Genomic DNA, 59,155 nt, shown 5'->3' on the forward strand with positions numbered 1-59,155 from the left:
TTTCCGGGGTACATCAGCCCCTTGCTCCACTTCTTCCGTCAACGAAAACCGAGACCATAAATCCTCAATGTTAGACACAACGCCGAGGAAGTTTTCAATAAACCCTACGAGATAACAACACCCAAAGGAACAACCCAACACCGTCCTACCAGTCACTAGGGTTGAAGGGAAACCAACGACCTCCATGAAGAGAGGGACAAAATTCTACACACAACGCTAAGGGACTTAGCTAGCAAACCCTAGCAGAGAAACCCTTGGCGGCGTGAGAAAAATGTTATGTAATACACAACTTCTTTTTTGTTAGTTTAGCTAATCTATCATTCACAAACAATTACATTAATTTCAATACTTTGTTATTATTCTATTAAATATTATTTTATTTATCTAATTTTTTTTTTTCAACCTATCCTTCCCCAGTTTAACACTCTTCGGAATTACCACCACCAGAGATCAAAAACACCCAAACACAAACACATCAAACCAACCAAATCCAACACCAAACATCAAACCCAACCCAATTAACAAAAACCTAGATCTTGAGAAATTGGAGTAACAACAATGATCTTGAACGGTTGTTAAGAAACCAAAGGTCTTGTAACAGCGAGTCCTAAGGCAGTGGATACAATAGCTGACACTAAAAGCCTAAATGTTGTTGGTTTTGTCGGTGGCGGTCCATTGCTCATTTCAAAATACTTTTTCAAACAATTGAAAATGAATTTATTTGGGTGCGTTTGTATAGACCGTTGAAAAATTGTATTTTGAGTTTAAAATGCTCGTTTGTAAAAAATCTCTAAGGAGTTGTGTTTACAAAATAGATTTTTGGGTTTTAAAAAAGTTTTTTTAATTTTCCAAAACGATTAACCAAACGAACCCTTAGTTTTATTGATGAACAGTAACTCAATAGAGGTACTAAGTTATTGTTCATTTGTTTTTGTTTATGTTGATGAAGTTCATTTGTTAATTTTTGTAAGTAAGGTATTGAGGCTGATTTATGAGACTTTTTTTTTTTTTTTGGATGAAGTTCATTTCTTAATTTTTATAAGTAAGGTACCGAGGTTGATGCATGAGACTTTTTGTTGAAATGCTACTTTTAATCATAGTACTTTTGCTTTCAAAAAAATCATAGTACTTTTAAAGAGCTTGAAGAGAGTGCCTAGCTCATTGGCTAACAATTAAAATAAACTTTAATGTGTACATTTAATCATAGTACTAATATGTTTGAATGATTTAAATTTTCATATTTTTTTGAGAGAGTTTCAACCTATGGCGTTCGCTCCTGATAATAGCTCTTTATTATCAGACCAAGACACCAATCAGTTTTTGGTATATATACATATCTATAACATAGGTTTTATAAATGAAATATAATATAAATCGAACACTTACAATTCCAATTGAATATCTACTAGGTGGCCATACTTAGAAAACTTTCTGTTCAGATTAGATTTGAGATTATCACAATAATTTGTACTTTGCATAAAAGATAAAAATTTGCAATAAGCCAATATATAAGTTGTTTTATTTTTAATGAGAAATCAAAGCATATTTACTAAGAAAATTACTATAATTACAATAGATAACAATACTATAATTATCAACAACAATGAAAATTCATGACAATGGTGACCTTGTCCATTGTCACATGTATTATGTATATTAGTCCCTAGTTTCACTAAGAAATCACATACCTTAGCTTTTGTGTTATCAGATACATTTCGAAATACTAGGCAGTTGCTAGGCATAGACATGGTGCCTTGAGAACCGTGTCACTTCTTCTCTTCCACCAAAGGCATAATTGAAATAGCTTGCTTATCAAGTAGACAATTTGAGTAACCAATAACATGTTTCACAGATTCTATTTCTAATTCTAATTTCTTTCCCTATACTACTATTATATTTTTACATCATTTTCCTATACTATGACTATTAATGTTAAAATTTATATTTAAATACTAATTTAACTAAAATTTTATTTAAGTTTTGTTCTATTTTTATTTCTACTTCTTTTTCTTATACTATTATTATGTTTTTACATCCTTTTCCTATACTACTACTATTAATGTTAAATCTTATATTTAAATACTAATCTAACTAAAATTTAATTTAAATTTTGTTCTATTTCTATTTTTACCTCCTTTTCCTATACTACTATTATGTTTTTACATCATTTTCCTATACTACAACTATTAATGTTAAAACTTATATTTAAATACTATTCTAACTAAAATTTGATTTAAATTTTGTTCTATTTCTATTTCCTTTTCCTATACTACTATTATGTTTTTACATCTTTTTCCTATACTACTACTATTATTAGGACTAACACTAACACATTACAACAGTTCACTTTAAAATTAGTTGATAACTTATTAAAACAAAAAATGTAGTATTTAGATCACTTTCCTACCTCAAATTAAATAAAATGAAATACTATCATTCATAATTTCTTTAGATATTGCAGATTATTTGTAACATAAAATTTAATTCTGTTGAAAATGCTAAACTTTTGAAACCTTGAGATCAAAATGATCAATTAAATCCATATGCATAAAATTGCTGCAAAATGATTGCAATGGTCATCTAGCTGACCCTTTTGTCTTTAAATCTGCATGTAGATTAATTTTTTTTCAATTTAATTCACTATTGTATGTGCAAATTTCAGGCTTATGTAACCCAAGAGGATGTGTTGTTAGGAACTCTCACTGTGAGGGAAACCTTAACTTACTCAGCACATTTGAGGCTTCCAATTAAAATGACCATAGAAGAATTCAATGGCATTGTGGAGGGAACAATCATTGAAATGGGTCTCCAAGATTGTGCAGATAGATTGATTGGCAACTGGCACTTAAGAGGCTTAAGTGGTGGTGAGAAGAAAAGATTAAGTATTGCACTCGAAATCCTCACAAGACCTTGTTTATTGTGTCTTGATGAACCCACCGGTGGCCTTGATAGTGCCTCAGCTTTCTTTGTAGTTCAAACTCTTAGAAATATTGCTCGTGATGGACGGACCATTATCTCTTCAATTCATAAGCCAAGTAGTGAAGTCTTTGCACTCTTTGATGACCTTTTCTTACTGTCTAGTGGTGAAACTGTTTATTTTGGAGAAGCAAATATGGCAATCGAGGTATAATAGTTTACATATTCCTTTTTATCACAAGCATGGCTTTGCAAAATAAGTGTTTGATGCTGGCACAATAAATTTTTGTTGTTTTAAAAAATAAGAACATATCACTCTTAAAAGGTTTAATTTGATTTAAAATTCATAATGAGTATCTTCTTGGTAATCTAAGCTGTTTCATGATTCTTACAGTTCTTTGCTGAGGCAGGTTTTCCATGTCCAAGCAGAAGGAATCCTTCTGATCATTTCCTACTATTATTGTTCATACACGTGCACATCAAGAAGCCAAATAAGACAAAATGAGAGGATAAGTAATTTACCATGTACCAATCTGAAATCAACTTGTTATGGGGACCCTTACACTTATGCTTTTTACGGTAAACAAATACTGCTATTTCCACAGATGCAAACTGTAAATAGATTTCACCCTTGTTACTATAGGCCATATAAAGAAAGTTAGTAAAAAAAAGTTACAAACTGATGATGCCGGAAATATGCCCACCAGTGAGTCACACGTTCCTCGTACGATCGCGAATGGCACCTGCACAACGAAAAGGAATAACCTAGCGGGGAGTACCGGTGTGGTACCGGCCAAACACCCTCCGAAGGTCAAGTTAGAATTATGCTCACTGCTCTAGAGTGCTAGAGAGGGTAAATTATGCGTACCTTGGTTTGTGAGGGTGCTTGGGTTTTTATAGTAGAGAGGGCTGCCCCTCTTTTCCTTGGAGTAGAAGTCTTTTCCTTATAGGAGTCTTCTTGGGCATATTTTACGGGATTCTTTCCATATAGGAGTCCTTAGATTTCATGAGACGTGAGGAGCAAGTTATTTATTTGTACACGTAAACGTACAGGATAGACATTCCATAGACTGACGCCGTCAGTTTATGTTATCCCGTCAGTCTCCGCCTATCCCGTTAATTTCAGGATGTTCGGCCCTATGTGGAGTTCTTTTACTTTAGGTCACCGTCAGCCTTGAAGGAATGCTGACGGCAAAACCATCTCGTCACCCTTGTTTAGTCTGCATCGTCACCCTTGTCAGGTCTGCACCGTCACCCTTGTCAAGTCTTCACCGTCTCTCTTGTCAGCATAATTTTATCCTCATCATTTGCCCCCTACTCCATACCTCCGTCAGCTTCTGTACTGACGGGTTATGGAGTTCGTTTTCAAAAGAGGTAGAAACATCGTTTGCGTGGATCTGAGCATTTAATGCCTTGGACAGGTGGCTCGTTCCTATTGGCTTCACTTCTGACGAGACGTCGCTTCGTCTTCCGTGCCACTTTTTCCATATATAATCAGCGTTTTCCAGTCATTTGTCACTATTTCAACACTGCTGATCTTGCGGAGAGAAAGACCGTCGCCCACATTTCGTCAGCTTCACTTCCGTCGACTTATCTGTTGCTGTCTCTAGAGTCATTCAAAAGGCCTCCATACCGGTAAGTTTTCATCTTCTCTCCCTTTCCTTCTTTTTTTTTTTTTTTATTTTTTTTTTTTTTTGCCTCATTAGTGAGGCCGTCAGCCTAGGTACTTAGTTTGAACCCGTCACTTGTAGGTAGTCAGATGTCGAGTGACGCGTCTTGTGACGAGTCGTCAGTCCGCGAAGGAGCGGGCTACGACGAGACCTTTGGTTCTGGAAATGAGTCAGAGTTCTCCCTCCCGTCAGAGAGAGAGTCGTCAGCCCAATCTCCTGACGGTGATGAGAGTTTTGCTGAGGGAGATGGGGATGAGGGAAGAGGGGATGAAAATGACGGGGATGGAATGGATGTTGACGGGGATGGAATGGAAGTTGACGGAGATGGAATGGATGTTGACGGGGATGATAGTGACGGGGATGAGAGATCCAGTGAAGGAACCTCGGAGGGTTCCGGAGATAACCGTCCCTTCATTCTTCCTGATGATTGGGCCGTCAACAAATTTTCGCCTGGGATGAGTGGCAAGGTTTTTAGGGAGTTACGGGTTCGCTATCAAATCCCAAACCACATCCCCATCCGTCTCCCTAGAGAGGGTGAGAGGTGTTATTCCGGGCGGACAGCTGACGTCGGCATGTATGACGCCATGTTTGCTGCGGGCCTGAGGTTACCGTTGACGGCTCTGCACCATCAACTAGCTGACTTCCTTGGAATATCCGTCACCCAGATTGCCCCAAACGCCTGGAGGACCTTTATAGGAGCTGAAATCCTATGGGGCAGTCTTAGCGGAGGACACCGTCAGCTTACACTAGGAGAGTTCTTTTACTGTTATAGGCCTCACCACATTGCCTCGTCTAAGGGGACATATCACTTTAATGCCCGAGAGAAAGGGCTACGGTTAGTGTCAGATATGCCTGACTCAAATAGGAACTGGAAGAGTAGGTATTTTTTTGTTGAAGGGACGGACTGGGTATGCCGTCAAGAGGAGTGGGCGACGATGCCCAGTGGTTATTTTGACAACACCTGGGCCTTTGTCAAGGATTCAGGTTAATCCCGTCACCCATGAGGCTCGTGTGTTTTTTGAAGCGACGGTACTAACACTTATTTTTCTTTTTTCAGCTTATACCCGTCCGCATATAACTGACGAGCAGGAGGAGTTCATCCAACGGATTCTAGAAATCCCTTTGGAAGACCGTAAGTGCAGGGATTTGATCACCCTTGACACCCTCCATTTATACTGTGGGGGCCCAGATCCGTCAGCGGAAGCTCGTAGGTTGGAAGAGTTTGCGCGTCGACGTGAGTAGACTTATTTTCCCGTCAATTTAATTCTTTCCGTCGCTTTTCCTAATCAGTCTTTCTTTGTGTTGTAGAGATGGAATCCGCGAAGCAAAGGATACGGGCCGCCGCAGCCCGTCAGAAGGAAGAGAAGAAGGCCAAGGAAGCAGGGGGGGAAGCCTCGTCAACCCCCACGGCCGTCGCCAAAGTGGCGAAGAGGAAACCCGACGGGAGTGACGGCCGTCCATCAAAAAAACCTGCCGTCACTCCTGCAGACGAACCTTTGAAGGAAAAGTCCCCTCCGAAGTCTGGCCATGGCGCGGGAAAGGGGGGTGATGACTTCCATTGGTCCCGTCAATGAGGGTCCGTGCCGTCTCTTAACCCACAAGGAATACGCCGTCGGGGAGGTTGAATCTCTGATAAAACCGACGGACGTGGAGCCCTGTGACCAGGTGGGGACGGAGGATTTAGGGGCGTCGGCCCTCTTCGATCTCTCCAGGGTAGGTTTCTCACCTTTTTGGGCTAAGCATGCATTATCTTGTTGTGGTATACTTATTAACTGACGGATATGCTCTTTTAGGCCTTGGTTCGTGTGAAAGCCCTCCGTGACCGTTGTGTGGCGAAGGAGGGGGTCGTCAGTCGAGTTCGCAGCCACAACAAGAACCTGTTGAATCAGCAGGCTCAGTACAAGGAAGCCGTCCGTATCCTTAACCAGGAGCTGCAAGAGGTCAAGGATAAACTGACGGCGGCCAGTGGTGAGAACGTCAAGCTCCAAGGAGAGGTGACGGCTCTGGAGGAGAAGTTACAGACGGCGGGGGCTGACGCGATTAAAGACTTCAAAACGTCGCAGTCTTTTATCGACTCATGTGGCCAGTATTATGGCACTGGGTTCGATGATTGCCTTCGACAGGTCGCGTCTGCCTTCCCGGAGCTGGACTTGTCTGGGATTACAATGGATGATGGAGACGACGTCTCTCTTCAGCCTGAACCTACTCCGGAGCATGAATTCAGTGTAGTCCTGGTTCAGCCTGCTGCTAATCCTACAGCTTCTGATTCTCCGGCCGTTGTCGTGGATGTTGAAGACCATCATACTGACGGCAACCCTGCTGACGTTCCTGCTGCTTAATTATAGCTATGTACTAGACAGTTTGTTTTCTTTTTTCAAATTTTTGGAAAACAGTTGTAATCTTTAGATGGTTTTTTTTTTTTTTTTTTTTTTTTTTTTTTTTTGGAGAACAGTTGTAATCTTTAAACAGTTGTAGTTTTAAACAGTTGTAATGTTTAAGTGCCCTTGTTGTTTATGTACAGTTGCACAAGTATTTCATTTCCGTCTGCTTGGAATACGTCAGTTTTTTAAACTGTTGAAAACCCCGTCGGTTTACAGCTTTTGGTCGGTCACACCTTTCTTAAGGCCGTCAACCTCTTCTGACCGTTAGCTTTTTCTGACCGTCGGTTTGCAAGTGTTGTCTGACATATTTGTCAGTCTGTCAGTTTTGAGGATCTTGTCCCTATGATGGTTACTCCATCTTATGGGATCGTTAGCCCTTTAGCTTTTAGCCTTTTTGGGCCGTCAGCTTCTTGGCCTTGGCCTTGGGTGTCTTTTGACATCGTTTTAGCCCGTCAGTTTTTTTTTGGCGTTGATTTCTTTTGACATTTTTGTCGATCCGTCGGTTTTGAGGATCTTGTCCCTATGATGGTTACTCCATCTTATTGGACCGTCAGCCCTTTAGCTTCTAGCCTTTTTTGGCCGTCAGCTTTTAGGACCTTGTGTTGTGGACTTAGTCGTCCTAGAATATGAAATTAGTGAACCATAGAAAGAATAAATCCTCCAGCAATTTCTGAATAAACTCCTCTTATTGGCATACATTTAAATAAAGGTAATTAAAACCGAATCCTGCCCTTCGGGCTAAAAAGTATTTGTTGCAAGAAAAGAAAAAACTGAAGTAAATGATAAATCCGAGGAGTAAAACTAAAGTTTGTTGGAGTAACAAAAAATAGGTCGGTCTTCAGGCTGCCGCTCCTATTGGTAATACTTTCGTAGGTGTTCGGCGTTCCATGGGTGTGGTAGCTTCTGTCCTTCCAATGTCTCTAGGTGGTAAGTACCTTTTCTCTGCCACGATGTAACTCGGTAAGGTCCCTCCCAGTTGGGGCCGAGTTTCCCTTGAGTAGGGTCCCTAGCGGCACCCATGACCTTTCTAAGAACAAGGTCTCCAACTTGGAAGTCTCTATGTCGGACTCGAGAGTTGTAGTGTTTGGCCATGCGGTCCTGGTACCTGGCGAGCCTTTGTTCTGCTGCTGCTCTGATCTCGTCTACCAGGTCGAGCTGTAGTCGCATAGCCTCGTCGTTTTTGTTCTCATCATGGTTGTGCACCCTGTAGCTTGTGAGTCCAACTTCGGCTGGGATAACTGCTTCGCCACCGTACGTCAGTCGGAACGGTGTCTCTCCTGTGGGCGTCCTTGCCGTCGTCCTGTATGCCCATAGTATACTTGGCAATTCTTCGGGCCATATACCCTTTGCCCCCTCGAGCCGAGTCTTGATGATCTTGAGTAAGGATCGGTTCGTGACTTCGACCTGTCCGTTAGCTTGGGGGTGGGCGGGGGAGGAGTAGTGGTTTTTTATCCCCAACTGCGAGCAAAAATCCCGAAAGGGGTCGTTGTCGAATTGTCTCCCGTTGTCCGAGACAAAGACTCTAGGAATGCCAAACCTGCATATGATACATCTCCAGACAAAGTTCCGCACGTTCTTTTCTGTAATCGTTGCCAAAGCTTCAGCTTCCACCCACTTCGTGAAATAGTCGATACCTACTACCAGGAATTTCAGCTGTCGCACGGCTGTAGGGAATGGTCCCATAATATCTAATCCCCACTGTGCGAATGGCCATGGGGCTGTCATTGGGGTCAGCTCTTCGGTTGGTTGTCTAATAATATTGCTGAACCTTTGGCATTTGTCGCAGGCCCTGACATAGGCTTTGGCGTCCTTCTGCATGGTGAGCCAGTAATACCCTGCTCGTACAAGCTTGTGTACCAGCGATCTGGACCCTGAGTGGTTTCCGCAGATTCCTTCATGTACTTCTCTCATGACGTAGTCTGCCTCTTCCGTACCCAAGCATCTTAGATACGGTCGGGAGAAACCTCTCTTGTACAGGACGTCTTTTATCAGGACGAACCTCGCCGCCTGGACTTTAAGTTTCCTTGCGGCTTCCTTCTCGTCTGGTAAGACCCCGTTTTTTAAGTACGAAACCAACGGCGCTGCCCAGCCGCTGTCGGAGCATATTTCCTGCATGTTGCTGAGATCTATTAGCGGGGAAAGCTGTACAAAAGAGAGTACATTACCAGGGATGATCATTTTCTCAGCTGAAGCGGCCTTCGCGAGACGATCGGCTCTCTCGTTCTCTTCTCTGGGAATCTGGATGACTTTGGCTTCTAGGTCTCCCACCCTTGTCTTTACTTCGTCAAGGTACCTTTTCATCTTTTCGCCCTTGCAATCGTAGTCTCCGTTTATTTGGTTAGTGATGACCTGTGAATCGCAGTAGATGACTACCCTCGCGGCTCCTGTTGCTTTGACAAGGTCAAGCCCTGCTATCAGAGCCTCATACTCCGATTCATTGTTGGTGGCAGGGAAGTCGAGACGGACCATACATTCGATGGTGTCTCCTTCGGGCGATAGTAGCACGATGCCGGCCCCTGCGGCTTGCTTGTTGGACGATTCGTCCGTATATATGCTCCATTGAGGGGACTCTGCTGCCCCCTTGTCTTCCCCATGAGTGAACTCAGCTATGAAGTCGGCGACGATCTGTCCCTTGATGGCGGTTCGCGGGCGATACTGAATGTCAAATTCGCTCAGCTCTATGGCCCACAGCGCCAATCGTCCCGCGGCCTCAAGGCTGCTCATCGCCCATCGCAACGGCTTGTCAGTTAGGACGTTTACAGTATGAGCTTGGAAGTATGGTTTGAGCTTACGGGCTGCCGTAACTAATGCGAAGGCAAGTTTCTCCATGGGGGGGTATCTTTCTTCGGCACCGTGAAGCGCTCGGCTTGCGTAGTACAAGGGTTTTTGCACCTTCTCTTCTTCTCTGACCAGGGCCGCGCTAACGGCTGCGGGGGAGACAGCTAGATAGAGGAAAAGTTCTTCCCTTGGCTGTGACGGGCTTAGCAATGGCGGGGAGGAGAGGTAAGCCTTCAATCTTTCGAATGCTTGTTGACATTCGTCAGTCCACTCGAAGGATTTCTTCAATGTTCGGAAGAAGGGCAAGCACTTGTCCGTCGCCCTTGACACGAACCTATTCAGCGCCGCTATCTTTCCATTGAGGCTTTGCACCTCCTTCACATTTCTTGGTGGTGCCATATCCATAATGGCCCGGATCTTGTCCGGGTTTGCCTCGATTCCCCTTTGAGACACCATGAATCCCAAGAATTTTCCTGCCGTTACTCCAAAGGCACATTTCCCCGGATTGAGCTTCATGTTGTAGGAGCGAAGGGTGTCGAATGTTTCTTTAAGATCTCCTAGATGATCTTCCTCCCTTCGGCTTTTGACTAGCATGTCGTCTACGTAGACCTGGACATTCCTCCCAATCTGTTGCGCGAACATTTTGTTCATGAGCCTTTGGTACGTTGCGCCCGCGTTCTTCAGGCCGAAGGGCATGACCTTGTAGCAGAATAGGCCTTGGCTGGTCACGAAAGACGTTTTTTCCTGGTCGGCTTCGTGCATCCGGATTTGGTTGTATCCCGAGAATGCGTCCATGAAGCTCAGCAACTGGTGTCGGGCCGTAGAGTCTACTAGGACATCAACCCTGGGGAGGGGGTAGCTGTCCTTGGGGCAGGCCTTGTTAAGGTCGGTGAAGTCCACACACATCCGCCATTTCCCGCTCGCTTTCTTCACCATTACTACATTTGCCAACCAGTCGAGATAGTACACTTCCCTAATGAAGCTTGCTTCCCGTAGCTTTCTGACTTCCTCTACTATGGCTCGGTCTCGCTCGGGGGCAAACACCCTCTTCTTTTGTCTGACGGGTGAAAAGGCGGGCGACACATTCAACTTGCGCACCATGACTGAAGGATCTATTCCTGGCATATCTTCATGACCCCATGCGAATACGTGTCGATTGCGTCTAAGGAAGGTTATGAGCTCCTGACGGACGGTGGGGTTTGCGAGCGTTCCGATTTTGGTTGTTCAGCCAGAATCGGAACTGTCAAGGGGTATCTCTTCTAACTTCTCAACCGGCTCCGTTACCGTCCGGTGCTCTTCTATATTTAAAGCCTGAACCTGATCCTCCATTTCTATCATGGCTACGTAGCATTCGCGCGCGGCCATCTGACTCCCGCGCAGCTCCCCTACTCCGTAGTCAGTTGGGAATTTTATCATCAGGTGGTAGGTGGAGGTCACTGCCTTCCATGAGTTGAGTGTGGGTCGCCCGAGGATAGCGTTGTAGGTTGATGAGCAATCAACAACCAAGAATGTCACGTCCCTGGCTATCTGTTGGGGGTAATCATCCACAATTACGGGTAAGGTGACCGCGCCCAATGGGAATACTCGGCTCCCGCCGAAGCCAACAAGCGGGGCATTTGTTGGGATCAGTCGCCCCCTGTCGATCCTCATTTGCTGGAACACGGTGTAGTATAAGATATCTGCTGAACTGCCATTGTCGACCATCACCCGGTGCATATTGTAATCTCCTACACGTAAGCTGACGACGAGTGCGTCGTCATGTGGATGGTGAAGGCGTCGTGCGTCTTCTTTCGAGAATCCGATCACGGGACCTCCTCTTCGTGTTATCTTCGGCACGGCTCCCGTCAGTTGAACATTTTGTATCATCCGAAGATAGGTCTTGCGGGCCTTCTTGGATGACCCGGCGGCGGTCATCCCTCCTACGATCATCCTTATATCCCCAATTGGGGGCCTTGGTCGCTCATTATCCCGTCGGGGGTGTTGGTCTTGCGCGGGGGGATCCGCTCTTTCCTTGCTAACGAATCTCTGCAGCTTTCCTTGTCTGATAAGGGTTTCAATCTGCTGCTTGAGATCATAGCAGTCAGCTGTGTCGTGGCCGTGGTCGCGGTGGAATCGGCAGTACTTATCTCGGGAACGTTTGTTGGGGTCACTCTTCAGCTTTCCTGGGAATGTCAGCGATTCCTCGTCCTTGATCTGCATAAGGACTTGATCTATCGGGGCTGTTAGCGGAGTGAAGCTCGTGAACCTTCCCCCCAGGGGCTTAGGGCGTCTTTCGTCCCTTCGGTCCGCGGTTCTTGCCTTCTTTCGGCTTTGGTCCTGCCGATTGTCTTCCTGCCGTTCTCTTTTCCTAGGCCTCTCTTCCCTAGCTAACAGTGCATCTTCAGCGTTCATATACTTTGTGGCGCGATAAAGTACTTCTGACATGGTTTTTGGGTCGTTTTTGTATATGAAAAACAAAAACTTTCCCTTCTTCAAGCCATTTGTAAATGCTGCGACAAGTATCTTGTCGTCAGCTTTGTCGATCGAGAGTGCCTCTTTGTTGAAGCGGGAGATGTAGGCTCTTAGAGTTTCGTCTTCTCTCTGCTTCATACTCATCAAGCAAGCCGTAGACTTCTTGTACCGATGGCCTCCAATAAAGTGTGCGGTAAACTGAGCGCTGAGTTCTTTGAATGTGCTGATGGAGTTTGGTGCCAGTCGACTAAACCAAATTCTTGCTGCGCCCTTTAGCGTTGTAGGGAAGGCCCTACACATGATGGCGTCCGCTACTCCTTGAAGGTGCATTAGGGTTTTGAAGGTCTCCAGGTGGTCCAGTGGGTCCTTGACCCCGTCATAACTGTCTATCTGCGGCATGCGGAACTTACTTGGTAAGGGATAGGAATTGACGGCGGCGGTGAACGTCGAGTCCGTTCGGTTGACAAGGTCGTCAAGGTCGCTTGATACTCGCCCCTTGAGAGCATTCATCATAACCTCCATTTGTTCCTTCATGGCTTGCATCTCCGCGAGAACAAGTGGCGGAGTGGTTTCCGCGAGGGAGGGGATGCTCGTGTTCTGTCGTTCAGGTTTGCTCGGGGCGTTGCTGGCCTGGGATCCTTCCTGGTTTCTCCTGTCAGTGCTGGTTCCTTCTTGCTCTGCTCCTTGGTTGTTGGGAGCTGCATTCTTCTGTCTCAGTTGCTCTTCTAGGTCGTGGTTTTGTTTCGTGAGGCGCTCCACGGCGGCGGCGAGCGTCCTCACCTGTCTTTCAAGCGCAGTTGTAGGAGTTTCTTCTTCTTGAATGTCGTTGGTGGTCGCCATTGAGCAAGTGAGTACCATGTAACTCTTTTGCCTTGGAAGCGAGAACGTGTTAAAGCGATTCCCACAGACGGCGCCAACTGATGATGCCGGAAATATGCCCACCAGTGAGTCACACGTTCCTCGTACGATCGCGAATGGCACCTGCACAACGAAAAGGAATAACCTAGCGGGGAGTACCGGTGTGGTACCGGCCAAACACCCTCCGAAGGTCAAGTTAGAATTATGCTCACTGCTCTAGAGTGCTAGAGAGGGTAAATTATGCGTACCTTGATTTGTGAGGGCGCTTGGGTTTTTATAGTAGAGAGGACTGCCCCTCTTTTCCTTGGAGTAGAAGTCTTTTCCTTATAGGAGTCTTCTTGGGCGTATTTTACGGGATTCTTTCCATATAGGAGTCCTTAGGTTTCATGAGACGTGGGGAGCAAGTTATTTATTTGTACACGTAAACGTACAGGATAGACATTCCATAGACTGACGCCATCAGTTTATGTTATCCCGTCAGTCTCCGCCTATCCCGTTAACTTCAGGATGTTCGGCCCTATGTGGAGTTCTTTTACTTTAGGTCACCGTCAGCCTTGAAGGAATGCTGACGACAAAACCATCTCGTCACCCTTGTTTAGTCTGCATCGTCACCCTTGTCAGGTCTGCACCGTCACCCTTGTCAGGTCTTCACCGTCTCTCTTGTCAGCATAATTTTATCCTCATCACAAACCTTATTTCAAAATTTTAATTTTAAATATATTATACATATCTATATTCCTATAACATAGGTTGAATGAATGAAATTTAATATAAATCAAACACTTACTATTCCAATTGAATATCTATCCAGTGGCCATACTTAGAAAACTCCTTGTTCAAATGAGATTTGAGATTGTTACAATAATTTGTACTAATTTGCAATAAGCCAATATATAATGTGTTTTGTTTTTAATGAGAAATCAAAGCATATTTATTATGAAAATTATTGTAATTACAATAGATAACAATACTATAATCATCAGAAGCCAAAAAAAAAAAATCTTGAATATCTATCCAGTGGTCATACTTAGAAAACTCTTAACTCAAATGAGATTTGAGATTGTTACAATAATTTGTACTAATTTGCAATAAACCAATATATAATGTGTTTTGTTTTTAATGAGAAATCAAAGCATATTTATTATGAAAATTATTGTAATTACAATAGATAACAATACTATAATCATCAGAAGAAAAAAGAAATTCTTGACAATGGTGACTTTTTCCATTGTCACATGTATATCAGTCCCTAGTATCACAAAGAAATCATATACCTTAGCTTTTGTGCTATCAAATACATTTTTTAAGTACTAAGCAGTTGCTAAGGATAGACATGATACCTTGAGGACCACGTAGCTTCTTCTCTTCCACCAAAGGCGTAATTGAAATAGCTTGCTTATCAAGTAAACAATTTGAGTAAACAATAGCATGTTTCGTAGACTTTGCATCTTCAAGCTCAAAATACCTGAAAGCGTTACACTTTACTAATGTGAATAAAAAAAGCTTAGCAATTGAAACTTAAAATGACGAGAAAAAGACACCCAACTCCAAGAGACCATTTAGATTTACTGCTATTGTAGAACCAAACATTTCTCACCCTCACCTAAAAAAAAGGAAAATGTAAAGACCACAATAATTGCAAGGTTATACCAACTATACAAACTTAACACATAGAAACACGTATATCCACCCCAAATATATATTGTATAGAAAGAATAAAACCCCACCTATCGGAGGCCCTACGTTTACCTTTGCTGGTGAGAAGAAATCCTCAACTACATGCTTGTTTATATTGAGTTTACTCTGTCAACATCAAGATTATCACAAATTTTCCATTAAAAAATTAACATGTCTATGTATTTTAAAAATCTAATACTTGAATTGTATATTTTTTATGTTCTTAATAAGCTTGTCAAATTTTGTTCAAATCAAATATTATTTACTATTTGATCCATAAATATATAAGAAAAATAAATTTTTTTAAAGATAGATAGTGTATCAACTACCAAGAGATATTCTTCTAAAAAAAACTTTCAAGAGAGACCAAATTAGTAGCAGCTCAACTACAAGTAGTTTAGTTATAATGTAAATAGTTACTGGTTAGCATAATGTGATTCTTCACTGATTTTCTGTTACAAAACTGCATTTGGATAATTTGTTGCAATAACTTAAATTAAACAAATCATTGCAATAACTTGATACCAATTATTTTTTCAATATATTACAATGGAAATTTTAAAGTAATAGCTTATTGCAATGAATATATCATTACAATTACTAAATATTAATTATTGGGATAATTACAGTAAACCCACCTGAGGTAAGGCCCATTTGCGCTTTGCCTACCCGTGGTTTAAAACTTACCACTTTGCCCACCTGAACTTCAATCCGTTACCCATCCATTACCCACCTCACCCCCAGTTGTTAGAAAAACAAACATAACAAAAATAAAAAAGCTAGGGTTTTAATTGCTTAAGAACTTCTATAAGAACAAAGTACATGGGCTTTTTCAAGTTCTTGATGAGATTTGATTTCACAGCGACTTCCATTAAGCCTTGAAACCTTTGCGAAGACGAGAGCTCCTCGCTTTCTATTAGAATACTACTACTACTACGATCCGACGCCGTTTTCTTCAACTTTGAGATTTCAGCCTCCATTGCCTTCAACTTCTTCTCGCTTTCTTCTCTTTCGTATTCAATCTTCATCCTCAACTCCTCCAATTCCATTCTCAACTTTTGGTTCTCAATCTCCAACGCATCCACTTGCTTCGAAGCTCTATCAATCTTTGCGTTCTTGGATGAGATCTTGCTCTCCAGGACAGGAACAATAGCCACCGACTCTTTCAAAAGCTTGTTCCCTAAGAGTTCGGTTTTCAACAGCGACTATCGCTCGCACAGATCTTCGACGACACGAAGCAACTCGGTGACGTCGGGTGGGCGAGGTTGAACCTGAGCGGAGGAGCGTGGAAAGTACACGCCGAAGGAGCGTGAGAACACGGCTTTCGAAGGAGCTTTATTAGTCGGACTCGGATTCGGCGACGGCGATGGAGCCTTCGGTGGCGTTTCTCGTTTCGAACTCGCCGGAGACTTTTGTAGCCCTATTGCCATTCTCACCTTCCCAGCCACCATGGAAAGATCACGATTACACGAACCCTCTGTTTTTGTTTATCTCAGACAGACAGACAGATATAACCCTAAAAAGATTACAATATATTTCTTAGGTTTTAGGGGCTATGGTATACAGTGGGGAGAGAAGCCAAGATCAGAGTGGGATTTGTGTGCTATTCCTCCCCTTTGTTCTTATAGAAGTTCTTTAAGTAATCAAAACCCTAGCTTTTTTATTTTTGTTATGTTTGTTTTTTTCTAAAAATGTGTTTTTCTAACGGCTGGGGGTGAGGTGGGTAACGGATTGAAGTTCAGGTGGGCAAAGTGGTAAGTTTTAAACTACGGGTAGGCAAAGCGCAAACGGGCCTTACCTCAGGTGGGTTTACTATAATTATCCCTTAATTATTTTACAATCTATTGCAATTACAAACATGAAACAATTATCAATTACAACGAATATATCGTTGCAATAACTTAATTTGAATTATCTTTATCAATTATTTGCAATCTATTGCAATAAAATTTGTGCTACAAGATATTTGAAAGTAGTTTAATTATAACTTGCCGTTAAAGACCTTGAGCTTTTCTCCAATGGAAGATTGGTGACTATAATTTCCAATAATTCCTTCTATTCAGCTTCGGAAGCTATAGTTGATGAAGACATTGATGGCTTCAGATTGCAACCAGGTCAGTTTGCTAAAATCTTAGGTGGAAACTAGTTATTTTATTTATTTTTAACTAAAAAATGCTATGTCATTAAAAAAATGTCAAGTCATTGTTCCGTTAGTCACATAAGTAACACCGTTAACGGCAGTTAGTAAAAGGACTAATACAACTCATTTTTTAAACTTGAGGGACCAATTATGCTCAATTGAAACTTGAGAGACTAATTGTGCACATAGGGTAAACTTGAGGGACCAACATTGTAGTTTTGCTCTTTTTTTTTTCTTTTTTTTTTCTACTCCATTTTCCTATTCTACTACTATTATTATGAAAAAAGAGTTTTGTTCTATTTTTTTTAATTTCTTTTTCTATACTACTATTTTGTTTTTACAGCTTTTTCTTATATTACTACTATTATTGTTAAAACTTATATTTAAATAATAATCTAACTAAAATTTGATTAAATTTTTTTTCTATTTCTATTTCTAATACCATTTCCTATACTACTATTATGTTTTTACATCCTTCTCCGATACTACTACTATTATTGTTAAAAATTATTTAAATACTAATCTAACTAAAATTTGATTTAAAATTTGAAAAAAAAAAAAAGTTTTGTTCTATTTATGTTTCCTCTTCTCTTTCCTATACCACTACTATTATTTTTAACACTAAAAATATTAGTGATGTGGAAAATTGTGAGTCTCCAAAGTGACATGACAAAACAGAACATTTAATAAAATTGAGTTTTAATAAAATAAATATTTTTTCATTGATAATTAAATATATTGCTTGCTTGTTCAAGTAAAGGAATTGCATGCATACCAAAGATAGCAAGTAAAAAATCCATCTTGGTCTAAAAACTTGTAAAAGAAAAAAAAAAGGTTAAATGAGAAGACAAATCAAACAAAGAAGATCGAACCAATTGTGATTTGTGACAAAGAAACATTACCACAGTTTTTATTTTTATTTTTATTTTTTTTATGGATGAATAATTATATTTTATAAAGATGAAGAAACAAATAACTATCTCCCTATTCTTACATTTCAGTAGGTGCAATTGCGGACTCACATGTATGAGGCTTAACACTTGTGTGTTGGGGAGTGTAACGTAGTTTTAAAGATTGAGAAAAACATTTAGGGCGTGTCTGGATAACACTTATTTTGCTAAAAATTGAAAACTGCAAACACTATAGCAAAATAATTTTTAAATGTGTGAATAGTGCTGTGGGATCAATTTTTAATGAAAGTTTTGGTGAAAAAAGAGGTTTGTAGGTCATGTGAACAGTGCATGAGACCCACTGGAAAAGACAGAAACACACTTCTAAAAAAAAAAAAAAAAAAAAAAAACGCAGACACAGGACACAAAGAAACTCTATCCAAACGCTCATTTGTAATAAATTTCTCAACTTTTTAAAACTTTCTTGTAAACAAACACAACATCACCAAAATTAAATTTATAAATCTTTAAATACAAAAACCAGAAATTCAAATTTCATTTTCCTTTCTCTCCCTCTCACACTCTCTCAGATCAAACTCTCTCTAAGCTTAAACTCTTTTGACTCTCTCAATTCTTTTGGCTTTGATATGGGTTTGGAGAGAGATAGGCTGAGATCAATGAGAGTTGAGATCAATAAGGGGCTGAGATCTAAACCCATGGCCAAAAGCCAGCAGTGGTGGTCATGGGTTGTTTCTCTCTCTCTCTCTCTCTCTCTTGATAGTTTGATCAGTTGTGGTGGTGGTGCGTTTGATTGTTTGATCAGCAATGGTGATGATGGGTTGTCTCTCTCTCGCTCTTTCTTTTGATTGTTTGATTAGTTGTGGTGGTAGTGAGTTTGATTGTTTGATTGTTTGATCGATGGAGCTAGAGGTGACAAAATTGGACACGATCCACGAACCCAACACAACATGAAATTAACAGGATATGGGTTGAGGTTTAATGGGTTTGTGTCATATTTGGGTTAACACAATTGACCTGTTTAATAAACGAATCGGGTTAGTATTCAACCCATGAAACCTGATTGATCATTTGTGATATTGAGATATGCTTTAGTTTTGAATGATTATTTCTGATGCAGTTACTCGTTAGTTCTGGATTTTACATTAAAAATATTTATTTGTTTTTTTTTTTCATATTTTTTTTTTAATAAAATTTGATAAACAAGTCAACATGATTGACCCATATAGTCGGATATTCATGAGTTGACACCGCTCTAACCCGACACGCGAACATGAATTGCCACCCCTAGGTGGAGGTGGTTGGGTTTTTTTGGGGTTTTCGTGGGGTGGGTGGTCAACTGGGTTTGTTGTTGGTGTGGGTCACAATGGTTGGATGGGTTTTTTTTTTTTTTTTTTTTTTCTAATTTCATTTTTATGGATTGTTGTTCATCGTGTTGAGAGAGGAAAAAGTGATATTGAAAATCTAATAGATTTGTTTTTGTTGCTGGCCCTTCATTGTATTCATGTGCTGAGTTTGATTTTTTTTTTTTTTTTCTCGTATGTATAAAGTTTTCTTGATTCTGTGGGTTTTAGGTTTGCTAGAGAGAAATTTTGTGCTTTTTCTATGTTTAAGTGATTATATGGGTTTTAGATTTTCAAAGCCCAAATATTCAACGATGTTTTTTGAATTATGTGGGGTCAGTTTGAATGATTTTATGCATTTTCTAGGTTTGCAAGTATGAGTTTTCTAGGTCTGATGGTGTATGTTAGGTTCGAATTATGGGTTTGATTATTTGTGGTAATCAAGTAGTTGATTGTGTTAAAATTTTCTAAGGTTGATCATGAATGGTTGGGTATGTCTTGATTTGGTTGCTAAGAAAATGAAAGAATAGAAAGCTGGATATGTTCTTCCCTTGGGGAAGCATGAATGTTCTTTCAAAAAATATTAATGAAAAGCAAAAAAAAGAAAAGAAAAAAAGATTGAAGTTTTTATTTATTTATTTTTGTTTAAATTCTTTATAATTTATTTAGAAAATGCTGATGTGGAATTAAAAAAATGTCAAATAATTTTTTTTCATTATTTTATTAGCCACATTAGTATCTAACATGCTAACAATGCGCTTTGTCTGCAATGTAAACAATTCTCGTTAATGAGATAACGGTAGGGACTAAAATGGTAATGGTTTTCGATTTTCAAGAACTAAAATAAGTGTTCCAAAAAAAGTAGAGGCCAAAATAAGAAATGACACAAAATATATGGACCAAAAGTGTATTTTTGCCTTATTTATAACTTTTTTTTTTTTTTTTGAGAATGCCTTATTTATAACTTGAGGGACCAATTGTGCACATATGATAAAATTCAAAGACTAATAGAGTATGAAAATAATGTAGAGAGAGAAAGCCTTAGCGTGGCTTCATGGCCTTTCCGGTTTCTGTGACAAAATATATATTAGCTAGTGTAAAATCATAATAAAACCCTAGCACAAACAAGCCGTTTTTATTCCCAGCCAAAACCATGGACTTCAGTTTGCAAATAGTGAAGCAGGCCCTTCTCAATGAAGCCAAGCAGGGTTTTCACAAAAACTATGCATGCTCACCATTGTCAGTCGCTACCATGCTGAGTATGCTCACTGCGGGAACAGATGAGCATGGATTAAAGGACTTTCTTTCTTCTTTGGGTTGTAAAAGCACGGATGAACTCAATAGCAAGTCTTTAGAACTGATGAATGTTGCATCAAGTAAAGGCTCTTGGAAGCCTGGAGATCCTCTTCTCTCTGTCGCTAATGGTTGTTGGGTGGATCAAAGATATTCTTTGAAGCCTTTTTTCAAAGAAACTCTCCAAAGTATTTATAAAGTTGAATCCAAAGCCATGGATTTTGAAAATAAGGTAATCTACTCATGTCTTTCTGTGTCTTACGTATTTACTCTTTTTTTTCTTTTTCTTTTTAATGTGAAAACCCTAGCAAGATTTTTAGCGATTGAAATCTTGTAAAAAGAAATTTCGAACATGATGAATCTTGCCTTTGGTTAATTATGACTACGTTTTGATAATCTGTTTGCAACAAGATTTTTTTTTTTTTAAATAAAATAATAATAGCTTTTACAATTTAGAATATTAAATTGTCTCCTTGGCCAAGAAAAAAAATTAATATTTTCTTTTGAAGAGAAAATTTGTTATAATCATTGAACAATTTGTTACTGATTTTGACTAAGTTTAAAAAAGCTTATAGTTTCTATGTTTTCCAAACCAAATAGATGCAAGCTGGAGTCAAATGCCGATTCAAATTGAATCCAAAATCAAATGTTTAAATATTAAAATTAATTTTGTATTTGAAGATTATTATGAATATAAGATGAATGTATGGATTGAATGGTAAATAAAATTTGATTGGTATCATACATGATAAGAATATAGTAAATGTGTAATTCAATGAGATTCAAAAAATAATAATAATAATAATAATAATTGTATAACCTTTTTTTGATTAAGTAATTCGACTATTGCTGCTACTATTCCTCCTCTGCATGGTTACTTTGGCTGTAAAGTGCTGATGAACATAGATTGATTGTTAATCATTGATATAATTTTGTGAAGGGTGATGAAGTGGTGGATGAAGTAAACTCATGGGTTAAGAATGAAACCAAAGGGCTTATACAAGGGATCCTAGACAGTAGTGAAGATCTTGATATGCTCAAAGTTATCCTTGCAAATGCTCTTTACTTCAAAGGAACTTGGGATCCTATCTTTGAAGTCAGCAATACTTCTGATAAAAACTTTTATCTACTCAATGGAGAAGAAGTCAAAGCTCCCTTCATGTACCAGGGGTATGGATGGAAATTATATGGATCCTTTGAGGGTTTCAAGGTTCTCAGGTTGCCTTATCAAAATGAGCAAGATCAACGGCGATTCTCAATGTATATCTATCTCCCAGATGAGAGAGACGGGTTAAAGAATTTACTACAACAACTTAATACCAATCCTGATGAGTTCTTAAAGCATCAACTTATGTTAAAACCAACAACAGTGAGCTATTTTCGGATTCCAAAGTTCAAGTTTTCGTGTCGTTTCCAAGTTTCACAGGTTATGCAGGAATTGGGATTGAAAGAGCCTTCTATAATGCTTTGTTCTCCACACGGTCAAGAATTTCCTGCATCTGCATCTATTAATCATAAGGCAGTTATCGAGGTTAATGAAACAGGAACAGAAGCAGCTGCTGTTACTGAGTTAGATTGTGGTTGTTGTTTAGATGCTCCACCACCCGTACCATTTGTTGCTGATCATCCTTTCGTGTTCATGATCATGGAAGACAAGTCTAGGATACCCCTTTTTGTTGGAGCAGTGGTTAATCCTCTCTTGGGATAATTGATGTTTGGTTTTTGTTTTTCTCATTATAATTTTATGGTAAGGGGATGATAGTATTGTTTTATGTGTTGCCAATGATTTATGAATTTATTTCTTTATTCTCTCTAATGTTATCAAACAAACAGTATATGATTTCATTTAATAAATCTTTTCCAAATTGATCAGTTTGACATGTAAACTCAATGCTTTCTAATTTTAATTCACACAGCCATTGTCTTTTTGTCTAATTATATCATTTGGATTCTCTTGATTTACAGTAAAATTAAGATTTGTTTGTGAAGTACTACGAATGGCTATCAAATGGACAAAATTTATCTCCAAACTAAGTTTATAATAGGCTTTCAAGTAGTGGTCCAAGATTTTATTTATCAGGATTTGGTTTTGGCTAAATATGCACTAATGCACATTAGGTTGTTGAACACAACTGTCCACATACACACAATTTGCAATGAAATATTTGTGTATGATTGTATGTAACAATTTGTGGGAAATAAACATTGCTCTTTTTTTTTTCTTTTTCTTTTTTCCTTCTTTTTCTTCTGTGGCACCTATAGTCTTTATATCAATTAATTCACAAAAATTAGCAAGATAATTTGAACAAAGCTCACAAGCATGGTTTTCTGTTTATTTGATTCATCAACAAGTGATTTGTAAGATAAATTTGGAATTTTTTAAAGTACTAGTATAATATGAAACAGCCAATATTTAGTTGTCTTTTTCTTTTTCTTCTTTGTAACAAGTGAAATGAAAGGCTTTTTTGTTGTTGCTTTAAAAAGTAAAACGGAAGTCATTATATGTTAGCAGGATGTGCAATATTTATATAATCTTTTTTTTCCAGCAATATGGCACTACACTAGCTATATAGAGGAGCATTTAGTGAGTTAGTACAAATTTTTATATGAATTCATAAGAATGGGACCCCTGTGGATTGACCTTCTTATAAAAAGCCACATTTTACATGATTAAATGTCAGAAGTCGCTTGCAGCTAGCTAGCTAGATAGTCTTACACTTTACAGTATTATTGCTACTTAAAGTGTGTGTATATGTCATAGCTACTTAACCTTAATGATTTTTTATTATAGAAATATATGTTAAACAAGGTAATATCCTATCTTAATGATTAAGATTACATAATTATGGTACCCAAAAAAAAAACGTATGTACCATATAAGATTCTATTGCTTTTGCATTATACTCTTGAAAACTCAGCTTCTATGTAATGTGGTGGAACAATATGTTTCAATTGTATAGGTAGTTGGAGTAGATTTAATCCTTAGAGCATATGATAAGATTTTTTATTTTGAGGGACATCTACCTATAGATTTTGGAGTGTGTAGTTATCTATATCTATTCGTGTATGTAATAATTGGACCTGTTTTTTATTATAAAAATATATATTAAACAAAGTAGTATCCTATCTTAATGATTAAGATTACATAATTATGGTACCCAAAAAAAAAAAAGTATGTACCATATAAAATTCTATTGCTTTTGCATTATACTCCTGAAAACTCAGCTTCTATGTAATGTGGTGGAATATGTTTCAACTGCATAGGTATAGTTGGAGTAGCTTTAATCCTTTGAGCATATGATAAGATTTTTTATTTTGAGGGACAACTACCTATAGATTTTGGAGTGTGTAGTTATCTATATCTATTCGTGTATGTAATAATTGGACCTGTTTTCATTGAATTTTCTTGGTTCTTTGTCAGAGTATTCATTTAAACCTCTGCCCCCCAAGCTTAAGGCCTCTAACTAGGTCTGGTTGTGGTTTTGGTTTCCCATTCTTTGAAGAAGTGAAGCACAATCTGGTAGTACTATCATTTAAACGGCAGTATATCAGATATGTTTACCATAAACGGCGGAGATCTTGATGTCGTCTAACTAAGTCATCCATAAAAATCAATAGGAAATTCTGACCATAATCTATGCACATATCGGATTGGACGGTTCTTTTTTTTTTTTTTTTTTTAAATAATTACTATAATTATTATTATTTTTTGAGAAAATGGTAATACTTATTAGAACACACAAACACGAAAGTAGTATATAGAGTTTTTTAAACAGACTTATAATATATTACATAATCAGAGTACCACTACAAAATGGCCTAACCTTTATAGTAGTAGTCTGGAGTTACAAGGACTGAAACTCTATCACAAATAAGAGCAAATTTATAACTACGTAATCCTGAGCATGACATCAAACTATATCGAGAGAACTTAGAGTTTGGATTTTATTTAGGAAAATGGGCAAAAAAGTAAATAACAAAATTGCATAATATTTTTAAAAATATATATTAAATATAGGTGGGTTAGGTTGGATTAGGCGGATTTGTAAATGACTCGAACCCAACTCGACCCACTGTAAAAAAAAAAAAAAAAAAAAATCACAACCTAAACCCAACTCACTAACCTCTAAAAAACCGGCTCAACTGGGCGGATTGGGTTGGATTGGGGTAGTTTTTTGTTGGATTGGTAGATTAGCAGCATACTCCTAGATACCACATTCTTTCTCTCAACCATATACACACATTTTCCACACATATATGGCATGTGCCAGTTTACTAGTGCTCAATTACCAATGAGTCGTGGCATGTGCCATTTTACCAGCATTTACCATTGAAATGTGATACATATTATGTATGTACCGCCTAAGTACAAGAAATGAGAATAGAAATGGAAGAGAATGTTTTAGTTCTGGAAATAGATCATGTTTCATGTGTGTTTCTTGGCCGGAAAGTAAGAACTCATGAATTCTGTCACGTACTACTGTATAAATAGTATATACAAATACTACTTAGCTAGCTAGCTAGCTAACTACTCCTCACCGTATAACTACTAACAACTTCTTTAATGACTAAATACCCTACCATTCCTTGGTTGACATGACAAATTAGTATCACAATCGGAGTCACTATTGTGAAATGTTTCAAATTGAAACGAGTGGACCAAGGGTCTTAATTACTTGCACATATAAGTAGAGCTTTGGTTAATAGTTATAAGCAGCCATCAACTTTATCAAAAACCTAACCTAGCGCTATGTGAGACTGAAAGGGACACTGAAAATAGCGCTATGTGAGACTATATATATCCTAGTAGGCATATCCAGCTGCACACTTTTCATATGCACCACCACCCCGCATTAATTTCCTTTACTTGCCACCCATATGATCCTCATCTAAATTCTAACCCCCAACCATTAACTCTCACACATGCAGACACACACACTCTCTCTCTCTTCATAATTTTTGTATGCACATCCATTCAAGGCATCATTGATAGGTAGGTGTCTGGTGACTGTTGTTCTGTCACATAATGTAAATGGCCGTTGCACTCTTTTCCTTCTTATTATTATGTGTTTTGCTTGATCACCTACACATCTCAAAAACTTTTAGTTTAGGTGTGGTGGTAGATACATTATGGAGATTGAGGTAGCTAGTAGTTTTCATAGAGGTGGAGGTGGTGAAAGTAGTGGTGGTGGTGAGAAGGTGGTGTGGAATGGGGGAGCTGAGAGAGGGACCTATTTGGCGTGGGAAGATCTCACAGTTGTGCTTCCAAACTTTGGGAAAAATAAACCAACCAGGAGGTTGCTACATGGACTAACTGGGTATGCTGAGCCTGGTAGGATCATGGCTATAATGGGTCCTTCTGGGTCTGGGAAATCCACACTCCTTGATTCATTAGCAGGTTTGTTACTCTCTCTATCTCTATCTCTAGGTGTACTTTCCTCTCCATTTCCCTCTATTCTAAACATATCTTGAGAGACACAATACGATAATAATAATGTACAAAATTCTTATCTTTGTGCAATTTGAAAAAATATATTGGTAGATAGTCTTGAGTGGAAAATAGTTACTCAAGACTGTTTATCAATTACTTTTTTTAAATTGCACAAAGAGTAAGACTGTCTACCAATTACTTCTTTCAAATCGTACTTGGTATACAAAATGATTGGTATGTTTTTATTCCCACCTTCTGGGAAATAATCCGAATTTCCCTCACTTTTTGGGTGACAAGATAACAAAAATAATGTTACTTTCTAGGTTTCTTTCTTATTCATAAATAAAGTTGTGATTTAGTCTTTTTTTTTTTTTTTTTAATGGTTTGATTTACTTGATTGTGTTTATTCTATGATAATTCCAACTTTCTTTACTTTATGGGTTATTGGAATTCCTATTTACTAGATTTGATTTCCTTTATTGGGATAGCATGTCCCTACATCCAGAAAATCCCAACACTCCAATTAGTAGATTGTTGGAAAAACATTGATGAATCAAGAAGGTTTCCCAAGAGGGACTAGAGTTATCCCTTCAAGCTATGGGACAAACTTGATTTGGCACACGGGTCCAAATCATGGATAAGATCTGGAGTTGCTATAACATCACCACCGACATATATTAATGAGTCAATGTTCAAATGCTTCCTATTTTGATCCTTCAAATAAGGTTTTCTGGGCTAAAAATTCTTTTTCGACCGCTGTATTTGTTGAACTAATCAACCGTGGTGTACAATCATTTTCACATAAATTCACAATTTTTTATTCACTAAAAATTGCAGCACAAAAGTTGTGCCGCTATATTTCTTGCTACAATTTTTGCCACAAAGTAGGAATTAAGGCCTATCATAAGTGATATTCTATTAGCTCTTGAAACCAAAGAATGGTCAGCCCAATTGGTCCACAGATCAGCTAATTATGCAGCCTGCCTAACAATGTCTATTTTGAGGTCCCATCTCAACTTCAGCCATTTCCATTAATATCGAGTGGTCCTAAGTTCATAATTTTTTTATCACAACTTTACTATAACTTTATCATGGCAAACTATGAGTAACTGTTGTATGTTGATCACTTTTATATGGGTCCATAATTTTTTTATTCGCTGCGGACACTTTTTAGAGTTATGGTCCTAAGTGTTATTCCTGTTGTGCTTTGTTCTTCTTTCCTTGTCATTGGGCCTCCCAAAACAAAAGGCCCAAGTTCTTCACCCCTTGGACCACCATAATAATATCATAGTCATAGACTTAATTTGATATTGACAGCCGACAAGAAAAATTAATTCATTGCTGACTAATTGTGGCCCACAACAGGGGTTGTCCATCTCATATTATTTTTCTTTGTGTGATAATGTGGGGAAAGTGGAAAGAAATTAGAAAAAATAAAATAAAATAAATTTTCACCTTTTAAAAAAAAAATTACAGAAGAAAAAATTTTGGGCGCCACTAAAGTGAAATTTTTTTGAATTATCTTGATATCTTTTCAATTCTTTGTTTTTTTTTATTCTCTCTTCATTTACAAACCAAATATTGGAAAAATGAAAATTAAAACTACCTTATTTTTACCTTGTTATGAACCAAATATAATATAAGAGATGGAACCATGTCTTTATGGTTAATGATGAGTTCTTCTTCTACTTTAAGCTTCTAATAGTGTAGAGTTTGGTCTACAACTTGTCTCAAAAGTTAAGTTATTAAGAAATTACAAATTTCATCATTTAATTATTATCCTAACATTGCTACTCATGGTGGACCCAGACTCCTTAACATGTTAGGCTCAACACTTGGCATTTTTAATATTGAAATATTACACCCTAAGTTATTAGAAACATGTGAATTAATCATTTAACTATTATTCTAATAGTATTTACCTCTTGAGAAAATGTATTTTTATTTAAAAAGAAAAGAAAAAAAAGATCAATCTAGTTATTGATTTATTGTCTCCTATATTTTTTTTACACTTAGAATCCTTGACCTTGACACAGGTAGACTCTCAAGAAATGTTGTCATGACTGGAAATATTCTTTTCAATGGGAAGAAGAGGTCACTAGACACTGGTGCTGTTGTAAGTATCGTATGCTAGCTTTTGAATATCATGGATTTAAATTCAAGCCTTACTGAAGCACTAGACTATGGTGCTGTTCTAAGTATCGTATGCTAGCTTTTGAATATCATGGATTTAAATTCAAGCCTTGAAGCATCTAGATTGCAATAAGAATGTCCTTCAATAGCTACCTCAGTTTAGTCTTTTATGTGCTCATTGAATTGATTTATCTATATTTTGGTTCATCTGTCAAAATGATTCCTTGAATGATCAATCTAGATACAGTGTTAAAGGGCCATATATTCATCAAGTAAGACTGTCTGTTACATTAACAAAAAAAAAAAAAAAAAGGGTGTGTGACAGGACTAACACTAACACATTACAACAATTCACTTTAAAATTATTTGATAACTTATTAAAACAAAAAATGTAGTATTTAGATCACTTTCCTACCTCAACTTAAATAAAATGAAATACTATCATTCATAATTTCTTTAGATATTGCAGATTATTTGTAACATAAAGTTTAAGTCGGTTGAAAATGCTAAACTTTTGAAACCTCGAGATCAAAATGATCAATTAAATCCATGTGCATAAAATTGCTGCAAAATGATTGCAATGGTCATCTGGCTGACCCTTTTGTCTTTAAATCTGCACGTAGATTAATTTTGTTTCAATTTAATTCACTATTGTATGTGCAAATTTCAGGCTTATGTAACCCAAGAGGATGTGTTGTTAGGAACTCTCACTGTGAGGGAAACCTTAACTTACTCAGCACATTTGAGGCTTCCAACTAAAATAACCATAGAAGAACTCAATGGCATTGTGGAGGGAACAATCATTGAAATGGGTCTCCAAGATTGTGCAGATAGATTGATTGGCAACTGGCACTTAAGAGGCTTAAGTGGTGGTGAGAAGAAAAGATTAAGTATTGCACTCGAAATCCTCACAAGACCTTGTTTATTGTGTCTTGATGAACCCACCAGTGGCCTTGATAGTGCCTCAGCTTTCTTTGTAGTTCAAACTCTTAGAAATATTGCTCGTGATGGACGGACTATTATCTCTTCAATTCATCAGCCAAGTAGTGAAGTCTTTGCACTCTTTGATGACCTTTTCTTACTATCTAGTGGTGAAACTGTTTATTTTGGAGAAGCAAAGATGGCAATAGAGGTATAATAGTTTACATATTCCTCTTTATCACAAGCACGGCTTTGCAAAATAAGAGTTTGATGCTGGCACAATAAATTTTTGTTGTTTTAAAAAATAAGAACATATCACTCTTAAAAGGTTTAATTTGATTTAAAATTCATAATGAGTATCTTCTTGGTAATCTAAGTTGTTTCATGATTCTTACAGTTCTTTGCTGAGGCGGGTTTTCCATGTCCAAGTAGAAGGAATCCTTCTGATCATTTCCTACGCTGTGTCAATTCAGATTTTGACGTTGTAACTGCCACATTGAAAGGGTCTCAAAGACTTCACGTATGTTTTACTTTGAGCCAAACTCTTTAGGTGGTATATGGGTACTTGGTATCTATTACTGTGGCTATGTTTAATGTGAAATTGTTGTGGCAAATCCCCTTTCAATTTCTTTAATTTCTGTATATATAATGTGGAACATCTTTTAGAATCTACTTGACTTTGAAGTTCACTGAAAATATCCATTTTCTTGGTGATTGAGGGTGTAACAGTTGCCATCTTGTCATGAAAGCCACTAGGCCTCTTATTAGCAAAGCATGGCTGGTGTAACACTGATAGAAGTAACAGGATTCAAAGTTGTTTCGTAAATTTCCAATGCAGACGATTCATATCAGAACTACCAAGTTCTCACCTTCATGAAATAAACCCTTAGATATCAACCTCTCTAAGTTTTTGACAGCAGCAACAATTCATATTCTCATAATATATTGTACTTCAGGATTACATAAATATCCTTAGTAGTACAAAGAAACATGTGAGACACATTTTGATTCTTTCCAAATTTGGCAATCTATCAATTATGCCTTGACATTGCATTCAATCATAAGGTTTTATATTCAATTATCCTAATTGCCTTGCAAACATTCCCAGAAATTCCAAAATTTGTCTCCGAGCTCTCATAAAGTTCCTTTATATTCTAGTAGCAGCTATTACTGTTTCTATTGATTTTCAAAGTAGAATGTTCCTGTAGTTCTCATTTTGTTAATTAACCAAATAACATGCCGACTGTGAACAAATTTAATTTCTATACCTTTTTTTTTTTTTTTTTTTGTTGTTGAAGGAAGGAAGCAAAATAAACTCATGTCTGAAAGCCCCCTTAGACTCTTCAAACTCCTCATCTTTTTCATTTTTATTCCAAACTGTGTTTGATACTAATAACGATTATTTTATAGTTTCTAATTATAACTACATGCCTAGTAATTATTATTCTCTGGCATGTTATTATAGGATGTCCCCACTTCATCAGATTCTTTAATGAATTTGCCTACAGCAGAGATCAAAGCAAGGCTTTCTGAGAAATACAGGTGGTCAACATATGCAAAAAGGGCAAAAACTAGGATTCGAGAAATATCAACCATTGTAAGCATTTCAACCTAGATATACATTTTTATTCCAGTGATGATTTCTGCATGTTGCTTATTAAGATCCACGGTACACAAATGTCACCAGAACATGTAAAAAAGAAATTTGTACTAATATGTTTGATATACAAACACAATTATATCCCAAAACGTGAAACTGTTATTGAGTGATGTCAGATATATATGTTTGTTATTGTTCATAACAAATATGAATGAATTAATGTTTGCAGGAAGGACTTGCATTTGAAACAAAAAGGTCCAGTCAAGCAAGCTGGTGGAAACAACTTTTAACATTGACACGGAGATCAACTGTGAACATGTCTAGAGATGTGGGATATTACTGGCTGAGGATAATAATCTATATTGCTGTATCTATATGTGTTGGTACTATCTATTTTGATGTTGGCACTGGCTACACAGCAATCTTGGCCAGAGGAGCCTGTGGTGGTTTTGTAACAGGGTTTATGACATTTATGTCAATAGGAGGCTTTCCATCCTTCATTGAAGAGACGAAGGTAAACAACCTCATTCATGAAATTATATGGAAAAAATGTATACTAAGGACTTTCTATCCTCTCATTTTAACCTCATGATTTTTTTCCCCCTTGAAACAGATTTTTTATCGAGAGAGGCTTAATGGGTATTATGGAGTAGCAGTATATATTCTATCCAACTTCCTTTCTTCATTTCCATTCTTGGTTGCTATTGCAGTTTCTACTGGGACTATTACATACTACATGGTGAAATTCCGGCCGGAATTTTCTCATTATGTCTACTACTGCCTTAACATTTATGCCTGCATTTCTGTTATAGAGAGCCTCATGATGGTTGTAGCTTCTTTGGTTCCAAATTTCCTCATGGGAATTATTACAGGGGCAGGAATTATTGTAAGAACATATACTTAAGACAAGTCTTATTTCCATCATCTTAAGCATGCCATAGTTGTCATCATCATCACTATTGGTTGTTTACGCAGGGAATATTCATGATGACCTCCGGGTTCTTCCGCTTGCTGTCTGATATTCCCAAGCCATTTTGGCGCTACCCAGTTTCCTATCTCAGTTATGGCTCATGGTCACTACAGGTACAGTCTATGTGAATAAGTTATGCATATTTTGCTCATGGCTAATGCTGTCAAAACAACTGAGGTATCTGATGGGGTTGAGAAATATATTTAGTTCAATTATGACTCATGAAATATGAAAAATGAAGATAAATCAAAATCAATACCAAAAGTTGTAAAAGTAGTTACTTTCTTCCTCTTAGCTAGATGAGTTTTTTTTTTTGGTATTTTACAACCAGAAATGTGTTCCAAGGCCCAGAATGTTAAGCAGATTGTTTTACTTTTAGGTGCATAAGCAGCTCAGAAAGGTTTACTTGGTTTTGTTATATGATTTACTTTCCAAAAAATTGTGACCAAAGAAAATTTAAGGCCTCCCAATAATGTTTTGAGATATATAACTGACTGCATCTGGTTTCTTTAATAAATAGGTCACTAATTAGTTTATCTTATAATTAGTCTAACTTCCACTGTACTAATGAATGATTTTGATTTTTTTTATTTATACCAAAATTGGCCAGGGAGCCTACAAGAATGACTTGATTGGGCTCGAATTCGATCCTCTAATACCAGGTGACCCCAAAATGAAAGGCAAGGATGTTATCACAAAATTGTATCGCATGCCAGTAGATCATTCCAAGTGGTGGGACTTAGCTGCTCTAGTCGTTCTGATCATATTTTACCGGCTACTCTTCTTCATCATTCTCAAGTTCAAGGAGAGAGCTTCACCATTATGTCAGACACTTTATACTAAGAGAGCCCTACATCATCTTGATAAGAGGCCCTCCTTCAGGAAAATACCATCATTCCCTTCAAAGCGGCATCAACCTCTCCACACACTATCTTCTCAAGAGGGTCTCAATTCTCCTCTCCACTAGAAGCACCAACTTAGACTTTTGAGTTACAAGCTACAGCTGTTATAGTAAAACTTTGGCTATTTATTAGCATTGTTATTGCTCAAATATAAGCAAATGAAAAACAACAATACAAAATTCTGAGTTTTTAATATAGGAATTTTTTAGTATACATTCTAATGCAGATAAGAAATATCAACATACATGGGACATGGCATTGCCCAGCTAGTGTTGCTTTTTCTTATTTTTCCAACTTGTATTTACTGTATGTCTATATAAACTTAAAGCACCACTTGACTTTCTGTCCTTTTGAACTAATTGACAAATTACCCAAGATGAGTAAGAGCACGATCGAACTGGAGATAGTACCTCCAGATCATCTACTTCAAGAAAACATATTTCTAAGTAATTGTTGCATAGATTCTATATCTATTTTTATGGAGAAGAAAATATCACATAAAAATGGACTTCTTATTTGTACAAACGGTACTTTGAACTAGGAATGAGCATTAAGAAATTAACCATACTGCTTTATCTGTTAAGTTGTCTAACGATCAGTCACTAACCTTTGGTGTTTTATCCAGACCAAATGAAGAAAAAAATTCACTGGTGTTTACTTGGACCAAATGAAGAAAATGATTCTGGTCACCAGAGCAATGGTGGAAATTTAAAACAATTTTTTTAGAGATAAAAATTCTACTATAATCCATGTGAAGCATTTTTTTTTTTAATTTCATTACCTCTAACCTCACAAGAATCTGTACTTATAAAATGACCATTATGCCTTGGTAAACAAAGTGATACTTGATAATTAAGTTAATCACTAGGAGGAAGAAAGGGAGATAATGTAGGTAAGAGCAATGAAAGAATAGATAAATAGATAGAATCATGGTTAATCGCTAGCCATAATACGACAAGGCACCATAGGAGGAGAGATCAATAAATTTATAATCCTCTGTTTTGGTATGGATTTTTTTTTTTTTTTTTTAGTAGAAACGATAATAGACTTTATTATTTATATAGTATCATGTTGTATAATGGGAAAGAGAAAAGAAATGCATTCTTCTAGAGAGATTTTATTAGTATTCAAAAAATCATTGAGTTCAACAAAATTACTTTCCACAATGATTTTAGGAAAACAAGTGTTTTGATAGAATTACAAGGTTATCCTTTAAAAAGGCATTGGTATAGATGTTGACCAATGCCTTTTTTTTCTTTTTTTCTTTTTTTTTTTTTTTGGACTTGGGAGTTAATCGAATGTCACTCCTTTAAAAAAGTTTAGTATTGTGGTCAATTTCATTCCACTTCAATTCACTTCGAACTATTTCGGTCCATTAAGTCCACTTTGGTTCTATTTGGTCCATTTGATCCACTTTAGTCCAATTAGGCATACTTTGCTCCTATGGTCCTTTTCAATCTATTTGGTTCAATTAGGTCTAATTCGATCTCATTTGGTCCAATTAGGTCCATTTGATAAATTTAGGTCCCCTTCGGTCCATTTTGAACTAATTGGACCTTAAATTAATTCTTTTTGGGCTCAAATTTTCTTTTTCTTTTTCTTTTTCTTTTTCTTTTTCTTTTTCTAATTTTTTAGGTTGAAAAATATGAAATTTTATTCTATTTGGGACAAACTTTATAGTTTTAAATGAGCATTAGAAGTTAGAGATATAGGCCCTAAAAAAGTAATAAATATTATAAATATTCACTACATTACCTCAAAATTAAAGCTTTAATAATATATATATTATTATACTTTATATATATATATATATTTATTTATACAAGATAGAAATTCTACTCTAGCCTAATCTAAGTATAAATATGTGTGAAACTCCCTCCTGAAAAGAAAAGAAAATGCTACAATTTAAACTTTTTTAATAATTTAAATTTAATGTAATATGTTATATGTGTTCTATGGAATGAGGGTGTGTATTTTTTAATATTCTCAATTATTTTCAAATTAGTCAACCGATTATGGTATATTTAAAAGAAAAAAAAAGTTATTTTAATAACATCTTTTCCATTTATATAAAAAAATATTATATAATTCATTACATAAAACTTATAAAAATTTAAAAAAATTAAATAACTTATGCAATTATGTACGATTTAACCTACAAATTTTATATTATATTCTTATAAAATAATTATATTATATTTTCCTACATATTACTTGGGTTTGGGTTTGCGACTAATTGTCTTGTTAAAAGCTCAATATTTAACAAGAAGAGAGAGAGAGAAATTAAATCAATGTTTTATAAGGTTTCCGTGGCATTTAAGTAAGTAATTCACGCAATATATGGCAAGTCACAAGATTTATACGCAAGTGCTATTACCATGACTGGCAAAACCATACACAAATAATGCATTAGTTACCATGCAAAAATGTCCTTACATCTACCAAAACAAGAAAGCAAGGGACAAAATAAACAAAAAATAGAATAGAAAAAGGGTTTCCTTCATTCATATCTAGATGTATAGTGTGCAGTGAAATTGTGCAATGCTATCAAGAAGATGCCAGTGGTTTGGTTGGGGGGTTTTAGAGTTGTTACCATGCACTGAATGCTAAGCTTTAATTCATCCAAAAAAAAAAAATACTAAGCTTTTAAAATATGATATATAGCGTAAGATAGCATATATAGAAAGAGAGAGATTCTGAAAAATGTTGCAGGTAACCCCAGTTTGAGTGGTTAGCCAAAGTCCAAGATACATATAAAGCTCCAAATATATATAGATAGAGTATGAAAAAAAACAAAAAAAAAAAAAAATCACCGTTCAAGAACCAATAACAATGAATGCGTCTCAACTCGCATTCTCTTCACTGCAATTTCATAAATGAAATTAATGGTAGTTTGTCGAGAACACAGAACAGTTTGTGCCCCTAGTGTACTATTTTGCCAAAGATGCATTTACATCATGCTAGATGTAACTCTTTTTTTGGGGAAAATTATTGACTTCTGTCATAATATAGCTACTATAGTACTCTACACCAATAAAAACAAATCACTCTTTAAAAATTAAAGTTATGTTATATATTTATATTAAGTGCTTTGTTTTTTATTATAAATATTTAAAAAAAAAGTGCCTTTGTTTTTATTTGTGTGAAGTAACAAGTCTTATTGTTATTTGCTTTTTTTTCATTATATATTATTGCCCCTAGTAAATAATTATTGCTAATGACCAAAGTGGCCTTTGCAATGCTACTTGCTAGTCCTTAACCAAGTCTATATAAAGTACATGACACCTAGTTCTTCTATATTCACTTCTCTCTTTTAGTCTTATTTTGCTTCAAAATAAAGAAGTTTGTATTGGGAGATATTATATAGTATGGAAATAACAGAGAACACTTGTGAAGTTGGTGTGGATCATGAGAGAAGTATATGTAGGGGAATGCACTTGGTTTGGGAAGATCTCACAGTTGTAGTTCCAAACTTTGGAAATGGACACACCAGGAGATTGCTTGATGGGCTCAGTGGCCATGCTGAGCCTGGCAGGATCATGGCTATTATGGGCCCATCTGGCTCTGGCAAATCCACCCTTCTTGATTCTCTAGCAGGTTCCCTCTCTCTCTCTCTCTCTCATGGTTTTTTTTTTTTTTTTTTTTTTTTTTAACTTACAAGATTTTGACCTAGTTTAGAAAAAACGAAACTTGTCTCTAAGTTATGATACTCTTTGACGTGTGTCATGGGTTGATCATCAAATGAAATTTCATTCAGAATATATGTTAAGTGCATGAAAAAGGTGGTGAGTAAATTGTTGTTTTTCTCTTTTTTGAACATTCTCTTTTTTATTCTTTTTAAAAGTGATGGTGGTACGTACCATTGTTCCAACTTAGCCTGTGAAAAAGAGCAGTAAGCAATGTTTCCCAGCAAGCTAAGCAAAGAAAGTGATACTCCATGAATCACTTGCAAGATATTCATTTAAAAAAGCATGTTCACCTTGATAGCTAGGTTTGCAAGTTAGTCATGGCAAAAGCATGTAGCACAATAAGTGTATCTTACCAAAATTCTTAACACTGTAACACAGCTATTGATGCACATCTTGATCCTAATACAGTCCTAATTAATATATATGACAATCTATCATTTAAAAAAAAAAAAAAAAAAAAAAAAAATTTCTTTTGAGTGACTTGGCTTTACATGATTACATCAAAATAAAACCTAAGATATTAAGTACATTATGGTCTGAGAATGGAATGTTTTGGCATTGGGTCAGTAAACATCTTACTTTAATTGTCTGTGCATTTAAAATTGAAATGGTAGATACAGAGCCTAAAATGATATTTAGGAATAATAAAAAGACAATGTTTTATTTTATTTTATAATTTTTTTCTTCTTGCATATATTGATCTAATAAGTTGTAATTGATAAACATTACTTTCACATGGATCCATTACTAAATGCTTTCTTTCTTTAACTTGTTGCCACCATTCCACTGCGACAAGATTCAAGTAGAGACAATAAACAACTTATTACTAGCAATTAATTTTGGTTGAATAAAACCTACGTCGTGCAAGTAACTGCATGTATTTAATTTCTCTTATCTTAAACATAGTACTCTAGAGTCTATAGATTGGCCCAAATTTTTTGTTTTTTGTTTTTTCCAATATTTCAAATTATCTCCGAAGTCCCAACTCATCTGAACTTCAATAATTTCTGCCCAGCGATGCCTACAAAGACATTAGAGGAGAAAGTAGTGGGCACTGGGCATACATTTAAGATGATATTCAGATTCAGTGTGAGCAAACCAAGACGAGACAAATGATTTGAATGTCTAGCTAGTAGCTATTACTAAATTGAGAAAAAAAAATTATTATATATTACCTCTATAGGGGATTTGTAAATTACATCACTGGCCTTGATGAGTATCATGGAAAAAGCAACATATTAAACAATCCTTCTTCTATGTGAGAGTCGATAACATGTGAGAGAATTCATCATTAATTTTGGATGAAAAATATGATTCATTTTGTTTAAAACAACGATACAAGGAGATCATTTGTATCAAAGAGCTAGAGAGTGAAGAAAAGAATGTGGTTTTTAATAGACAAGGGAAAAAAAAAATATACTCTGGGAGAACAATAAAAATAAAAACAATTACCATTTGAACGGAGCAAAACCCCAATATTTTTTATCAAGTGTAAAAGAATAAATAATAAATCAATGATTTAGCTCTTCTTTTTCTTTTTTTTTCTTTTTTTTTTTTTTTTTTTTTTTTTTTTTTTTTTTCTGTTTATTTAGCTATGAGATTACCCCACGCTAGGGCCTATGCTACCTATCCCAAAATTCTACCACATTTATTGGAAAAAAGAATCACCACCTAGTGTTATATTGACAATTTGGAAGTGTAAAAAACCTTGCAAGTAAAAGAAGAGATTTCACCGCTTACTAGGGTGCTTCCTCATTGATGTAATTACAAAGTAAAAATAGGTAGCTAATAATGGTGAGCTACAAATTGATTACCAGCTAGCTAATTGTGTTGTTTTGTTGTTGCCAGATTCATGGTTTGTTAATGTGAGATTAATGATGCTTGAGTTTTTGCAGGTAGGCTCTCTGGAAACGTTATCATGACTGGAAATGTTCTTCTTAATGGAAAGAAGAGGAGACTAGACTATGGTGTTCTTGTAAGTAATTTATAAACATAGACCAACATGAATGTACAAGAATATAGGGACACTTTGACCACTTTTCTCTTGTAACTCTGTACTTTCTTTTCCCTTTGAAAATTTCAGGCTTATGTGACCCAAGGGGATATTTTGTTGGGAACTCTAACAGTTAGAGAAACCTTAACTTACTCAGCAAATCTGAGGCTTCCAACTTCTATGACCATAGAAGAAGTTAATGGCATTGTAGGGGGAATAATTATAGAAATGGGACTTCAAGAATGTGCAGACCAGCTGATTGGAAACTGGCATTTAAGAGGTATAAGTGGAGGGGAGAAAAAGAGATTAAGCATTGCACTTGAAATCCTCACAAGGCCTTGCCTCTTGTTTCTTGATGAACCTACTAGTGGCCTTGACAGTGCCTCAGCTTTCTTTGTTGTTCAAACTCTTAGAAATATTGCTCATGATGGAAGAACAGTCATTGCTTCTATCCATCAGCCAAGTAGTGAGGTTTTTGCACTCTTTGATGATCTTTTTCTACTTTCTGGTGGTCAAACAGTATATTTTGGAGCAGCAAAGTTAGCCATTGAGGTACAAACTATCATAGTAACTTATATTTTTCCCTATGCTATGGTTGTTCTTTATCCATCAAGGATTTGGCCTACAATCAAATTTCATCTATTTTATTTATTTTGTAGTTCTTTGCCAATGCCGGATTTCCATGTCCAAGTCGAAGAAATCCCTCCGATCACTTCCTCCGTTGTATAAATTCAGACTTTGATGTAGTGACAATGTCTTTGTTGGAACATCACAGAATACGTGTATGTATATGGTACAACTTTTACTTTCATAGAATTTTTTTGTCACTTAAGTAGTGATGCTTGTTTGCTGCTTTATGCGCTCTCCTCTGAAAAGTAACATCGCACTTTCAAATGCTGCTTGGTATCAGATTTTCCTTTCACCTGTTGTGAAAACATGCTGGTCTTAGTTCCAAAATACATCTTGGACCTAGTTCCAACACATTTTACTATCTCATGTCCTATCACTCCTTTGATTGTCGCATGCATTCTGACCTGAAAATTATGGCTTACTACAACTTGCTGGTCTTTTATTACAGGAAATCCAAAAATCATCATATCCAATGATGAACTTAGCAGCAATGGAGATCAAAGCAAAGCTTATTGAGAAATACAGGTGCTCAGAGTATGCGACAAGCGCAAGAATAAGAATTCGAGAAATCTCAACTGTTGTAAGCATTTCTTAATATTCCAGTTTTATTTTTGTTTAAATTGCACTCTTCATTGGTCCCTTTTTCTACTTTCTTTAGCTAATAACATTCATTGCCCATTTTCCATCTTAAGTTGGATTTTGTCATCCCCTTTTCTTTTTTCACTTGAGTGCAAGGACTTCGGTATAGTTGGCTGCTAGATGTAGTGCATCCATAAAATACATATTCTCAGAAGCATATTTTACACATGCTTAATGAATTCCAGTTTTCTACATTAAGATTCATTGTTCTGCTGCAAGGAACATTGTTTCATATCCTAGTAATTAGTTTCAAGGATTATCGACGATCTGTAAGATATGCTGATAACCAAAATTCTTAAACCAAATTAAAATTCAAGAAGAGCACTAGTTTTGCTAATAGTCAATAACAAGTGCTTATGCTTCAGGAAGGACTTGCAATTGAGAGAACAGGTGGGAGCCAAGCCAAATGGTGGAAGCAGCTCTCAACGTTGACACTTAGATCTTTTGTGAACATGTCTAGAGATGTAGGGTATTACTGGCTAAGGATCATAGTCTATATAACCTTATCTCTATGCGTTGGTAGCATCTTTTATGATGTTGGAACAAGTTATACCGCAATCTTGGCTCGTGGAGCTTGTGGTGGATTTGTAGCAGGCTTTATGACATTCATGTCCATTGGAGGCTTCCCATCCTTCCTAGAAGAAATGAAGGTACGTTAATTTATTTAAAGGGTGGAAGAATACTCATTTTAACAAAAATTTTGGTTAGACTAACATAGACCAGCTATTGTAAGTTATTGATAATTAGTTTTCTTAAACAGGTTTTCTATAGAGAAAGGCTCAGTGGACATTATGGGATTTCTGTGTATATTCTGTCCAATTTCCTCTCTTCTTTCCCATTTGTGGCTGTGATGTCAATTGCTACCGGAACCATAACTTACTACATGGTGAAATTCAGGCCTGAATTTTCTCATTTAGTGTATATCTGCCTAGATCTTATTGGCGCTATTGCAGTCGTAGAGAGTTCAATGATGATTATTGCTTCACTTGTTCCTAACTTCTTGATGGGGGTCATAATTGGAGCAGGATATATAGTAAGAAAAATAAACTTCATTTTCTATGCCGAGCTTCTCCCCCTTCAGCTAAATACTAATTCATTGTCATTATCAGGGAATTATGATGATGACTGCTGGGTACTTCAGGCTCCTACCAGATCTTCCCAAGCCTTTCTGGCGGTACCCAATTTCATACATCAATTATGGTGCATGGGCAATACAGGTAATTTCCCCCAAAAAAATTACAAGTTTCAACGTATGTAACTGTTCTAAATCCATTGTCTACAATTATGGATGCTCTGGTCTAGCCTGGTATGAAGCATGCAGAATTTATGCTGCGTATCTTGTGCATGACTTCAAAAATAATTTTCCATATGGTTGCATTTTAAAATAATACACAAAAAAAAAAAAAATATATATATATATATATATATATGCAGGGAGCATACAAGAACGATATGATTGGCCTTGAGTTTGATTCTTTTGTACCTGGCGGCCCAAAACTAAAAGGTGAGGTTATACTCACTAGCATGCTTGGTGTTCAACTGGATCATTCGAAGTGGTGGGACTTGGGTGCTGTGGTAGTCATTCTCATATCTTGCAGACTTCTCTTCTTTGCCATCCTCAAGTTCAAGGAGAGAGCTTCACCCTGTTTTCGAACACTTTACACCAAACAAACTCTACACCATCTCAAAAAGAGGCCTTCATTTAGGAAAACACCACCTTTCCCTTCCAAGAGACACCAACCTCTCCACTCATTGTCTTCGCAAGAGGGTCTCAACTCCCCAATGCATTAGAAGCAAAAACTGAAACTGTCCTAGATATGAACTTTTTCAACAACAGTTCTGCCCAAGTCACTAAGATGGTGAAATGGGGCAGAGTGCACATTGGAGCCCTTGATAGAAGAAGTTTAGCATGTAGAGTACAGTGTTTTTGAAGAAATGTACACCATGCAGATTAATGAACTACATTCTACATGTAACAATTTTAAATTTCTACTAATATAGATTTCACTTTATATGGTAGTTTTTCTATTGGCTATTGTACTCACTAAAAGAAAAGAACATCTCATCCCCCATGTTTTTCTGACTCATGTTCAATGGAGCAGGATGGGGCAGCAAAAACCTATCCCAATTCAAAACCAAGAAGTATAAGTAGGAAACGCACACCTAGAGCTGTAAACGAGCCAAGCTTTGTCGAGTAGCGAATGTTCAAGCTCAGCTCGATAGCAAAAATAGAATGTTCAAGCTTGGCTTGAGTTTGATACGAGCCTACAATTAATGTTCAAGCTTGAGCTCGTTATAAAGTATAAAAGCTTGAGCTCGGCTTGGCTTGATTTATTAGTCAAGCCAAGGTCGAGCTCAATATCGAGCCCAAACTCAAAGCTCAACATCATGTTTTTGAGCTTGAGATCCAACATAAGTATATTATCAAGCCTATATCAAGTTTATTATCTAGCCTATTTGGTTTGGATGAGTGGTCTCAACTTATAATTAATTAAAGTTTTAGAAAGATATGAGTTTACTTGTCAAGCTCATATCAATTTTATTACCAAACTCATAAATAAGCCTAGGCTCAACTTGTTTTGTTACTTTTGTATCGAGCCTTGGTGTTCACAAGCTTGTTTATGAACAATATTTTTTACTCAGGCTCGGCTCGTTTAATAAACAAGCCTAAAAACTAAAACTTAAGCTTGGCTTGTTTATAAACAAACAAACATGAATGATTTTTTTATCGAGCCAAGCCCAAGCTGTTTATAAACGGCTTGGTTCATCTACGTATCCCTTTAACAAGGGAGGACCTTGGCAAAGAAAGAACAATTGCCATCCTTAGTGTGAACCCTTCATAAAGCAATGTGGTAAAGAATTTTGGCAAAGATGTAAAATTTCTCAGTTTATGGAGAGGCTATCTCTAGTGTGGACACCAGATTGGACCTATTAATGTTGATTGATTTGGTTGGACCTTATTGAGTGTAATTGATGCCGATAGATGCTGAGACTTCTTTAGGATTTAACTTTATTTGCTTATATTTCATACTTAATAATTGGTTAAGCATTATTTCTCTTCCTAACTGCAGCATAAAGACTAAATTCAAACTAAATTGTATAAAAATAAAGATTGATATTGAAATAAATAAGCTATATCAAGTCCACAAGAAATTCAACTGCAAAAAAGTTTTCTGTAAAGCATAGTAATCTCCACTTTCGCTAAATAAGCAAGGCATCAATCTACCTAACCACAGGAGTCCCATTACCAACATGAGCAGCTAGATAAAGCAAGACTTTCATCTAAAAGCAATACAACCAACCTGAGCTTCTTAATCTTGAATCGATCACTTCTGCTTCCATGCACTTCACCAATTTGTTGAAGTACTCATACTTCTACATAAGAACCTCCTGTCAAGATAAGGATAGATGGATAGATTCAATTAGCTAAAAGGATCACTACCAAGGAAGCTACCCCCTTCCTTAACAGGAACAGAGAAATATGCACAAGCACAGAAAACATTTGGCATGACATAATATTAAGTCTTAACAGGGCCATAGGTGCATGGAAGTTGAGCTTTGCAACTTCTTTTGATGTACATCTTAACAAGGAGGATGTGCCAGAATATAACAACATAAACCTGTTGCAACATACTTGTTTAAAACCATTCCAAACTAAACCTGAAGAAATATATGCTCATGTGTTTGTGTGTGAGTAGACATCTCTTTTGCACATGCAAGAGAGAGAAACACAAGAACCACTTGGATGTTTGATCTTCCACTTTGGGTCCATAAAACCAGAAGAAATGTTAGCATAAATAAGGTTTTCATCTCCTGTCAACCAACAACATTGGCTATTTCAGAAGAGAAATACCCATCAAAAGATTATAATTCCTGAACAGCAAGCAAAGGAAATTTTTAAATGGAAGTGTGCCATAATTTCTGAAAAAAAGCTGGCTTTCAGCCTCCAATGAGGAACCCAACTTATCATTGCAAAAAGGAACACAAGAGCACACTTATAATAACATACTACAAGAGAGACCTCACAACAATTGAAACCAGAATATCCACTAAAATCTAGAAGAAAAATATAAAGATATCATTGGGCTCAAGCAACATCATTATATTTAACAAGCCGTTTTCTCTCTTTCATAGAAAAATTCAAGTTTACAGTGTCATCAAATAATTTGTCAGTCAATTTTTAACAGCTAAAATTACAACAATGTTAAACTCAGATCCATCTCCAAGCTCCACAAGAGTTAAGGTTGAAAGGAGCCGCTTGCTGGCTAATGTTTCTTCTCACTTGATGCTCCATTTTCAACTCGGTTATCAAACCCATGATAAGGAACTTCAACCATGGGCTTAGGCACTGGACGTCCATCAAAGTCCTCTGGAAAGAATTCAAAATCAGGGCCAAAGTTGAACTTGACTACACAATTTGGCTGATTTGGAAGAGTATACATTGACGCAGCTGGGTAGTAGCGACCACCATACAGATCCTTGAAAGCAACCCCTTGGCAAACCCCATTTTTGAAGAAAGATATCTCACTTCCTGCACAGAAGATAATCATTTGCAGAAAAAGTGAATAATGACCCTTCAGATGAAAAAAAATACCATTTGGATATTGACATTCCAAGTTCAACACACAGAGAGGGGGGAAAAGAGCAACCTAACCATGCTTACAGTGAAACGAGTTCATGAAGGCAGAATTTTTTCTAGCTACATGGAAAGGACTCTTAGCCAGAGGTGCTCCCAAATTTAAAAGTGTAGCACAATTAAATTTAGATGCAACGACAATTTTGCAGATAAGATAACAGCTCCAGTAGGATTGATTTTGGGTGGGTAAACAAACTTTACAATAACTGTAATTTTAAGATAAAATTAGTTTTTTTTTTTTTCTTTTTTAATTGTCATCACTCATCAGGTTGTTACTTGGATCAGGTTCAGCCATCTTTGCTATCACAGTGTACAATGTACAAACATTAACACACTAATTGAATCAGAATTAAATTTAAGTTTCAAGGAGTTAAAGCATGCTAGGAAATCTGCGGTTAATAATCTTCCCTCAAAGTGGACTCTCTGTTCCAGTTTGCTCAAGGGCAGGGTCATCTTGCAGACCATATATTTTTCTCATTTTTCTTGGATAATTTATAGCTATTTCATTATAAACATGTGATAATCATAGACCTTTTTAATACTTCCAGAGTGCTCCTCACTTCAGTTGATTCGAAAAAATACAAGATAAAAATCAAAATCTAGAACCTCATTGGCCCTACTCCCCAACCCAAACTAGCTAATTTCAATTTCAGTTGGGTCAGTTTATCTGATACAATGTTCATTACGCTCCGAATTAGGTCCTTCAAAACTGACAAGAATTGGTTCACCTCCAAATTGCCAAGGACCAAACCGGTTTCCAAATCTAACATCCTCTCTTTTCCAAGTTAGTTCAACACATATACAATAATACAAATTATATTCAACACATTGAAAACATAAGTCTTACTGCACACTCATACTAAACATATTCATCACATTGCAATAGAAGTCTTATTGAACCACTAAGCACATTGTCTTTATATCCACACAAACAAACCACCACATTCAACAACAACAAAAAAACCACTTACCGGGCACAACCTTAGGCGGCTCCTCCTTGGCATCCGGGGGGGCACAAGCGTACCTCTGCCCTTTATACAGCACCAAATGGTGCGGCTTAGGTGCATAAGCCGCGCCCTCGGGCAAATTAATATAAAAACCAATAACATCCCCTTCTTTATACCCTTCCTCTCCATACTTCTCCCTCAATGCCTTATGCACTTTACTCCCATCAATGTCCCTATACCCGAAACTATTCCCGTCGTACCCAACCGGCGCCTGCAAGTCCCCTTTCTCCGTGGACCACCCTAACCGCGTATGCCCCGTTTCCCCCAACCTCACAACCTTTATTTCAAAGTACCAAGACCCTTCCTCGACCCCGCGAGTCGCTCTCACCATCCTATACCCTTTAGTACTCCCTGCACTGAGCCTATCATCAGTCAATTCGACTTTCTCGGCTTTGTAAATCTTCGAAAGACAGATTTTGAGCTCCGGGGTGTCGTCGGATTTGTCTGGGAATTTGTGGATTGGAGTGATGAGTACAGTGTCTTCGGAAGCTTGTGCTGCAGAACCGTTGTTGTTGTGGCTGTTGTGATTGTTGTTGTTGTTCTTCTTCTTCCCCTTTCGGGTCGATTTCGTGACCCACACGTTATTGTTCTTCTTCTTCGCTTTCTTTGCCGTTGTTGTGGGCAAAGGAGGGGTTGGGGTTGGAGTTAGGGTTAGGGTTTGGGTTTGGGTCGGAACAGCGTCGTTTTGAGAGGGCTGTTGTTGTTGTTGGGGTGTGGTGGTGAGAGAAGAGAGGGGCTTTTGCTTTTTGGGAGGTGGGTCTTCTTCGTCGTCGTCAACGTCAACGTCAGCGTCTACGTCAGCGTCTACGTCAGCGTCAGCGTCGTCGTCGACGTCGTCGTTTGTGGTGGTGGTGGTGTCGTTGTCGTTTTCGGTGGTGGTGGTGTTGTCGTTTGTTGGGGTGGATCTACGTGGCGACTTGTCGTCTGAGGATGGAGAGTCCGGTTTGTTGGCGGTGGTGTCGTTTTGGGGTTCGGTGGCATTGTTGGAATTTTGTGGTGGAGGTGGGGGCAAGAATTCGGTGGTGGTGGTGGTGGTGGTGGTTGTAGTGGTGGGTGTGAGTGTAAGTGGGGATGATTGGGTGGGAGTGGGTTTGGTGGAATCGTCTTCTTCTTCGTCTTCGTCTCTATAGGTGGCTTGGAGGGAATCCATTGTGTTGTTGGGGTGTTCAAAGTTAAACCCTTTTCTTTTCTGTGTGTGTGTGTGTGTGTGTGTGTGTGTGTGTGTGTGAGTGTTGTCGGTGTTTTTGAAGACAGTGATGAAGTGAGTTGTGAGTGAGTGAGGAGTGAGTAGTACTTTGTGAGAGATTGGGCTTTTTTTTGGGTTGGATGGGATTGGTTTTACAATTTTTTTTTAACTTTTTTTCCCTTATCAAACTAGAACTAGGATTGGGCTAATAAATAATAAACGTTTTTATAACCGAAAATGACCCAATAGCACAATTTGGCAAAAATATTTAGTAATTTACTCTGCAAAATATTTATCAATATACTATTGTTTTGTAGGACTTGAGTTTATGAAAATCGAATTTCTTAAAAATGTGTCACGATGGCACCCACTAATCTAGCATTTTTTAAGAAACTTGATTTTCATAAACTTAAGTTCTCCGAACTCAATTTATAAAATAGTGATAAATTGCTAAATATTTAACAGTGTTAAGTTGTTAAATATTTTGCCAAATTGTGCTATTGGGTCATTTTGGCCCCCCAAAAATGGGTTTATATAGTTTAGGTCCTTTGGGGGAACCTTTTCATTTCATCATTTATGGGCTCTTCTTGCTCTATTTCCATGTTCTTCTGGACTATGGAATATGGACTTGGGAGCCTTCCTTGGAAGACAGGCCCATAAGTCCACACCGGTTAGATACCTTGATTTATTTAAGGAACCATGGGAATCCATCTCGGGGTTGCCCTCTTGAGGTAAGTGTAGTCCATCAAGTGTGTCACACTCACTGCCTCACATTTGGGCATTTACAGACAGATTTATCAGTTTTTGTTTTTTATTTTTGGCCAAACTCACATTGATTGTCACTACCATTACCCTCACTCTAAAGGTATTCACAAAAAGACTCACAGTTACTCTTTAATTTTTCTCTCTCAAACAAATTAGATTGGGAAAAGTCAACAAATGTTCTAAGAGTATTAATTTAGAAAAATTAATAGGAAAAGAAAAAAATAATTAATTTTTTTTTTTTTACACTTTTTTTATATTTTCATAAAAGTACTATTAAAACTTTTCTAAAATAGTTTATTAACAAATGCCCCAAGGGCACTTATTAACTAGATCCATTTAGATTTATTAACTTGACTAATGGAGCCTCCTTGACCATTCACACCTAATTGATCCTAAGGGTGTGTTTGCGATTGAGGAGATTTTAGGAAGGATGGAAAATGTGAAAGAGAAAATATCTTTAGTAAATGTTTGGTTAAAGGAGGGAGAAAAGAAAAAAAAAAATAATAGGATCATGATATTTTCACTCCGAGCCCACCAAAATTATTTCTCCCCAAAATGGGAAGAGAACTAAGAGAAAAAGGCTCACGAAAATGTGCTAACCAATTTACCTTTTGTACGTCTACACATGGGTTTGTTTCTTATTTGTCTCTCCTCCTCTTTTTTCTTTTTCCCTTTTTTTTTTTTAGGTCTCTCTGTTACAGGTGCTATCTGTTTGGTTTTTTCTCTATTCCTTTTTTCTTCTCCTTTGGTTTGGGTCTTTTCCTGTACTTCTCATTCCGTTTTTTTTTTTTTTTTTTTTTTTGTGCACATTTTTCTTTGGCTTGTGCTCTTTAAAAATTTAAAAAAAAAAAAAAAAAATTGAAGTGTTCATACACAAATTTTTAATAAAAAATGTGTTACTTTTTGTTTTGTTTTTTTTGTTTTTTTTTTTTTTTTTTTTTAGAGTTTTAACCTATGGCGTCCGCTCCTGATGATAACTCTTTATCATTAGACCAAGAAACCAATCAATTTTTGATGTAGACGGGGATTGAACTCCAGATCTCTTATACAACTATCAAATACTTTTTGTTTTATTTAATAGGTATATAATTGTAAATTTATATCAACTTCATTTTCCACCATCTTATTTTTCTTCTCAACCAAACAAATGAGTTTTTTATTTCTCCACTTTTCCATCTTTCCAATCAAACACAAATGAAAGAAAACTAAATTTTTTTTATCTTCCCACTTTTCTATCCCTTCCTCATTTTCTATCCCCTCACTTTTTCACCTCTCCAACCAACCGAACCTTAAATGAGCTAAGAGATTCATTTTTCTTAGCATGGCATCAATTCGGAGGTACATCCAATCCGATCAAGATTCTAAGTTGAAATCCTTGTTACTGTTCATCCCTTTTGATACATCAACTCACAAGTTGTAGTGAATGTTTGCGCACTCTAAAAGATGGGTTGCTCTTTATAAGTTAACCCAACTAGGAATCAACGTTGCAGATGTTGATAGTTGATACATGTAAAAGTTGTCATTTTGCATTTAGACAATATATCCTCCCCTCCCCAACGCTACCTAATTGATCCTAGATAAACTAAGATATTCCTTTTTCTTTGCATGGTATCAGTTTGGTCGTGTAAATCCGAACACAATTCTAAGTCAAAATCTTTGTTGTGGTTCATCCCTTTTGATACATCCATTCATAAGTTGTATCACAGGTTTGCACTCTGGAAGATGGGTTGCTCTTTATAACCCAAATAATAAGGTTGATACTTGATATATACACGTTAGTGTTGTTGAAATTAAAGTTGAAACGCAAGAGGACTAAATTTTATATTTAGAGACATCCCTCCCCTCTTCTTTCCTCATGATGTACTATTTTTAATTTTTTACTGAATGTGAAGATGGGAGAGTGTTATCATGACAAAGTAACTTCTGATAGTTGTTTCAAAGTAACATGCATTGCCTATTATAAAGGGGCACCTAAGATTTCTAGCTAGGGGCGGAGTATAAGAAGAAGAAAAAAAATCCAAATAAGTATTCAGTACTAACAAACTATCAACCAAGATTAATACACAAAATAATTATTTCTTAATACATTAAGATGCAATCATTTACTAATGAAAACAAAAAAAAAAATACAAAATAATATTGTTTCTTTAGAGCATCAACTGTTGAAAAAAAAAAAATTATTTTCACAAATCAAAACTTACTTTTGCTACTTTAAACTGAGATTTTTTATTTTTTATTTTAAAATTTTGTTTTTGTTAAATTTTTGAGTTGAGTAGTTGCTAATTAGATTAGGCTAATTAAAGGAGAGAAAATCTAAGTTTTTGGAAATGTGAGGCACCAATCTAGAAAATATATATATATAATCATTAAAAAAAAAATCTTTTTTATGCTTTGGGCTGGGGGGGGGGGGGGGGGGGGGGGGGGGTGGTGGGATGGGGGGATCCGTCCTATATTCGCAATGATGTATCTTGTTTAACCTAAAGAAATAATATATACTCTATATATCTCGGATTGTCTAAAAAGAAAAGTAACATGCTTTCATGTCATTGTGACATCTACCAATTTAGTTCAGAAGAATATAGAATAATATTGATTAATTAGTAGCTGCTAAGGATATATCATTGAAGAGAGAGATTTTATGGTGCCAAATTTGTATCTATGCCAAACGCTTTTGGAATAGCACCCAAGCTTTTTTGTTCATGCGTGATTTTTACAGCCTGCATCTTTGTATGTGAAAGAAAAAGAATTCTAGCACTAATAATGCTTTGTTTCCCTGGAATATTTTCTTTTTCTTTTGCCATTTGGAACCTTTGGCTCGATAAGAATAGGAATATCATTGTGTTTAGGAACATTCTAACTTCCAGTGGTGGTGCTACCTTATGGCCAGGGTGGTCCCAGGACTACCCCGACCAAAAAAAAAAAAAAATATATATATATATATATATATATAATAATTTAAAATTTTATATTTATTTACCTTTAAAAAAATTTTGGAATCACCTTAAATTTTTTTTATGCCAATAAAATTAAATTTTGATCCATAATTTGAGCAACTTAACATTATATTGGGGTTTTTCAAGCAAAAAAAAAAATATATATATATATATATATATATAATAAAACTACTACCGACTAGGCAATGGCTTGATTCCTTCGACTAAGCACACTGCCCAATACAACACAATTTTCAACTTTTTATTATTTTTCCTCATCAGACATATATTACTTATTTTTCATTTTTAATTATTTTTTTTGTTTATTCTTAACCACACATGTCTTCTATCTCCTCGATTTTTACACTTTATATTTTAAGTTTTATCACATCTTCATCTACATTTTTACATCTACGTTTTGTCTTCCTCGTTGTTCGTAACTTATGTGTCTTCTACCAATATCAGTGCGGCAGTGCCTCTTCTCAAGTTGAGTATCAAATTTCTCAATACGCTTTTTTTTAGTTGTACAGGTACCTTTGTTCATTTCTTTTATTTTCTTTTTTTTTTTTTTCCTTTTGAGGTTTTTTGGTTTACAGAATGCAAATTTGTTTTGGTTTTAAGAACAATTTTTTTTTTAAGAACAAACTTCATGCCGGTCGAATCTTAAATTTCGACTGGTATTTACCGAAACACCCGGAATGACTCAAAATTTTTTACAAAGTAAAATAGGGTGGGTTGCTGTACTGGTTTGTTTACCGGCAACGGAATGAAATTAATAATATTGAATCAAACCTAATTACCTAAAAGCTAAAAAGAAATAAGATGGTGTAATTTATGCTTTCCTAAGAAACACCCTAAACAAAATTCCTGGAGCCGCCACTGAAACACCCTAAACAAAATTCTTGGAGCCGCCACTGCTACCTTCTAAGCCTTGTATAATAATATACCATTTTATAATGTTAAGGCAACAACCCCTACTCCCTGGCTCTGCCCTGTCCCAGACAATGCATGAGAAAGTAACAAACAATTTAGCCAACATTTTATCAATTCCATTAAAAAAAATGTCAAAATTTGCCTATTAGGCTCCATTTTACCCATAGAACCTTTAAAAAAAAAATTTAATTAGACTAGGTATTTACTATTTACATATGAAAAAATACCCATTCATTTGACTCATATTAATATAGAGTATATGTGGTAGCTCAATTGGTAAAAATTTTTATAGTTGAATAAGAAATTTGAGGTTCAATCTCTGCCTACATAAAAAACCGATTAATGTCTTAGACTGATGATAAAAAACACAATCATCAGAAGCAAGAGGCCATAGGTTGAAACTCTATAAAATATATATATACACACAGAGTATATAGTATAACAATAATTCTATTTTTCTAAAAGCAAATTTTTTTTTTTTTTTTTGAGAAAACAAATAGCAATTAATTAGATATCAATATCTCTTTCATGATTCATCAGCTACCCTCCTAACCGGTCATTGTGGATTGTGGTCAAACAAGGATGACAAAAAAAAAAAATAGTGGGGACGTTATTGAATCGGTCTCCATCAAAGTTTTGGTTGCGTACGCAGATATGTGGATATCATAATTCAAGATTGCATTCATTGTGTGAAGGTCGTGAGAAATAACAAACTATTATTGGTCAAAAGTAAATTAAGCTTTGACAAATTCCGTCCCAACATGCTGACTTTCAACATGAAAACAAATAGTGTTCTTAAAAAATCCCTTAACTTCTTCGTATTTCTGGTGCTGCGATGGTAAAACTTGATAATTAAAAGCAATTAGTGTTAATTGGGTTGATTTTTCTTTGCATAATTATCGCTTCTTTCTTTTGGACTTTTCCATTGTCTTTATTTTGGCTACTTTTTCCTACAATCTTGCATTAACAAAACCTTAAACCTTTACTGATGACTAATCGGTTGGTAATTTCAATTCTTCCATGAAAGTATAATACAATTGTTACAATCGAAATGTGAGACCCAATCAATAAAATATTTTGGATTGACTAGCTCTAAGATGATGGTTAAAGATTTTGAACTATATATGATCTCATATATTTTATGAGACTTTAATAACCATTAAATCAATTTCTTGGGGATTGAGAATTTTAACCACATGGATTCACATAAAAGTTATTAAATCATAAGTTGTCTTATCTTTACCCACATGAAGTGTGCATTTGGATATCATTTATTTTGTTGAAAACTTAAAACTGAAAATAATAAAAAATGTTTTTTCTGTTACTATTCATTAATGAATTTACTGTTTATATGCCTGATTATACTATTCATATCCCATGAATAGTGCATTAGGTGCTTGACTTAAAAAAAAAAAAAAAAAAAAAAAAAAAGGAATAATCAATCAGATGCAAACGTGAGAAGCGCAAAACACGCTTCCCAAACACACCCGAAGAGTTAAAAGTAAATTGGTTTCGGTTAACGAGTATTGAAGTGCATTGGTTAAAGTTGAGTTCTTTTATTGCAATTGATGAGTTTTTTTTTTTTTTTATATTAAAAATCACACAACATTCAGTTAAAAGTGTATTTATTTATTAGCAACGGTTTACTTTCCAAATTAATGAGATTTTATCCCTCCTTAACGAGTGGAATGGAGCACCTATTAACAGATTTCAAGTAAATTTAACATTTCTTGCATGTTTTGTGTTGGAATTCTACGGTCTACACCCCAAGCCCCTTAATTGTACTACTCATCTTAAAAACATGTACTACTCAAGAATTCATCTGTACATATAAAGCCACCATTGGATTCTTCAATAACCCAAACTTACACATTTGGTATAGCCACAAAATACAATCCTTTGATAGACAATCTATAAGTCCAAATGTAAGTCCTCTCAGAGACCTACAACTTGTCCTAACTTTGATATAGAGTAGTCTACTCTCATATAAACTTTCTTTACCAAAAAAAAAAAAAAAAATACAATCCTTTTTACAGAAGAATCTCAGTGTGCTCTGTCCTCGTCAATATCAAGAATTTTTCAGTAATGGGTGCTTCCTTTATTCTTCCACAAAGAGATCACCATTGCATATTTGCATGTCGATGTCGTAGAGTTTGTTGGGAACTGAATCACTGATCAAGCCCACCACCCAATACTTTCCTATTCTATTCTTTTTTGTCTTCTCCACCCCGTTTTGATTTCAACTCATAAATCTTCTAATCAGGAAGGAGAAGTACAAGCAAAAATGTTTACTTATTCAAACAATCTCACAATATTCAACAACAAAAAAATGTTAAACTTCTTGTTATTTTGAAATTTATTTTATTATACTTTAGGTTGTGTGATTTTATTATATTGATCAATGAATGATATGGTTAAATTTAATTATCCTTTAAAAAATGATACTATTTTTTGTTTAATTGTTTAATACAATTATTATGCAATTGATTTCTATTAGAAAACGGATAGTAACACCTAATAAATTATAGTTAAGTTTTTTCTGTAGTCAATAATATGATATGTATCCATAAAAAAAATCATGACGTGTGTGTGTGTTTTTTTTTCTTTTTTCCTTGCCCGTTCCAATTATTGAAACAATGATTCAGACAAGCTGTCCCTTGAGTTACCATCAATCTCAAGGACATAAAGAAACAAATAAATAAATAATAGTTTTTTATTTTTATAATTAGAAAATAAAGAATAGGTTTGTTGTCTCTCTGTTCTATTGTCTGGCTAATTACGTCAGAGCTGATGAATGTAAAGAGACATTCAACTGAATTAAGGTTAAAAAACTTAGCAAATAAATAAATAATTAAGTTTATCTTATCTATAGTGTGAACTTAGTGGCTTGAATACTTATAATAACCTAGTCGTCACTAACTTACCATTAAGCAATTCTGTGGCATTCTGTGATTAGTGATTGACTAATGAATTTTCCCTCCCTTAAATTTTCTAAAAGTTCTGCAGAAAGTCATAAAAAACTCTTGTCAAACCTCGGTGGTGGACTGATGGCAGTCCTGGACATAAATAATCCAAAGAGTAATGATACACAGATTCACAAAACCAAAAATTAATTTTTTCACAACTTGTTAAAGTGAATTTTTTTTTTTATTGTTATGATTGATGTAATATTACTTAAAAAATAAATAATACCAATAATGATAATATACAAATTTAATTATGAAAAATAATGTAAATATATTTGTGCCACTATATTTATTATAATTAGAATATAAACCCTTTTTATTTTTAATTCTCTCAAATCTCACAAATAATTCTTTAATACTTTTGGAGCATAGAGAATGAAAGTTCCTCTTTTCCCATTCATAATTGGGTTCACAATGAATGTAAAAAGAAAGAGCATAATTTTTTCACGTTAGAAGTACCTAAAATTTTCCCACACCAAAAAGCCTTTGGTAGTTTGGTAAACATTTACTTTCTTTCTTTCTTTTTGGGTTTCTGTGGTAGGTTCTTGCCCACCGCTTATCCGGACAATTTGGACTTTACTTCACAAAGGCAAGATTGTGACATTACAGCTGTAGCAAATATATATATATATATATCTATATATATATATATAATTTATTAATGGGAGATTTGAAACATAAATATCTCTATTAAAGGTATTAGAAGGTTCTTCTCAAAAAGGAACAAAAAAAAAGATATTAAGAGGTGTCAATTAGTAAAGCCATAAAACTCTTAGCAAAGTTATAGCAACTATTTGATGTGTCTTGGAAGGTAAGATTAATAATAAAAATTAAATGGTAATAATAATCTAATTTTAAATTGTTAATTAATTCAAAAAAATATTTGTTTTCAATACCTATTATTATTTTTTCTTAAAAATTATTAAGTTAATAACCATCCTTTAAAAAGAAAGAAAGAAAAATTGGTTACTTTAAATTCTTAAATAAGTAATTTGATAATGCTAATAATCATCCCCTCCTACCTCTTTCTATTGAGATTTCTTCTAATAGAATGAGCTGATTTGTCCATTGAATTGAGGAAAAAAAAAAGAGAGAGAAAAGAAAAGAGAGTTTGAAAACATTATAGGATAAGGAATTTTGAGATGTTAGGGTATTCCTAGGGGCAAAATCTTTGGTTCTTAAGAGGGGAGAGAGAAAAAAAGCTGCTGATTTGTCCATTGAATTGAGGAAAAAAAAAAGAGAGAGAAAAGAAAAGAGAGTTTGAAAACATTATAGGATAAGGAATTTTGAGATGTTAGTGTATTCCTAGGGGCAAAATCTTTGGTTCTTAAGAGGGGAAAGAAAAAAAAGCCTTAAGTAATATATATATATATAGAGAGAGAGAGAGAGAGAGAGAGAGGGGTACTATCAATATATGATAGTACAAGTGTACAACTACAAGCATTATGATTTTTTTTTTTTTTTTTTTTTTGAGAAAGACAAAGCATTATATTTACTCCCACTTTTGATTTAAAAGCAATTAAAACAAGGGGAAAAAATCTACATTGTTCTAAAAAGAAAAGTGCAAATTACAACTTACCCATTTGTAGTTTAATTGAAATTTAAAGTTTGAAATTTGACATTTTATCCACCTAAGATTTGATCAAAATTTAAATTACCTACCCGTGATTTAAAATCTCATTATGTAAGTGTTTTGTTGGAATTTATTTTTTATTTTATTTATCTTACTTGATATTGTATTTTTGAAGGAAAGAGACATAAAAATGGAGCAAAATTATATATTTAACCTTGTTTTAAATAGAAGTGAGTTATGAAATTCTAACTGAACTAACCTCTAATAATTAAAATGTTAAATTTTAAATTGCGTATAAATAACTTAAATTTAGGTCAAATTGATTCATTGTAATTTGCCCAAAGAAAGAATACTAGTACTAGGATAAGGAATTTTGAGATGTTAGGGTATTCCTAGGGGCAAAATCTTTGGTTCTTAAGAGGGGAAAGAAAAAAAAAAAGCCGCCGATTTGTCCATTGAATTGAGGAAAAAAAAAGAGAGAGAAAAGAAAAGAGAGTTTGAAAACATTATAGGATAAGGAATTTTGAGATGTTAGGGTATTTCTAGGGGCAAAATCTTTGGTTCTTAAGAGGGGAAAGAAAAAAAAGCCTTAAGTAATATATATATATATATATATATATAGAGAGAGAGAGAGAGAGAGAGAGAGAGAGAGGGAGGGACTATCAATATATGATAGTACAAGTGTACAACTACAAGCATTATGAATTTACTCCCACTTTTGATTTAAAAGCAATTAAAACAAGGGGAAAAAATCTACATTGTTCTAAAAAGAAAAGTGCAAATTACAACTTACTCATTTGTAGTTTAATTGAAATTTAAGGTTTGAAATTTGACACTTTATCCACCTAAGATTTGATCAAAATTTAAATTACCTACCCGTGATTTAAAATCTCATTATGTAAGTGTTTCGTTGGAATTTATTTTTTATTTTATTTATCTTACTTGATATTGTATTTTTGAAGGAAAGAAACATAAAAATAAAGCAAAATTATATATTTAACCTCATTTTAAATAAAAATGAATTATGAAATTTTAACTGAAATATCTTCTAATAATTAAAAAGTAAAATTTTAAATTGCGTATAAATAACTTAAATTTAGGTCAAACTGGTTCATTGTAATTTGCCCAAAGAAAGAATACTAGTACTGGTACATTGAATTTTGCAAATTCTGACTTAAAGTGTACCTAGGCAAGAGATCCACAACCTCCCAGAATTGCCGATATTATTATTGTATCAATAACAAATCCACGTGAAATTGAGGTTGCTTCCAATTACAGACTCTCAAGATTTTTATACCATCCATATCCATAGTGTGTAGGCAAAGGTGGTGATCTAATTCTAAACCCCAAAGCCAAGTGATCCAAAAAGAGTTCACTTTTTGCAGTACTAGTACAAGAATGACACCCACCGATTCCAAATTCCAAGGACCAAAAGAGGCAAAGAAAAACGTAAAATCGAGCCTCATTACACAGTAGTTTGGTACTTTCACGTTTATAATATAAAAATGGTTTGGGTTTGGAGTAGTTGGTTGACTCTTGCACATGATGTGGGCTGTATCAGTTTTCTCATCTCTCATCTCACATCTCAACAAACTCGAACACACAACACAGACACTAGAGAGTCATCCCCACTCGCTTTGACTCGTCGCCACGCTTACTTTTGTGGGACCCCATCTCCAAAACTCTCTCTCTCTCTGTCTCCCTCTATAGAGTTTTAGAACGTTGAGAAGATGTCTTAACTAACAGTTTAAAAGGCCAATTTGCTCACATAAAACTCACTTTTTATGTCAGATAAACAACCAAGCCTCAGCTCAGCCATGTCTCCCAGCAAGCTTGATTCCATTGTAATCATACTCTCTTTCCCTCTTTTTCTTTCGCATAATCTTGTCTGTATGTTCTTGTTTTGTTTTGTTTCAGATATTGTTTGTGTTATTTGTATTTATATGGTGTTTTTTTAGTATTGTTTGGATTTGATAAGGTTTTTTTGCAATTGGGTTTTTTCCAGTAGTACTTTTTGGAACTAAAAGCTCAGAGCTTTATTGGGTGCTTTTAGTTCTTTCACTTCATGTTTCCTATGGTGGGTGCACATAATTTGTGGAAGATTGTGTGTTCAGTTTGGGCAGCTGCAACTTTTAAGATTGATTTAACCAGTTCTTGATTATTTTATTTTTGGTGAATTTGGGATTGGTTAAGTTTCTGGGTGTGTTTGCTTTATTATTCTGTAAAGATTCCTTTTTTTTGGGGGGGTGGTGGGGTTGATTAATTTGGGTTAGTTGAGGCTGAAATTGTACTTTATGATAGATAATTTAGAGGAACATATCATTGTGTTACCACAAATAATTGTTATGTATCTGTGAAATAATTTGAAGCTGGGTATAATTTGTGTGATGAGGGTTTTTAAAAGATTAAAGTGGATAAGATTGACATTCATGAGAGATAATCCTTGTTGTTTAGCTGAAAGGTGGATGTTTGTTGCTCATTATTGGACAATCACTTATTGATAGACCTCGGCTAGGCCTGATTGTTGTAGTTTCTTATCTCATGGCAAACCTTTTCAACATCACTTAGCCAATCCCACTCGAGGTTGATCCTATCTGGTCAAATAACTTGTGACAAAATCTTATGCCCATTTTATTATGATATTTCTAGACAAGTTCTAAAATAACAAGTGTAAGGGTTGTCTTATTGATGTAAAGATGATGGTGATAAGGAATTTACACATCTATATCTATAAATGAAAGCAATTGTGTGATGCCTTTAACTCTCTAAGTGTAATAGAAACCCTTGCCCAATTTTGTAGCTTTATTGGGTGTTATAAGAAATAAAATTGATTGATTTTCTTGAGGCGTAAGTCAGCTGTCCAATTTAGTCCCTTTATTAACGTTTTTAATAAATATCCTTTTAAGAATTACAGCATATTAATGGCCATTGTCTGCTACTATGGTAAAGTCTTGGGCTGCCAAGCCTAAGTATGTGAGTTTGAGTCTTGAGAGTTGAGAGTAGCTGCTTAATGCGAAAAGTGTTGAAGGGTTGGACCCTATCAAAACCACCCCTCATAGATTCCTACGCAGCTCTGAAGAGCAGTGGGTGATGACTCTTTATATCAATTTATTAATGTTTATGCCTGTCCAGTAGAGGCTTTCTGCTAGTAAATAAGGATACAATCTGGTTGTTGATTGTATTACATGCAATCATGTACAAACTATGAAGTGGTGGTGATTGTTTGAGATACAAATCTTGTAGTGACCTCATGCAAAAATTCCAACTTTTTGACAAGCTGTTTGTACTTATTATTAGAGTTTTGCACACAATTTCATATATGGTGATGTGTGTATTAATCCTCAAATTTTAGTGATGAGGCAACCCCTTTTGCAGTGCACTCTTTATGACTCCTTTTACTTTTTTAAAATTTGGTTCATCTATTATGCATTTCTATTGACTAATAATCCTTCATTGCCACATTTTTTTATAAGGGCTATTGGTTACTTGGGTTATTTAAAATCTGAGAATGGATCTATGGTATAGCTAATGTGCCTACCATGTAATGACCAGAAATGATAAGAGCAACTGAAAATGCATGCATGTAACTTTAAATTGGGAAACACCTGAAATGACATGTCATAATTACATATGGAATGACAAGTATGCCCTTCGCCAAAGGGATAACTAGTAGTCAGGAGGCCACTGCTGACAAGGTTCATGGGGGTTGAACTCATCCACCAAGTGTTGAGATCTTTCAGAGCCCCTCTTTTGACCTTTGAAGCAGTGTTATTGAATTCTTACTCTAGTGTGTGACTTTATGTTATCCTGTTGGCTATATCTCTAAGGCTTAG

At 35.9% G+C, this 59,155-nt stretch overlaps 6 protein-coding genes across 7 annotated transcripts in view; 5 read left to right on the plus strand and 1 right to left on the minus strand.

Annotated features, from left to right (window-relative positions):
* Positions 1-2,632: 2,632 nt before the first annotated feature.
* On the plus strand, positions 2,633-3,421 carry LOC126721688 (ABC transporter G family member 15-like). The gene is made up of 2 exons (XM_050425015.1): positions 2,633-3,124; positions 3,311-3,421. Exons 1-2 carry the CDS (start codon positions 2,648-2,650, stop codon positions 3,419-3,421), a joined length of 588 nt encoding a protein of 195 aa, XP_050280972.1. The 5' UTR covers positions 2,633-2,647.
* A 17,759-nt stretch (positions 3,422-21,180) lies between these two features.
* On the plus strand, positions 21,181-22,287 carry LOC126713582 (serpin-ZXA-like). The gene has a single exon (XM_050413357.1). It carries the CDS (start codon positions 21,449-21,451, stop codon positions 22,121-22,123), a length of 675 nt encoding a protein of 224 aa, XP_050269314.1. The 5' UTR covers positions 21,181-21,448; the 3' UTR covers positions 22,124-22,287.
* Positions 22,288-25,261: 2,974 nt separating this feature from the next.
* On the plus strand, positions 25,262-32,715 carry LOC126717168 (ABC transporter G family member 15-like). The gene is made up of 9 exons (XM_050418577.1): positions 25,262-25,813; positions 27,883-27,962; positions 28,650-29,111; positions 29,298-29,420; positions 30,366-30,497; positions 30,730-31,014; positions 31,114-31,386; positions 31,476-31,583; positions 32,081-32,715. Exons 1-9 carry the CDS (start codon positions 25,546-25,548, stop codon positions 32,435-32,437), a joined length of 2,088 nt encoding a protein of 695 aa, XP_050274534.1. The 5' UTR covers positions 25,262-25,545; the 3' UTR covers positions 32,438-32,715.
* Positions 32,716-35,715: 3,000 nt separating this feature from the next.
* Positions 35,716-41,282, plus strand: LOC126717172 (ABC transporter G family member 12-like). The gene is made up of 9 exons (XM_050418590.1): positions 35,716-35,969; positions 37,957-38,036; positions 38,145-38,606; positions 38,714-38,836; positions 39,133-39,264; positions 39,689-39,973; positions 40,084-40,356; positions 40,433-40,540; positions 40,758-41,282. Exons 1-9 carry the CDS (start codon positions 35,741-35,743, stop codon positions 41,112-41,114), a joined length of 2,049 nt encoding a protein of 682 aa, XP_050274547.1. The 5' UTR covers positions 35,716-35,740; the 3' UTR covers positions 41,115-41,282.
* A 2,122-nt stretch (positions 41,283-43,404) lies between these two features.
* On the minus strand, positions 43,405-46,207 carry LOC126717181 (protein TRAUCO). Its single transcript, XM_050418599.1, has 2 exons — positions 44,931-46,207; positions 43,405-43,854 (listed from the first exon to the last, which is right to left on the minus strand). The coding sequence occupies exons 1-2, from the start codon at positions 46,114-46,116 to the stop codon at positions 43,589-43,591; spliced, it is 1,452 nt and encodes a 483-aa protein (XP_050274556.1). The 5' UTR covers positions 46,117-46,207; the 3' UTR covers positions 43,405-43,588.
* A 10,605-nt stretch (positions 46,208-56,812) lies between these two features.
* The window catches only part of LOC126717186 (NAD(H) kinase 1), an 11,169-nt gene continuing 8,826 nt past the window's right edge, over positions 56,813-59,155 (plus strand). For both annotated transcript variants that reach the window (XR_007652454.1, XM_050418611.1), the window contains exons 1-2: positions 56,813-56,984; positions 57,114-57,166. Coding sequence is in view for 1 of the 2 variants with exons in the window: in XM_050418611.1 (XP_050274568.1) it covers positions 56,828-56,984; positions 57,114-57,166 (210 nt within the window). In the remaining variant the exon portion in view is untranslated. The remainder of the gene's footprint in view (positions 56,985-57,113; positions 57,167-59,155) is intronic.

This window comes from Quercus robur, chromosome 1, assembly GCF_932294415.1.
Source record: "Quercus robur chromosome 1, dhQueRobu3.1, whole genome shotgun sequence".
Taxonomy (NCBI): Eukaryota; Viridiplantae; Streptophyta; class Magnoliopsida; order Fagales; family Fagaceae; genus Quercus; species Quercus robur.

Excerpts from the sequence above, each read along its gene's own strand:
- LOC126721688 (XM_050425015.1), top strand. The coding sequence starts at position 2,648 with ATGTGCAAATTTCAGGCTTATGTAACCCAAGAGGATGTGTTGTTAGGA. Across the intron at positions 3,125-3,310 it reads AAGCAAATATGGCAATCGAG|TTCTTTGCTGAGGCAGGTTT; the intron begins GTATAATAGTTT and ends TGATTCTTACAG.
- LOC126713582 (XM_050413357.1), top strand. The coding sequence starts at position 21,449 with ATGCTCAAAGTTATCCTTGCAAATGCTCTTTACTTCAAAGGAACTTGG.
- LOC126717168 (XM_050418577.1), top strand. The coding sequence starts at position 25,546 with ATGGAGATTGAGGTAGCTAGTAGTTTTCATAGAGGTGGAGGTGGTGAA. Across the intron at positions 29,421-30,365 it reads AAGGGTCTCAAAGACTTCAC|GATGTCCCCACTTCATCAGA; the intron begins GTATGTTTTACT and ends ATGTTATTATAG. Across the intron at positions 31,387-31,475 it reads TTACAGGGGCAGGAATTATT|GGAATATTCATGATGACCTC; the intron begins GTAAGAACATAT and ends TTGTTTACGCAG.
- LOC126717172 (XM_050418590.1), top strand. The coding sequence starts at position 35,741 with ATGGAAATAACAGAGAACACTTGTGAAGTTGGTGTGGATCATGAGAGA. Across the intron at positions 35,970-37,956 it reads CCTTCTTGATTCTCTAGCAG|GTAGGCTCTCTGGAAACGTT; the intron begins GTTCCCTCTCTC and ends GAGTTTTTGCAG. Across the intron at positions 40,541-40,757 it reads ATGGTGCATGGGCAATACAG|GGAGCATACAAGAACGATAT; the intron begins GTAATTTCCCCC and ends ATATATATGCAG.
- LOC126717181 (XM_050418599.1), bottom strand. The coding sequence starts at position 46,116 with ATGGATTCCCTCCAAGCCACCTATAGAGACGAAGACGAAGAAGAAGAC. Across the intron at positions 43,855-44,930 it reads GCCGCCTAAGGTTGTGCCCG|GAAGTGAGATATCTTTCTTC; the intron begins GTAAGTGGTTTT and ends TCTTCTGTGCAG.